This window comes from Bos indicus, chromosome 7 (genome assembly GCF_029378745.1).
Source record: "Bos indicus isolate NIAB-ARS_2022 breed Sahiwal x Tharparkar chromosome 7, NIAB-ARS_B.indTharparkar_mat_pri_1.0, whole genome shotgun sequence".
Classification (NCBI taxonomy): Eukaryota; Metazoa; Chordata; class Mammalia; order Artiodactyla; family Bovidae; genus Bos; species Bos indicus.
The window spans coordinates 8918200-8990288 of NC_091766.1; the positions used below are offsets into that span (position 1 = coordinate 8918200).

A 72089-nucleotide genomic window follows, 5' to 3' on the forward strand; every position below is an offset into this window, starting at 1 on the left:
AATAGTTGTGAAAAGAAGAGAAGCGAAAAGTAAAGGAGAAAAGGAAAGATATAAACATCTGAATGCAGAGTTCAAAAGAATAGCAAGAAGAGATAAGAAAGCCTTCTTCAGCAATCAATGCAAAAAAATAGAGGAAAACAACAGAATGGGAAAGACTAGGGATCTCTTCAAAAAACTCAGAGATACCAAAGGAACATTTCATGCAAAGATGAGCTTGATAAAGGACAGAACTGGTATGGACCTAACAGAAGCAAAAGATATGAAGAAGAGATGGCAAGAATACACAGAACTGTACATAAAAGATCTTCACGACCCAGATAATCACAATGGTGTGATCACTGACCTAGAGCCAGACATCCTGGAATGTGAAGTCAAATGAGCCTTAGAAAGCATCACTACGAACAAAGCTAGTGGAGGTGACAGAATTCCAGTTGAGCTATTCCAAATCCTGAAAGATGATGCTGTGAAAGTGTTGCACTCAATATGCCAGCAAATTTGGAAAACTCAGCAGTGGCCACAGGACTGGAAAAGGTCAGTTTTCATTCCAATCCCAAAGAAAGGCAATGCCAAAGAATGCTCAAACTACCACACAATTGCACTTATCTCACACGCTAGTAAAGTAATGCTCAAAATTCTGCAAGCCAGGCTTCAGCAATACGTGAACTGTGAACTTCCTGATGTTCAAGCTGGTTTTAGAAAAGGCAGAGGAACCAGAGATCAAATTGCTAACATACATTGGATCATGGAAAAAGCAAAAGAATTCCAGAAAAACATCTATTTCTGCTTTAGTGACTATGCCAAAGCCTTTGACCGTGTGGATCACAATAAACTGTGGGAAATTCTGAAAGAGATGGGAATACCAGACCACCTGAACTGCCTCTTGAGAAATTTGTATGCAGGTCAGGAAGCAACAGTCAGAACTGGACATGGAACAACAGACTGGTTCCAAATAAGAAAAGGAGTACGTCAAGGCTGTACATTGTCACCCTGTTTATTTAACTTATATGCAGAGTACATCATGAGAAATGCTGGGCGGGAGGAATCACAAGCTGGAATCAAGATTTCCGGGAGAAATATCAATAACCTCAGATATGCAGATTACACCACCCTTATGGCAGAAAGTGAAGAGCAACTCAAAAGCCTCTTGATGAAAGTGAAAGAGGAGAGTGAAAAAGCTGGCTTAAAGCTCAAAATTCAGAAAATGAAGATCATGGCATCCAGTCCCACCACTTCATGGGAAATAGATGCGGTAACAGTGGAAACAGTGTCAGACTTTATTTTTCTGGGCTCCAAAATCACTACAGATGTTGACTGCAGCCATGAAATGGAAAGACGCTTGCTCCTTGGAAGGAAAGTTATGACCAACCTAGATAGCATATTCAAAAGCAGAGACATTACTTTGCCAACAAAGGTTCGTCTAGTCAAGGCGATGGTTTTTCCTGTGGTCATGTATGGATGTGAGAGTTGGACTGTGAAGAAGGCTGAGCACCGAAGAATTGATGCTTTTGAACTGTGGTGTTGGAGAAGACTCTTGTGAGTCCCTTGGACTGCAAGGAGATCCAACCAGTCCATTCTGAAGGAGATCAGCCCTGGGATTTCTTTGGAAGGAATGATGCTAAAGCTGAAACTCCAGTACTTTGGCCACGTCATGTGAAGAGTTGATTCATTGGAAAAGACTCTGATGCTGGGAGCGATTGAGGGCAGGAGGAGAAGGGGACAACAGAGGATGAGATGGCTGGATGGCATCACTGACTTGATGGACGTGAGTCTGAGTGAACTCCGGGAGTGGTGATGGACAGGGAGGCCTGGTGTGCTGCGATTCATGGGGTCGCAAAGAGTCGGACACGACTGAGCGACTGATCTGATCTGATCTGATCTGATCAGCAATTATATGCCAGTAAAATGGACAATTTGGAAGAAATGGACAATTTCATAGAAAAGTACAACTTTCCAAAACTGAACCAGGAAAAAATAGAAAATCTTAACAGACCCATCACAAGCAAGGAAAATGGAACTGTAATCAGAAATCTTCCAGCAAATAAAAGCCCTGGTCCAGACGGCTTCACAGCTGAATTCTACCAAAAATTTATAGAAGAGCTAACGTCTGTCCTACTCAAACACTTCCAGAAAATTGCAGAGGAAGGTAAACTACAAAACTCCTTATATGAGGCTACCATCACCCTAATAACAAAACCTGACAAAGATACCACAAAGAAGAAAACTACAGGTTGATATCACTGATGAACATAGAGGCAAAAATCCTCAACAAAATTCTAGGAATCAGAATCCAACAACACATTTAAAAGATCATACACCATGACCAAGCAGGCTTTATCCCAGGGATGCAAGGATTCTTCAATATCCACAAATCAATCAATGTAATACACCACATTAACAAATTGAAAAATAAAACGTTATGATTATCTCAATAGATGCAGAGAAAACTGTTGACAAAATTTAACATCCATTTATGATAAAAAAAAAAAAAACTCTCTAGAAAGCAGGAATAGAAGGAACATGCCTCAACATAATATTAGCTATATGTAACAAACCCACAACAAACATTATTCTCAATGGTGAAAATTTGAAAGCATTTCTCCTAAAGTCAGGAACAAGACCAGGGTGCCCACTCTCACCACTACTATTCAACATAGTTTTGGAAGATTTGGCCAGGGCAATCAGAGCAGAAAAAAAAATAAAAGGAATCCAAATTTGAAAAGAATAAGTAAAACTCTCATTGTTTGCAGATGACATGATTCTCTACATAGAAAATCCTAAAGACTCCACCAGAAAATTACTAGAGCTGATCAATGACTATAGTAAAGTTGCAGGATATAAAGTTAACACACAGAAATCCCTTGCATTCCTATATAGTAATAATGAGAAAATAGAGAAATTAAGGAAACAATTCCATTCACCATTGTAACGAAAAGAATAAAATACTTAGGAATATATCTACCTAAAGAATCTAAAGACCTATATTTAGAAAACTACAAAACACTTTTGAAAGAAATCAAAGAGGACACTAATAGGTGGAGAAATATATTGTGTTCTTGGAAAAGAAGAATCAATATAGTGAAAATGAGTATACGACCCCAAACAATTTATAGATTCAATGCAATCCCTATCAAGCTACCAACGGTATATTTCACAGAGCCAGAAAAAATAATTTCACAATTTACATGGAAATACAAAAAACCTCAAATAGCCAAAGCAATCTTGAGAAAGCAGGATGGAACTGGAGGAATAAATCTGCCTGACTTCAGGCTCTACTACAAAGCCACAGTCATCAGGACAGTATGGTACTGGCACAAAGACAGACATATAGATCAATGGAACAAAATAGAAAGCCGAGAAATAAATCCACGCACCTATGTACACCTTATCTTTGCCAAAGGAGGCAAGAATATTCAATGGAGAAAAGACAATCTCTTTAACAATTGGTGCTGGGAAAACTGGTCAACCACTTGTAAAAGAATGAAACTAGAACACTTTCTAACACCATGCACAAAAATAAACTCAAAATGGATTAAAGATCTAAACATAAGACCAGAAACTATAAAACTCTTAGAGGAGAACATAGTCAAAACACTCTCGGACATAAATCACAGCAGGATCCTCTATGACCCACCTCCCAGAATATTGGAAATAAAAGCAAAAATAAACAAGTGGGATCTAATTAAAATTAAAAGCTTCTGCACAGAAAAGAAACTATGAGCAAGGTGAAAAACAGCCTTCAGAATGGGAGAAAATAATAGCAGATGAAGCAACTGACAAACAACTAATCTCAAAAATATACAAGCAACTCCTGTAGCTTAATTCCAGAAGAAAAAAAAAAAGACCCAATCAAAAAACATTTAAAAACTATTTTAATATAGATAAAATGCCAAAACAATGTGGGTACTAATGTGCATATACCTCAGGTATTTACAAAATTTACTTACATAAAATTACCTTAGAATTTCATATTGATGAACTACTGCTATATTTTAAAGTAAAAATGCATGTAATTGAAAAAAAGAATTAAGAGTTGGAGATTGAGTAACCAAGTTAGATTTTAGCCAACCTAGTCAATCAGTACAATAGAAAATGACACATTAAAATATACTTTAAGAACATATGAAGCAGGATACTAAATAAATCTTACAAAATGTAAAACATTCACTATAGTTATTGCTCTACAGAATGTCTGTGTACATAAGATACATGTCTCTACATATACTTGTGTGCTATGGTAATAAAATAATGGATAAATTCTCAAAAAATAAAATAATAAAGATGATAATAGTAAAATAAATCTACAAATTTTTCTGTGGCTGTTGAAGGAAGTGTGGGGTCAGTTCAGTTTCAGATAGTTCCTTGTTCCAGCTTATACTTCTTCTCAAGATCTATAGGCCCCTCCTTCCGATGTAGTCAATGCTAACTACAGGGTTTTAATCTGTTGCACCTGTCACTTCCAAAGCAGTTCCCTCTTCTTTATTTTGGCTTCCTCTGTTTGCAAGTCTCTTCAGTGTCTAATTTCCACCTTGACACAAGGGGGTGAAGGTGGCCATTTATTTAGGCTCACTTGTTCAAGTATGCTGTGTGGAGGGAGGAACACTGCAAACAAATATCACTGGTATGTGGGGGGCAGTGCTCACAGTGTCTGGACCACACTGGGTTTCCCACTCACAGTGTGTGTGCTTTCCCAGTCTACACTGCTCGGGCTCGAGGTTGTTCTTCAGGGGAACTGTCTAAAGTGAGCCCTGGGCTGTATGCACTTCCCAGATCTTAGTTTCTCAGGTTCAGGTTCAGTTTCTTGGGTACTCTACAAAGGCACAGATTCGGTTGGGCCTGCCATTTGTGCCCTTCCCAGGTCCGAGCAGCTCAAGTGATCAGGTGCTTAGCAAAGGCACTCTCCCCAGGTGGGCAGAGTGTCTTATCACCTCCCCAGTCTCAGCTGCTCAGTTTCCCGCATGCACCAAGAGAGCGCTGTCTCAGGTGTGCCATGTGTCTCTTCTGGGGAGCTGATCTCTGACTGTGACTCTCCTGGTGGACGTCAACTGCCCAGGATCCCAGGAAGACTTGGTTAGCAACTGGGAGCCTGCTCACAGTTGGTGGAGGATTCTATCTCTGGGTCCAAGATTGCCCCTCACCTTCCAACTCTGGCTCTCACCCACCTGCCTCTTGGCCACCAGCAGGGGGAGAGGCTGGTCCACAGCTGGCTAGCTCTCCTCTGGTATTCACTCAGTCTTTTGTTCTTTGAAAGGATCAAGTTGTGCCTTAGAGCTTTTCCCAGGAAAGTTTTTATTTTTTCTCTCTCTCTCTCTCTCTTTTTTTTTTCCTCTCAGGCTATCCCACAGTTTGGGCTGCTATCTCACGTTAGCTCCCTCAGCTTGTCCTCAAGGCATTCAGGCCTGGTCCTTACCCTAAGCATGCAGCCCGTGCCTCCCTGTTCAGCCCCCGCTCGCTGCTGGTGGACGTGAGTGTCTGGGCTACTTCTCCTCTGGAAATTGCGGTTAGGAGTGTAGTGTGTGTGTGTGTGTGTGTGTGTGTGTGTGTGTGTTTTCTTCATGTTATGTTGTGCTCCGAGATTGCAAAACTCCCCGCAGACCCCACTGGTGAGAGGGTTTCCTGGTGTTTGGAATCTTCTCCTTCATGACCCCCTCCCTGGTATGGGTTTCCGTCCCTAACTCTTTTGTCTCTCTTTTTGTATTTTATATTTTTTCCTACCTCCTTTCGAAGAGAATGGGCTGCCTTTCTGGGTGCCTGTTGTCCTCCACCAGTGTTCAGACGTTGCTGTGTAGAATTTGTTCAGCTTTCAAATGAACTTTTGATGAATTTGTGGGGGAGATAGTGATCCCCTGTCCTATTGCTTTGCCATCTTAGTACCGCACCCCCCCCCCCATTTTTAAAAAAAGATATAAAAGTAAAATTACATTTTATAAAGCTAAAAGAAAGTAGGTCTGGCTTACAGGTGTCTGTTACAGAAAGGAATTAAAAATCTTGTGGGAAGTGGACCCCGAAAAAAAGTTTTATGCATGATTGGGACTAAGTTTAAAATAAATTTAATGAAGTTTACCTAAATGGATTTAAAGTAAGCTGGTGCAAAACTTGAATTCAGCCTTATTCTCTGTTAAGAGGTCATACTTTCTTCAGGTGTTGAACTGCTTTTAATAACAGATTTAAGTTTCTTTACCTCTTAATTTATATGTTCTATATTTACCTTTGAAATCTTTTGTTACCTTTGGCTAAATAAATAACTATTATTTCACAGTGACTTATATAATCCTACCTGACTGTTATAAACCTTTTTGATATTTATCGACAAAACTGCCTAAATAACTTGACTTCTAGCTAACTTTGGGATGCTTCAGAGGGCCCCTGAGACATCCCAAAGAGCTATTAAGCTACCTGGGTTCACTGGATATGTTAAATTACATGAGAAGTACTGTTGAAGCGGTGATAAGTCTTTTCAGATTATACTGTATGGTTGATGTTACTAATATAGATATACTAAAATTATGTGAAATTCATATAGATTTGATATGCCTGATAAAATATGGTCAATTATAATTCTAGTTATCATATTGAAGTATTGTGACCATGTTTCTTTGTCAGTTGCAATAGAATCAGTTTTCAAGCATGCCTTCTATGGTTTTATTCTCATGCCTTTAGAAGAATGCTGCTAGTTCTTCAAGATTTGTGGAAAAGACTTTCTAAGGTTAAGGAGATAAACAAATTTTTTTATTAATAATAAGCTGGTACTAGACTGGAATTTGGTCTTCTATCTGTTTAGAGAACAAAGTTTTCTTAGAATGCAGCTTTTGATAACTGATTATGAATTTCTTTGCCTTTAAGTGATTTATATTTGATTTTTAAATCTTTTTGTTACTTTAGTAAAGTAAACAAAGATTATTTAAGATTATGGTACATGTAGACATAGCTCATTCTTCTTCTACAAAAAATAACTCCTCACAGTAAGACATTTGCTATCTTGATATCCTTAAAACATGGCAATAGTTTTAGTCTGCTCCTAAATCAGGAAATTAAAATCAAAGAGCCAGGGCTATGGGAAAGTTCTTGACTTAAGTTCTTGCTTGTGACCTTACTAATAACTGCTAGCTATATTATTTTCTATGTATCTTGCTTCAGAAGATTATTTCTTATGTTACCAAATATGTGACTAAGCCTATGACGAAATGCTGATACGCAGTTCCATATGAGATCAATAATTGTAATAATGTAACTCTAGATATGGGAAGAAACATCAAGAGGAAATATTTTTCTGGACCAAGAGGCTAGTAAGACAGGTATGGTCCAGAGACTTTTGTGCTTGCAAGGCCTGGTCTAGTAATAGCACATTGAGTGGCCTGTCAGTGGAATCTTCGGTAGACCTGGGAATGAGCCTCCCCAGCACTGTGGGACGTAATGGCCATGACATGCCCCCAAACCATGGTCAAATATATGCCTATGAAGGGGCCCTGCTGACTGAAATTTGGCCCTTGCCACCTGCCTCTACAAAGATTAAATCATGACCACTACAAGATGCTGACCTTTAACATCCCCTTGAAAGGAGTTTGGGGTGGAAACAAAAAATAAGGCACTCTGTGCTCTGGGAAAAACCCAGAAAACAGGCCTTCAGATAGTCAGATGTTCTCAGGTAAAGATTATTGTGAGTTCAAATTCTTGCATTTTCTCATACCTAGAGAAACACTAATGTCACAAACCAATGTCTGGACCTGGTCCTCGTGGTTGGCCCCACACCAGATTTCCTACTACTATTAATCTTTGGGTAATATATCTTTAATTTTCTTGTTAAGTTTGTTTCTCCAAGTAGTAGTACAACAAGAATATTCCCTGGGGAACACCCAGACAATGCTGGAACAAGCTGCCTTATCATTCTGTGGACTCTCATCTCCCTCCATTAATGCATCCTGAAGTACTTAGGCTATTCTCCCCTTGAGATATTATATGGGAGACCACCCCCTGTGATAGTAAAGCTAGAGACCACCAACAACTAGCTGACCAGGAGATTTCCCAACACCTCCAGGCCTTGGGAAAAGTCTTCCACCATATCCCCAATAAATCTTAGAAAGGACACTCATTCGTTTGGGCAATTGGGTTCATCCCTATTAGCCAGGATATGAGGTATGGGTTAAATATTAGGAGAAAAAAACCCTTCAGCCTTCAGCCAGTTTGGACAGGCCCTCATACAGTCAACCTGGCAACCCCTACTGATGTTAAAGTTATAGGTGTCATCCCTTGGATCCACCACACCAGAGTCAAGAAGGCAGCTACTTCCTGTCACGTGGATATCTGGAAAGCAGTTCAGGACCCCCAAAACCCCTTCAAGATTTGGTTCCAAAGACAACCACTTTCACCCACAAAGGTCACTGAGCCCTGCTCTAGTCACTCTGGAAGCTAACTAGACAATGCACGGTGGAAGCTTGAGGATACAGCAATCAAAATATTGATGATTTTAATTGTCAATCTTGGCCTCTATCCCTAATCAGTATTATTGTTGTGCTCTTTATTACAGGACCAACTAGACTCCTTGGCTGAGATGGTTTCACAGAATAGGAAATGGCTAGACCTACTTACAGCTAAAAAGGGAGGACTCTGCCTCTTCTAGAATGAAGAATGCTGCTCTTGTGTAAACCAATCAGGAACAGTCAGGGACATGGCCAAACAACTCAGGGAATGAATCATGAACAGGGGAGAAGAACTAGCAAATTCCTGGTGTAATTGGAAGGATATCTGGAGCTGGGCATTGTGGCTTCTCCTTTAACCAATCCTTTCTTCATGTTCTTTGTGACACTCTGGTTTGGCCCTTATATCCTCAATGCTATTACCCAGTTCATAATCTCTAAAATTAAATCCATAAATTTACAAATGGTAATAGCTCAATATAGCCCCCTAAACAATGGAGAGCTCTGAATGACCTACCAAAATATGAGATGATGCTTTCTGCAATGAGTGATAGAGCATTAAGAAGGAGGAATGAAGAGGAAAAGTTAAAATTTTACATAACCTCCTGCTCCTTCTGCCTCTGTAACTCAGCTTGCTACTTGCAAAGTCTAGATTACAGGGGCCTCAGAAAGTGGGGACTCACAGTACTAGGAACTGGAGCATATCTCACTCACCCTTGTCCTGGTGTTTGCAATCGCCCAGCCCCTCCAAACCCACAAACCCATTTAATGATACCTGTTCATGTATAAAAACTCTCTAACCATTTGTTCTGTGCTTAAAGCTTGAAGTGTTAACTCCTCTGGTCCCATTGGCTTTCATAAACCTGAGTTCTCCAACTTTCTCACTGTGGTGCTCAGTTTTTCGAGTACTGGTGTCTGCAACACTCAAACTCATGTCCATCAAGTCAGTGATGCCATCCAACCATCTCATCCTCTCTTGTCCCCTTCTCCTCCCTCCTTCAATCTTTCCCAGCATCATGGTCTTTTTCAAGGACTCAATTCTTCACATCAGGTGGCCAAAGGATTGGAGTTTCAGCTTCAGCATCAGTCTTTCCAATGATTATTCTGGATTGATTTCCTTTAGGATGGACTGGTTGGGTCTCCTTGTAGTCCAAGGGACTCTTGAGAGTCTTCTCCAACACCACAGTTCAAAAGCATCAATTCTTTGGCACTTGGCTTTCTTTATAGTCCAACTCTCACATCCATACATGACTACTGCGAAAAGCATAGCTTTGACTAGACAGACCTTTGTTGGCAAAGGAAAAAGCAGAGACATTACTTTGCCGTGTTATATACAGATAAAGTTTATTTAATTTTACTGAGTGAATAATCATGAGTTCTGTTACCTTTTTGAAGAAGAAAAACTACATTGGTGACTAAATCCAATGACAGAATTTCATAAGAATATGAAATCTCAGTTTAACGCCTTTTGTTCATTATTCCTTTGTACATCACTACCATAATTTATCTTCCCCCAAATGTAGACTTTAACATATAGTGTGTTTCATAGCAAGGCATTCCATTTTATTCCCTGTAGGACCTCCTTCTTTATTTAGCTCAGTGTGCATATAGGTTACCAGTATATGCTCAGTTGCTCAGTAGAGTCTGACTCTTTGCCACCTCATTGACTGTAGCCCACCAGACTCCTCTGTCTGTGGGATTTTTCAGGCAATAATACTTGAGGGGGTTACCATTTTCTACTCCAAGGGATCTTCTCCACCTAGGGATCCAACCCACAGTTTCTGCATCTCCTGCATTGCAGAGCAATTCTTTACCTGCTGAGCCATCATTATCAGGGTCACTAGAAAAACTGATCATCAATGCATGTCTCCAATGGTAGTCTAGGTGAAACACCAATTTCAATAAAAAGTTTGATGTAGTAATGTCTAGACTCTAAGAGGACCCTAACTAAAATGAAGCACATATTTATACCTGATTTTAACTATGCAAATTATTTTTTCCTGTGTATGTAAGATTGGTGTCCATATATAAAGGGGTTTATCATTGGTGTGAAGGATTGTTTGGGGTAATTATATTTTATATTGAATTATCTTTCTTCTTCTACTTAAAAACTTACATTGTTAGCTACAAATATGATTCCTTCCATTTTCTAAATGAAATATTTCCCAATTCTAAATTTTATCATAACCACTAAAAGATGTTGAATAAAGAGTATAAATATCATGTATATATATGTTTATTTCAAAAGTCCAGCTCACTAGGGAGCTTAAATTCTTTCTGATCTTGTGATTCACAGTCACAGATTTTTGAACAAACAGACATTTCCTTTTAACCAGCTATGATTACCTGGAACACATGTACACCAGTGGTGGACTCATGTCAATGTATGGCAAAACCACTATAATATTGTAAAGTAATTAGCCTCCAATTAAAATAAATAAATTTATATTTTAAAAAAACAACCTCAATGGAATCACTTTTTAGTACGGTTATATGAAATAGACTTGAATAATTGAGAAATTATTTAGTTCAGTTCAGTTCAGTTCAGTCGCTCAGTTGTGTCCGACTCTTTGAAACCCCGTGAACTGCAGCATGCCAGGCCTCCCTGTTCATCACCAACTCCCGGAGTTCACTCAAACTCATGCCCTTCGGGTCGGTGATGTCATTCAGCCATCTCATCCTCTGTCATCCCCTTCTTCTCCTGCCTCCAATCCCTTCCAGTATCAGAGTCTTTTCCAATGAGTCAGCTCTTTGCGAGTAATTATTAATGGTATTCAAATATCAGAACAAATGCCTAAAATGAGAAGCCATACATCACTATAATTTCACTCAGTTCTATTCATTTGGATTATTTTATCAGTTTGTTGCTGCATAACAAGTTGTCCTAAAAGCAAATGGTTTAGCATAATGTCTTTACTGTCCATTAGGAATACACTATGGGGATTTGATCTGAGTTCTGATAACCTCTTTTTCATGTGTCTACTGTCAGTTGTCTGGCTCTATTTTTGTGTTTCAAAGTCTCCTCCATGATGGTGAGTGCAGTTATAGTGTTCTTCTGTTTTGAGCCATTTTATGCTAATTTCTTCTTTTTGTATACAAAGGTTAGTCTTTAGTTTACAAGAAAAAAAAAAAAAAACTGAAATGTTATTTCAGTATCAGTTCAGTCAGTTCAGTTCAGTTGCTCAGTCGTGTCCGACTCTTTGCAACCCCATGAATTGCAGCACACCAGGCCTCCCTGTCCATCACTAACTCCCAGAGTTCACACAGACTCATGTCCATCGAGTCAGTGATGCCATCCAGCCATCTCATCCTCTGCCGACCCCTTCTCCTCCTGCCCCTAATCCCTCCCAGCATCAGAGTCTTTTCCAAAGAGTCAACTCTTCGCATGAGGTGGCCAAAGTACTGGAGTTTAAGCTTCAGCATCATTCCTTCCAAAGAAATCGCAGGGCTGTTCTTCAGAATGGACTGGTTGGCTTTCCTTGCTGTCCAAGGGACTGTCAAGAGTCTTCTCCAACATCACAGTTCAAAAGCATCAGTTCTTAAGCACTCAGCCTTCTTCGCAGTCCAACTCTCACATCCATACATGAACACAGGAAAAACCATCGCCTTGACTAGACGAACCTTTGTTGGCAAAGTAATGTCTCTGCTTTTGAATATGCTATCTAGGTTGGTCATAACTTTCCTTCCAAGGAGCAAGCGTCTTTCCATTTCATGGCTGCAGTCTCCATCTGCAGTGATTTTGGAGCCAAAAAAAAAAAAAAAAAAATAAAGTCTGACACTGTTTCCACTGTTTCCCCATCTATTTCCCATGAAGTGATGGGACCGGATGCCATGATCTTCGTTTTCTGAATGTTGAGCTTTAAGCCAACTTTTTCACTCTCCACTTGCACTTTCATCAAGAGGCTTTTGAGTTCCTCTTCACTTTCTGCCATAAGGGTGGTGTCATCTGCATATCTGAGGTTATTGATATTTCTCCCTGCCATCTTGATTCCAGCTTGTGCTTCTTCCAGTCTAGCGTTTCTCATAATGTGCTCTGCATATAAGTTAAATAAGCCAGGTGACAATGTACAGCCTTGGCGTACTCCTTTTCCTATTTGGAACCAGTCTGTTGTTCCGTGTCCAGTTCTAACTGTTGCTTCCTGACCTGCATACAAATTTCTCAAGAGGCAGATCAGGTGGTCTGATATTCCCATCTCTTTCAGAATTTTCCACAGTTTATTGTGATCCACACAGCCAAAGGCTTTGGCATAGTCAATAAAACAGAAATAGATGTCTTTCTGAAACTCTCTTGCTTCTTCCATGATCCAGTGGATGTTGGCAATTTGATCTCTGGTTCCTCTGCCTTTTCTAAAACCAGCTTGAACATCATGAAGTTCACGGTTCACATATTGCTGAAGCCTGGCTTAGGGAATTTTGAGCATTACTTTACTAGTGTGTGAGATGAGTGCAATTGTGTGGTAGTTTGAGCCTTCTTTGGCATTGCCTTTCTTTGGGATTGGAATGAAAACTGATCTTTTCTAGTCCTGTGGCCACTGCTGAGTTTTCCAAGTTTGCTGACATCTTAAGTGCAACAAATGGTATCAAATGTTAATTTCTTTATTTTAATTTCACTATTCATATATCCATATATAACACATTGCTTTCTTCCTTGTTTAAAGAGATGTCTCCCAGTTTTATGTGTGACTCAACCACATGGATTTTCCTTATTACCCTGTACCATGTAAAACCAGAACTTTTAAACTCTCATGCCTTCAAGAGTAATTATATGCAATAAACTGCCAGGTTTTAAAGTATCCTATTTGCTGAATTTGAAAAAATTGGCTGTACTTACTACCTGGCTCATTTTTTAATAGTTCAAATGCACAACAAATTTTAATTTCTTTGAAAAGTTATTGTTAATAATGTAATTGACTTGAGTCTCAGGTATTCTTACTTCAGAAGAAAAGTTGAGATGACAAATCCAAACTTCACATGGATGCTGTGAAAAATGAATGAAATGTATAGAAACACTTTGCTGAGTCCTTTCTTTTAGAAAAGTCGTTTCTGTTAGAAACATCATTGGCTTTTCCAATCTAAGTTCAGGGTTAGATGTATATATATGTATATATGTGCCTACATCTGTATACACCTTTCTCTGAAATAAATACCTCACACTTGTATGCACATGCCTACAGTCTCACTTGGAATCCCATCCAAATTGAAAATAAACTTGAGAGGAAGTTTGAGGGATGGAAGTGAAAAGAACAGATGCTTGAAATAACAGAAAATAGAAAGAATTTAGAAATTTTGGCAGAAAGCTTTTAAGCAGAATGTGTGTCCGTAATATTAATAATGATTTACGTTTCTCATCATAAATCCTCAAAGACCTCACAGTTAGAAACATATTTATGTTTAGGCAATGAGAAATTCTCTCTAGCAGCTAATAAGTTTGAATACCTCAAAAAGGACTCAATCGTCTCCTGTTTAAGGTAGGATTTCACCACAAAATACCTTTAGATAAGGGAAGCTCACTGATTGAATCGAAAGGTTTAAACTCAGCTCCAAGAACAATATCTGATTGGACACATATCTGTATTGGATTCTTATTGCCCTAGCAGGAGACACAGTTTCCATCCCTGGTTTGGGAAGACTCCTTGGAGGAGGCCATGGCAACTTACTCCAGCATTCTTGCCTCGAGAACCACCATGGACAGAGGAACCTGGAGGGCTACAGTACCTGGGGTCTCAAAGAGTCAGACACCACTGAAGTGACTTAGCATGCATGTATGCTCTTGTAACAAATTACCACACTAGTGGCTTAAAACAAATACCTGTCTTAAAGTTCTATAACAAATTACCATGCTAGTGGCTTAAAACATATATGTATCTTAAAACTCTTCAAAAGTCGGAAGTCTCACTGAGCTAAAATTATGATATCTGCAGGACTGAGATCCTCCTGAACACTCCAGAGGACAATGTGTTTTGGTTGCTGTTTTACTTTTAGTGGCCACCAGCATTCCTTGGTTCATGATCTTTCCTCCATCTTCAAACCCAGGTGCAGAGCATGAAAAATATCTATGTGTATACCTGTGGCGGATTAATTTTGATATTTGGCAAAACTAATACAATTATGTAAAGTTTAAAAATAAAATAAAATTTAAAAAAAAAAGAAAAGAAAAATATCTATGTGACTCTAATTCTTCCTTTCTCTTCCGCATTTAGAGGATCACTGTGATTACATTATTCCAAGCTGAATATCCATGCTAATCTGATATCAAGATCAATGATTATCCACTTTATTCCATTTGCTAATATAATCTCAGGCTTCTCTGTTATCTCAGCTGGTAAAGAATCTGCCTGCAATGCAGGAGATCCTGGTTAAATTCCTGGGTTGGGAAGATCCCCTGGAGAAGGGATAGGCTACCCACTAGAGTATCTTCCTTGCCACCTAGATAGGATATTCAAAAGGTCTTGAGAATGGGGTGTGGTTACCTTTTGAGTATCTTATTCTGCCTACTAAAGTGTCTTTTCTCAGATATATATCATTTGATGTCACTCAAAAGTTCTTTGTAAAAAGATTACTTTAACAGGAGGATAACTACCATATGTTATTTTTTTATGGTTTTGTACCATATATCAACATGAATTGGTCATAGGTATACATGTGTCCCACCCTTCCTGAACCCATCTCCCACCTCCCTCCCCACTCTATCCCTCTGGGTTGTCCCAGAGCCCTGGCTTTGGGTGATCTGCTTCATGAATTGATCTTGCACTGGTCATTGTTTTACATGTGGTAATGTACATATTTCAATGCTATTCTCTCAAACCATCCCACCCTTGAATTCTCCCACTAAAAAAATCAAACAGAATTTACCACTGCTCACAAAGTGAGTGAGATGTTCAAAATTACATACATGGAAGATTCTTGATGAAGACCTAAAACTGTTTATATCTGAATCTAACAGAATCATTTTCTTGCTACCCAGAGAAGGACCTGCAGCTTCAAGAACATATAGGACATTATCAGAAATACAGAGTCCCTGGTACCTTGAATCAGACCTGCTGAATCATAATCTGCATTTGAATTATATCCTTGGTACTTTTTAAGAATAGTCAACTTAGGAAAGTGCTGGACTAGAATAAGTTTTATTCCTTTTCAATGATTGTATTTGAGGCAGAATAATTATTTGTATTAGATGCTGTCCTATGCATTGCATGTGTAGGATCCCTTTAGACAATGAAAAACATGACAGGCTGCAAAGTCATCTCTGATTGAGAATCACTGCCATAGAACTTGTAAACTAAAAGTGTTCTTATAATCAAGACTCCCAATCAAGATTTTATTGGTTTATACTTTTGAGCAGAACATTAAACCCCTCTGTGTCTCATATTGGTAATGGAGAAGGATGTACATAAGATTACATCACAGAATGAACTAGTATAAAAATTAAAGTGGACAGTCCCTATAATGTGCTAAGTTTGGTCATGGTGTTTGTGCTGTGCTGTGCTTAGTTGCTCAGTCATGTGTAACTCTTTGTGATCCCCATGGACTATAGTCTGTCAGGCTCCTCTGTCCATGGTGATTCTCCAAGCAAGTGTATACTGAAGTGGGTTGCCATACTCTCTTCCAGGGGATCTTCCCAACCGAGGGATCAAACCCAGGTCTCACACATTGAAGGCAAATTCTTTACTGTCTGAGCCTGTACGTGTATAATAATATCTAAATTTTCAGAATTTAATAACAGAAACACTTTCTTGCTACCTAGACAAGGATATACAGTGTTAAGAACACATAAGATCTTGTTAGAAATGCAGAGTTCCTGGTACCTTGAATCAGACCTGCTGAATCATAGTTTTTATTTCAACTATAGTTCTTGGTAATTTTTAAGAATAGTGAACTTTGAAAAATGCTGGACTAGAATAAATTTTATACCTATTCACTGGTGGTATTTGAGGCAGTATAGTTATAAGTATTGGATACCGTCCTATGCGTTGCATGTGTAGGATATCTTTCAGTTCATTTCAGTTCAGTTCAGTTGCTCAGTCATGTCTGACTCTTTGCAACCCCATGAATCACAGAACGCCAGGCCTCCCTGTCCATCACAATCTCCTGGAGCTCACTCAAACTCACGTCCATTGAGTCGGTGATGCCATCCAGCCATCTCATCCTCTGTCGTCCCCTTTTTCTCCTGCTCCCAATCCCTCCCAGCGTCAGAGTCTTTTCCAATTAGTCAACTCTTCGCATGAGATGGCCAATGTACTGGAGTTTCAGCTTTAGCATCATTCCTTCCAAAGAACACCCAGTACTGATCTCCTTTAGAATGGAATGGTTGGATCTCCTTGCAGTTCATGGGACTCTCAAGAGTCTTCTCCAACACCATAGTTGAAAAGCATCAATTCTTTGGTGCTCAGCTTTCTTCACAGTCCAACTCTCACATCCATACATGACCACTGGAAAAATCACAGCTTTGACTAGACAGATTTGTTGGCAAAGTAATGTCTCTGCTTTTCATTATGCTATCTAGGTTGGACAAACTTTCCTTCCAAGGAGTAAGCGTCTTTTGATTTCATGGCTGTAATCACCATCTGCAGTGATTTTGGAGCCCCAGAAAAATAAAGTCTGACACTGTTTCCACTATTTCCCCATCTATTTCCCATGAAGTGATGGGGCCAGATGCCATGATCTTCGTTTTCTGAATGTTGAGCTTTAAGCCAACTTTTTCACTCTCCTCTTTAACTTTCATCAAGAGGCTTTTTAGTTCCTCTTCACTTTCTGCCATAAAGGTAAACCCTGAAAAATATCACCTGCTGCAAAGTCACCTCTGATTGCAAATCACTGCCATAGAATTTATGAACTAAAAGCATTCTGACAATCAAGACATCCAATCCAGAATCCATCCCTTTCTTGGTCATACCTTGGAGCAGAGCATTAAACCCCTCTGTGTCTTATTTCTATAATGCAGAATGAAGGCATAATATACAAGAAGACTATATCACAGCATGAACTTCCATAAAAATTAAAGCAGACAGTCCATATAATGTACTGTTAGATTATAGTGTATAAAATATCTGTATTTATCTCATAATTAAAAACATAATGAAGTACTAAAAGACAGCTCTTAACTTCTGATAAAAATCCTAACTGATAAAAATCCTAACTGAGTTGGCAATAATGTCAGGGAGCCAAGGAGTGTAGTGCCTAAGGTTTTATGTGAAAGGACAAAGTTGTCACACTCAAAAAATATTTTTTAGAACTATCAGTAATTATGTGTTCACCACTATGAAAACTTGAAAGATCTGAGGGACTTAATTAAGTGAGAATTCTTAACCTTAGACTTTGAGGAAACTTTAGCTCAGACTTGGATAAGTTGCTGGGACAGTTTAGACGTCTGGACACAGGAGAATTAAGGAGAAGGAGTAATAAAAACAAAATTCACCTGCCTTGTAAACTGATCTCTAAGGAACAAAGAATGAACTGGAAAATTTTCCTTTGTTTCAGAACCCCTCTCCCCCAGGAAAATCAGGTACAAAGTATGGGTGTTAAGCAGAAAGGTGCCTACTGAGAAGCCAGGTGAGCTATAAAATCTCTCTGCTGTGGTCCCCTCAACCTGAGAAATCTTGTATGCCACAGAACATGTTTCCTTTGAAAACCTGAGTTTGGCTGGGAAACCAGTTCTTTACTCCCTCATGCTGTCTTTAGGGACAGAGCTTCAGTCTCTATTATCAACTCTCCAGGAGGCATTTGAACTTTCACATAAAGACCTTTACTTCAGTTCCCATCTAGGTGAGTCTGAGAGCCCAGTAGACAATGTAGGAGAGAAATAGAATGCAAATCTTGAACATTTATCTGCGGTAACCTGTGATTGAGTCCAGCCTAACTCAGATACCAGAGAGTAGTGTGGTAGTTTTCTATCCTGATTATTGTGTGTGCATGCTCGTTCACTCAGCCATATTCGACTCTTTGCAAACCCATGGACTGTAGCCTGCAAGACTCCTCTGTCCATGGAATTCTTCAGGCAAGAATACTGGAGTCGGTTGCCATTTCCCGCTTCAGGGGATCTTCCCAACTCAGAGATTGAACCTGAGTCTTTTGCATCTCCTGCATTGGTAGTAGATTCTTTCTTTATCACTAGCAACACTCAGGAAACCCTAATTCATAATTAAATGCATTTACTTAGGACTAAAAGAGGAGCAAGGGCTTTGCAGATGGCACTAGAGGTAAAGAGCCTGCTTGATAATGCAGGAGACATAAGACACATGGATTCTATCCCTGGGTTAGGAAGATCCCCTGGAGGAGGGCATGGCAACCCACTTCAGGAATCTTGCCTGGAGAGTCCCATGGACAGAGGAGCCTGGTGTGCTACAGTCCATAGGCTTGCAAAGGGTCAGACACAACAGAGCGATTGAGCAGGCACACAAAAGATAAGCAAACATTGACCTCAGTAAGGTAAGGCTCAGTGTTGCCAATTAAATGATAAAAATGGAAGTCCAAATCAAAGAGAGAATGGGAGGCTTAAAGCATTTCCAGTAAAATTTGAATATAAGCCTAATGACAATAAGAAGTAACAAGAGTAGAGAAATAAGTTATTAGATGTGGACAGATGTACAGTGAAGTAAGGATTTTTTAAAGATGGTTCATATTTGACTGTTTCCATGTTAATAAGTAAGATCTGAACCAAGGGCTTCATGAAAATATATCCCTGCAAACATGTATGCGATGGCTGATTCATGTTGACATAGGGCAGAAACCAATAGAATATTGTAAACTAATCATCCTCCAATTAAAAATAAATAAATTTAAAAAGATTCTTGACAGATAGTACCTTCTCTTTGTTGTAATGTTCAGTCACTCAGTCGTGTCTGCCTCTGTAACCCTATGAACTGTAGTCTGCCATCTCCTCTGTCCATGGGGTTCTCCAAGCAAGAATAATGGAGTGGGTTCCCATTTCTCCTCCAGGGGATCATTCCCATCCAGGGATCAAATCCACATTTCCTGTGTCTCCTGCATTGCAGGCAGATTCTTTACCCACTGGGCAATTGGGAAAGACCTTTGCTGAAAAGTTTTATATGCATTCTAATATAGAAAGAGTTGGAAATGACTGAACACACACATACACATATATATTTATCTCTGTGTTATATATTTACTCTGTTGATCAAAAATTGTCTGTGAGAACCATTTGTATGCTGCAGTTGGAGTGTTTTAATTCCTGTCTTTGTTCACATTATTCAAAATAAATTACAGGCTTTATTTTCTTTCCACAAAACGCTTGCCATTTAGTTATTTTATGTATATGTAGATGTATTTGTGAGAATGTTTGGTAATTTATAAAATTTATGTGGTCAGTCAGTCATATGGTGTTCTCTCCATTGCTTTTTACATTTTTATTGAAAAAATTGAGCTGTCCCTGTAATATTCTTCACTTGACAATACTTGCTTTAAAAACATACGTGATTGTTTTCCTGCATATTTTTTAGTTCTAATTAATCACTTATTATGGGCTTCCTAGGTGATGCTAGTGGTAAAGAACCCACCTGCCAATGCAGGAGACATAAGAGAAATAGTTGGATCCCTGGGTCTGGAAGATCCCCTGGAGGAGGGCATGGCAATCTATTCCAGAATTCATGCCTGGAGAATCCCATGGACAGAGGAGCCTGGTGGGCTGTGGCCCACAGTGTTGCAAAGAGATGAACATTACTGTAGGAACTTAACACACACACACACACACACACCACCTCCTATTAACAAACATATTTCTAACTTTTACTCTCTTCTTCTGTATTGTTCATTTTAATCTTTTGTGGTTAAATGTATTTCTAAAAGTTGCGTTACCTTTAGACATCATGTAGAAGTCATTTTTTAACCATTTGATTAAATGTTACCCTTGTCTTTCATGAACATATTTGAATCCATCTATCTTTAGTTAAGAAAAAAATTGAACTTGAATACTGCTTCCTCTTTGTATTTAAAATATCTTCTCTTATTTTATTTCCAATTCTTTGGCAATTTAACATTGAATTAGTGGCCAATGTTGTTATCATTAAATTATTACTGTTCAGGTCTTTATGAAACTTAGTTATATTCATTCAATTTTGTTACATTCAGTTATTTTAAAACCACTACCAGTTAACCTAGCTTTATTCTCAGTAACATTGTCCCACATACGCTTGGTTTCTTTTAAACTTTTCTTTCTATATTAGGTACAAACACCTATTCATACACTTTTCTACACGTATGAATAGAATCCTATGCACATACAGATACTCTTAATTCAGTGCAGTCTTTTTTTTTTTTTTTCCTATCTTTTTCTTTACTGGTCAATAATGCCCCAGGGATTTTCTTCCAATCAACTAGTATTCAATGTAATATAGGTTCATTATTTCAATAGCTGTTTAGTTAAGGGGCTGTGCTACTCACACTGCAGACTGTCTTTCCTAATCTTTCTCTTCAAGTTTCTATTATATCATTCCTTCAAAAATATTTGAGATTGTTAAATTTAAACTGTATTTCTAGTCAAGAGCCACTCTGTTTCCCTGGGAACACTGAACAATGCTTGCAGAAATATCTGTCTGTTTCTCTGGGAACAGTGGGTGGAGGTCTGGGATGTTCTAGGCATCCTGCAAGACACAGGACAGACCCCACCACAGAGAACAACCTGTCTGAGAATATCAACAGGTGCTGAGACTGAGAAGCCTCTAGTTAAAGAACTTCTGTACTTTTAATATCTGTTACGTTGTTAGGGTGGTTTTCCCAACAGTGTAACATCTGAAATTTCTGTCTGCAAATACAGATAGTGCACCTTTGCTCCCTGTTTCAAAGCACGACTATAAACTGTGCGCAACTCTGTAAGTATTTCCCCAGATGGATGGTTGTGAAAAAGTGTTCTTTTCTTAACTCTTACTGAGCTTGATAAAAAATAGTACCTTGAATTGTCATTTTAATGTGTCGATTTTATTATTATATGCCCATATAATATAAATCTTTTATTGTACCACTACCAGCTTTTGAAATGATTTTTAAGAATTGTTGTTTCTCAGTTGACCTTTTGGAGACTGTTTTGCCATAAAAATGCTTTTTCATTTTACTTAGTTAAATACATTTATCTCATGTTGGATTACTTGCTCTAAGGCAGTTCAGCACACTTGTGGATTTTAGTGTGTAGTTTTCTAGGTATTAACCAAAAAGGACTGGTATATTGGATCGAAAATCCCTCTGATTTATTCGATAATCTAATCTTCTCAAATTGAAGTACAATCTTATATGTATTTAATGAAATCTATAATTGAGAAGTAAATCCTGATTCATTCAATATAAAATAACTGAGAATCTAATATGTGTTATAATTTTCAGGAACATTATATAATATATTCATGTTTATACATTTCCCAATTTAATTATTATTCCATTGGATATCGGTAAATCATTACTATTTTAATATTGTTTGAGTTAGTGTGTGAAACTCCATTCAATTTTTTAAAAATACAATTGCTTTGAGACTAATTTATTCAATTATTTTTCCTGCAATTCTCTTTATTTTGTAACTTCACATATATTTATTTATTTTTAATTTAAATACATTTCTGTTTGCCTGTATGCATGCTAAGTGGCTTCAGTTGTATCTGACTCTGTGACCATATGGACTGTGGCCCACCAGGCTCCTCTGTTCATGGGATTTCCAGGGAAGAATACTCTAGTCCTTGCATTCCCTCCTCCAGGGGATCTTCCTGACCCAGGAATTGAACCTACCTCTCTTATGCCTCCTGCATTGGCAGGAAGGTTTTTTAACCACTAGCACCACCTGGTAAGGCCATGTTTCTATATAAGTGCACATATATTCACATATCTTTCTGAAAGTACAATAGTAATTAGCCTCCAATTAAAATAAATAAATTTATATTAAAAAAAGAAAAGCTATTGGTCAACAATAATAGGAATGAAAAGAGAAAAACAACTACAGATATGTACAGATTGTGATAATAAATGGATATTATGGGGAAAAAAAATAGTGACCATAGCAGTTGAAGTCTTTGATGATTAGGATTTTGCATTGTCATGGTAAAGTAATAGTACAATGAACATCTATTATAATATAACATCTTCAGGCATGAATCCTATGGAAAAATTTATTCAGGACAAAAGGATGGATTGACATTGTGTCAGAGTACAGTTTGAAAAGCCTTTTGCGTGTTGAACAAAGACCAGGATAACATTGGGGTATGCTCATCAGATTTATTTTAAGAATATGACAGTGCTTAAACTCCAAGAATAACAAACACACGATGCCCCATAAGAAAACTGGGAAAGAGCTTGCCTCATTCCCTATAGAACAGTAAAAAATTGGTCAAAGAAATGGAAACGATTTTGGGAAAATGTCTTCTATTGCTTTATATAAAACACATTTAGATTTTGTTGTTTTCCTTTGGATACTCATTTTTGTTGGTGGCTCAGATGGTAAAGCATCTGCCTGCAATGAGGGAGACCTGGGTTCTATCCATGTGTCAAGAAGATCCCCTGGAGAAGGAAATGACAACCCACTCCAGTACTCTTGCCTGGAAAATTCCATGGTTGGAGGAGCCTGGTGGGCTACAGTCCATGGGGTCGCAAAGAGTCAGACACGACTAAGAGACTTCACTTCACTTTATTTACTTTGCCCATTTTTCTTTTGGGGTAGTCAAATATTTCAGGTTTCATTCATTATAAAAGTATAACTGTTCTGTCAAGGTAAACATGTATTTTTCTTTTTGAAAATTATTTTTCCTGGGCATCAAGTAGAGATAACTGGAATTGGAATGTTGCCAAACAAAGGAAGGTTTAATTCATCATGTAGTCTCAGGGACTATTAGAGCTTGTTAAATCTTTTACCCCCTAATGTCTATTTCATTTCCCTCTCTTCTCTCTCCCTCCGCCTCTCTTTCACACACACACACTTATTTTTTTATATTTCTTTAAATACAAAGCTGAAAGTGATCATAAAAATGAACCTCAAGTTTATTGGTCTATGGGTAGTCTGTGAACTGGAATTTCTACCATTTATACATTCTGTAGAAGAAAGATGATCTGACATAATCAGCTTGAGTTATAATGGTATATGGTGTGAGGAGTGTGGTTCTGGGTGAGAAATGTGTGGTAGGAACAAAGCCCAGGAGGACATGGTGTGAGAGTGTGCATGTGTGTGTGTGTGTGTGCGCGCTTGTGTGTGAGCTTGTGCCTTGAGAGCAGTTCTTAAAGCAGAGGCGCTTGGACTCATATATTAAGGTGCCCTATATCACGGATCCCAGACCTCAGTCAGCAGAAGGTACTAAGGATGGGAGATGCTTTAATTCACAGGATGCTTTTGCAACTAAATTCATAAAATGCAAAGAACAAGCATTTTCCTTAGGTCTTTTGTAGCGGCCATTCCCTTGCCATGCACATATTTCTCTTGATATCATACTAGATCTTTCTCTCCCTTTCTTGAGCTCTCTGTTCAACTATCACCTTGTTTGCTGGCCTTACCTGAACACTCAGTACATGAAAATACCTCCTACTACTGTCTTTTATATCTAGCTTTGTTTTCTTCATACCAACTGTTATTACTTGACATATTCTTTTTACACATCATCTTTCACCATCACTGGATTGTGAACACTTTTGTTTTTCAGCACCATCTATTTGTTACCTGTATTTTTTGGAAGGACTTGACAGGTGGCTCAGTGGTAGAGAATCTATCTGGCAATGCAGGAGAGGCAGGTTCAATCCCTGGATTGAGAAGATCACCCGGAGAAGGAAATGGCAACCCATTGCAGTATTCTTGCCTGGGAAATCCCATGGACAGAGGTGCTTGGCAGGCTACATACAGTCTGGGGAGTCTCAAAAGTACCAGATCCGGCTTAGCGACTAAACAATATGTGCTTTTGAACACGGTTGACACTTAATATATATTCTTCAAATGTATGAAAGTATTTCTCATTACTACTGTAGAATGCATGATTTTCTTTGGGAATATGCTGAGAAGGGGTCAAAAATGCCCAGGTAGAGATGAAATGGAACTTTTCTAAACACAAGATATTAAAATTAATTTATTGAGAGCAAAATAGAAATTGCACTATGTGAGTTATGCCAATTTGTATGAAAATTACTCATCTTATTTTCGTTTTTCCTGGTAGTCACCTCCACCACATGGAACCAGGTAACAATACACACTTTTCTGAATTTTTTCTCCTGGGATTCTCAAAAGATCCAAAATTGCAGCCCCTCATCTATGGGCTTTTCCTCTCCATGTACCTGATTGCTGTGTTTGGAAACCTGCTCATCATCCTGGTCACCATCTCTGACTCCCACCTTCACACCCCCATGTACATCTTCCTCTCCAACTTGTCCTTTGTAGACATCTGCTTCACCTCCACCACCATCCCAAAGATACTGCAGAACATCGAGAACCAGAGCAAAGTTATAACCTATGAAGGCTGCCTCGTCCAGGTGTATTTTTACATATTCTTTGCAGGATTAGATGACTTCCTCCTGACAGTGATGGCCTATGATCGCTTTGTGGCCATATGCCACCCCCTGCACTACACAGTCATCATGAACCCACGGCTCTGTGGACTGCTGGTATTGGTGTCCTGGATGATGAGTGCTATGTATTCCTTGTTACAAACTTTAATGGCCTTGCAGCTGACCTTCTGTACAGAGGTGGAAATTCCCCACTTTTTTTGTGAACTCAATCAGATGGTCCAACTTGCCTGTTCTGATACCTTTCTTAATGACATGGTGATGTATTTGGCATCAGTGCTACTAGCTGGTGGGCCATTTGCTGGTATCCTTTACTCTTACTCTAAGATAGTCTCTTCCATACGAAGAATCTCATCAACTCAGGGAAAGTTTAAAGCATTTTCCACTTGTGCATCTCATCTCTCAGTTGTCTTATTATTTTATTGTACGAGCCTAGGAGTGTACCTTAGCTCTGCTGCTACACACAGCTCACACTCAAGTGCAACAGCCTCCATGATGTACACTGTGGTCACACCCATGCTGAACCCATTCATCTACAGTCTGAGGAACAAAGACATAAAGAGGGCTCTGAAGAGAGTCTATGGAATAGTAGCTATAAAAAGGCCAGTTGTCCTGGGGCATATGAAGTGCCCTTGACTGCATTGCTCAGAGCCTGAGAATCAGTAATTGTGACACTTTCCTCAGTGTGGAATAAAAATTGCTCCTTTTACTTATTTCCTTGGATATCCATTTTTACAAAAATTCAACTTTTCTATGCAATCTCGGTTACTCACTTCATTAAACTTTCTTTTCATTCAATCATTTAGGTATTTTTTTTTAAGTTGTGCTTTTTTCTACTTCAAAATTTTCCAAACTTTAAATATGAAATATTTGGGCATTTCTATTTTTTTATGGAGTGACATGGGGAATAATACTTTCTTAAATGACAAATGTCATCCAGAGTGATTTTTGCCTTGCTCTGGAAAAAATTGTCATGAGATATATTACTAATGTAAAAAAGTATACAAGTGAAAACCAAGGTAATTTATATAATTTTATATGGGTTGACTGAATCAGAGGGTGTGAAGCTATGGATAAGGAGGGTTGATTGCGATGTTACAGGCAGATTTTCAATTGCACAAGGTGCCATTGCTCCAAACTCTGCATTATTCAAGGGTCAATTCTTGAATGCATAGTATTCGTATATATCTCATGATCAAAGATGACTCACTAGAGAATTTGACTGCTTATCCAGTCATGGTTCATTTCACAATTTGTGCAAACATGTTTGCTAATATCCTGCTTACCTAGGAGGAAACTGCAATGGAATAACTTTTTAATATAATTATCTGTAATACAATTTTAAAACAGAAGTGAATGCTATCTTTAAATATCAGAATCAATGCATAGAATGAGATTATTGGAGTTGATCTCAGTTCTATACCATTTTTAATTTTATTCAGTTACTTGTTGCTGCATAACCATTCATCCTAACAGTAACTGCTCTAATATGATGTCTTTATTATCAAATGAGATTTAATATTAAGGAGTTGTTCTAATCTCTGCTGGATTTCTCATAAGTCTATGTTTCTCAGTAATTCTATGTGTTGGAACTCTAAAGCTCATCCATGAGGTTGTATGGAGCCATGTAGCAATTCTTTCTTCATTAATATACAATAGTCTACTCCATTTATTTGTGTATTTTAATCTTATACTTATGCATGTGTCCTCAGTGGTGTCTGATCTTTGTGTCCCCATGGACTGTAGCTCATTGGGCTCCTCTGTCTATGGGGTTCTCCAGGCAAGAATACTGGAGTGGGTTTCTCCTTCTGGGGATTTTCTCGATCCTGGGATAGAACCTACATCTCCTGCATCTCCTGCATTGGCAGGTGGATTCTTAACCACTGAGCCCCCTGGGAAGCCCGAATTTTAACCTTATAGATTGTGGGGAAAAGTTTATTATCGGTGACATCAGTATTATGGTGGCAGAAGACACTCCCTTTGTTTCTCCCCTCAATCTACAACTTGTAGATAACATCATTTATAAATAAAGTTTTTTTTTTTTTTCCTACCCAACACATTGGGACACCAGAGATACACACAGTTGTACATCTGAAGGTGAGCGGATTTTTCACATGGAAGAAGTGGAGCCAGGGGAACTGCAGAGGCAGTGATGCTGATCCCAGCCCATGGCTGAGGCAGCTGAGCCTGCAGCCCCAGAGCACCTGGGAGTCCCACTGGGGGTGGTGCGTGTAACCCTGGCCTCGTGGATGCAACGGCACATGCAGCCCCAGGGAACCAGGCATCAGTGGGGGCGGGAGTGGGGCTCAAGCAAGGTCACCCTGCATGTGGCAAGAGCAGCTACCACTCTGGGAGCCCCCAGCAAAGATGCCAGCCACATCAGGGACACTGACAACACCAGGTCACCAGTGATGCTGGAGGCACAAACATTGATGGCAAGGACAATGACAATGCCTTTGGAAGAGGCCATGAAATGCAAAAAATGTAGTTCCTCAAATAGAGCCAGGATAAGCTCATGTGAAACAAACCAAAAACTTGTGCCACAAAGTCACTTAATTAACACATATATGTAGAATTTAGAAAGATGGTAACGATAACCCTGTATGCAAGATAGCAAAAGGGATACTGATGTATAGAACAGTCTTTTGGACTCTGTGGGAGAGGGAGAGGGTGGGATGATTTGGGAGAATGGCTTTGAAATATGCATAATATCATATATGAAATGAAAAAAAAAATAAATGAACTACTCCCCCCCCAAAAAAAAAGAAAAAGAAAAACACAATCTGTTAGCAATCTGTTGAATTGTTAGAATCAAAGTATACAAGGCTTTACCTACATAACAAAACTGTTTGTTCCTTCAAATGCACGGACAGAGGAGCAACCCACTGAGCACCATGAAAAACCACAGTAACATGGAATCACAAAGAGAAAACGACAGTTTTCCATGAACTAATTAAACATCAGGTAAGATTGTGATCAAGCAAGTGGAGAATTCAAGATAGTGTCAGGAAGTAAACTCGCAAAGGCACATCAGTTAGCTGAGGAATAAAAATAATGAACATAAGGAACAGTTTCTAAAATAATAAAAGCCCTCTAACATAAGTAAACAAATTCTGGTGCTGAAGAACTCAGTAATTGAGATGAAGGACGAATTGCAAAGCACTTGAAGTGGAGACCATATGGAGTAGAGAGATATAGTGAGTTCAAAAGTAGAATGATTCAGGTAGATGTGAGGACAGAACTAAGATTTTTTTTTTTTTTAATGAAGATATTCTCTGAGAAACTTCTGACTCTACTAGAACAGGTAAGAAGGATACTGGGTGTCTCAAAAGCAGAAGAGAGAGAGAAAGGATCAGAGAGATTATGTATAGAAATAATAGCTGAGAATTTTCCAAGTCTGGGGAAGGAACCAAATGCACACATCCACAGAGGTATAATAGGACAAATAAATGTTTCAATGCAAAAAACCTTCTCCAACACACACGTATTAAAACTGTCAAAAGTCAATGAACGAAAAGACTTCCCTGGTGGTGCAGTAAGCGAGAATCTGCCTGCTAAGGTGGAAACAGGCACTGGGGGTGATGCCTGGTCTGGAAAGATTCCACACGCCACAAAAACACTAAGCCGGGGCTCCACAACTACTGAGCCTGTACTGTAGAGCCTGTGCTCTGCAGCAAGAGAGGTCACCACAGTGAAGAGTAGCACCCCCCACATCCACAAACAGAGAAAGCCCCCGAAAAGCAAGGAAGACTCAATGTAGTCAGAAATACAGCAAATAAATAAAGAAAAATTTTTAAAAAGTCATTGAAAGAATGATGTTTTTATATACTAATATCTATCTATATCTATATCTATCTATCTATCTATATATATATATATATATGGCAATCAACAAGGACCTAGGGAATTAAAAACAGGGAAATAAACTCAATATCTTGTAATAATCTATACTTGAAAAATAATATAAAAAAGAATATATATATATATATATATATATATAATTTTGCTGTGTACCTGGAACTAATATGAAAATCAAATACATTTCAGTAAAAGTTATTAAAAAGAAAGTTATTAAAGGTATCCAAAAAAAGATGAGCACCCTGCAAAGATACCCAAACTGGGTTATCAACAAATTTCTTAGCACAGACTCCACAGTCCAAGATAGAATGGAATATCATTCTCAAACTATTGTGATATAAAAACTGCTAGCCACGAATCCTCCATCCAACAAAGATATCCTTCAGATATGAAGAGGAAATAAAGGTTCTCCCAGGTAAAGAAAAGCTGAGGGAGTTCAGCACCCAGAACTGTCATATAAGCAAAGTTGAAGTGTTCTCTTCTACTTGAAGTAAGAAGGCAAAAGCACCCAAAACATCAAGCTGATAGGCAGAAACAGAAAACTTAAACTATATATCAGACTAAGTCAACTCAATTAAAATAAATAAATAAAGAATCATATTAAAAGTGGGTAGAGGACCCTCAATAGACATTTTTTCCCAAGGAAGATATACACATGGCCAACAGACACATGAAAAGAGGCTTAACATCATTAATATTCAAAGAAACAGAGACCAAAATCGCAGTGAGGTACACCTTCCACAGTAAGAATGGCTATTATCAAAGAGAAAAAAGCAATAAGTTGATGAGGGCCACATGAGAACAGGAAATGATACACGCATTTCAAAATTTCTTCTTCTGCAATTAACAGAGAAACCAGAACTGCAGCACTTTATATTTGCACATTTTCTCCCCATGTACCAGATCACTGTGCTTATAAACCTGTTTATTATCCTGGTCACCATCTCTGACTCCCACCTCCACATACCCATGTAATTCTTCTTTTCCAATCTGTTCTTTTAAGATATGTTTCACATTCACCACCATCCCATAGAAGGCAAAGCCATAACGTATAGATACAGTTTTACCTACTCTTTGTAGATTTGGACAGCATTGTACTGAACACAAAGACCTATGACCACTTCATGGCCATCTGTCAAACTCTGCACTACCATGTCGCCATGAACACCACGCCGCCCAAACACACTTTGTGGATTGCTGGTTTTTTTGTTTGGTTCCTGAGTGCCATGCATTCTCTGTTACAAAGATTAACAGTGTTGCAACTGTCCTTCTGTATCTTCTTGGAATTCTGCACTTTTCCTGTAAAACCAAATAAGAGGTCCAACTAGTCAATTGTGACACCTTTCTTAATGACATGATGATGTAATTTGAAACCGTTATATTCCAGGTTGGTAATGGACTGGTTCCAAATTGGGAAAGGAGTAAGTCAAAGCTGTATATTGTCCCTCTGCTTATTTAACTTATATGCAGAGTACATCATGAGAAATGCTGGGTTGGATGAAGCACAAGCTGGAATCAAGATTGCCAGGAGAAATAGAAATAACCTCAGATATGCAGGTGACACCACTCTTATGGCAGAAAATGAAGGGGAACTAAAGAGCCTCTTGATGAAAGTAAAATAGGAGAGTCAAAAAGCATTCTTAAAACTCAACATTCAAAAAACTAAGATCATGGCATCTGGTCCCATCACTTCAAGGGAAAGAGACAGGGAAACAATAAACAGTGAGAAACTTTATTTTCTTAGGCTCCAAAATCACTGCAGATGGTGACTGCAGTCACAAAATTAAAAGACACTTGCTCTTTGGAAGAAAAGCTTTGACAAACCTCGACAGTGTATTAAAAAGCAGGGACCTTGATGAAGAAAGTCCATCTAGTTAAAGCTATGGTTTTTCCAGTAGTCATATATGGATGTGAGAGTTGGAAAACCAAGAAGTCTGTGCATCAAAGAATTGATACTTCTGAACTGTGGGGTTAGAGAAGACTCTTGAGAGTCCCTTGGACTGCAAGGAGATCAAATGAGTCAATCCTAAAAGAAACCAATCCTGAATATTCACTGTAAGTACTGATGCTGAAGCTCAAGCTCCAATATTTTGGCCACCTGATGAGAAGAGCTGACTTGTTAAAAAAGACCCTGATGGTGGGAAAGATTGAAGACAAGAGGAGAAGGGGACAACAGAGGATGAGATGGTTGGATGGCATCACCAACTCGATGGACATGAGTTTGAACAAGCTCCAGGATATGATTAGGGACAGGGAAGCCTGGCATGCTGCAGTCCTTGCAGTCACAAAGAGTCAGATACAACTGAGTGACTGAACAACAAATGTCTTACCTGGGATCCTTTACTCTAAGGTGGTTTCCTCTCTATCTGGAATACCATCAGCTTGGGGGAAGAACAAAGTGCTTTCCACCAGAGCATCTCACCTCTCACTTGTATCCTTGTCTTATTGGATGGGCTTTGAGTGTACCTACCTGTGGCTACTCATGCCTTTCTGCTTAGAGTCAAATGCAATCATCTCAGTGATGAACACTGTGATCACACCTATTCTGAACCACTTCATCTATAGTCTAAGGTATGAAGACATACACAGGGCTCTGAAAAGATTATTTGGAATGGCAAGTATCAAAGTACCATCAGTGGTAGTGTTAAAGAAGTTCCCTTCTTTTCAGGGTGTAAAGAATTTGAACTAGATTCTGATATTCTGGCTTAAATGATCAGAAACACAGTCTGTGGACCACTAGAGACCTGAGGAATCCGAATAAGCATTTGAACCACAGACCTTTGTGATTTGTATGAAAAAAGTGTATGAACAGTGAATTTATAGATATTCTTGTCTGGAATAGGATTTCTCATATGCTTACACTGCCTTTGGCAGGAAAATTATTTGTATTGGGTGCTGTTCTGTGGTTTATAGGAGATAAGTAGCATCCCTTCAGATATTGCCAAGTGTCAAAATCATGTCTGGTTGAGAATCACTGGGACAGAGTTCCAGAACTAAGAGACCTCAATCCAGACTCCAGCCCTTACTTGGTTTGTACTTCTAAGTAGAACATTAAATCCTTCTGAGTTTCAATCTGACAACAGAGTATGGAGTTCATAAAAGTGCTATCTGAAAAAACACATTATTTAAAAAATTAAATTTGACAATCACTATACCATGCTAAGATAGTTTAATGGCCATGTATTAGTCACTCAGTTGTGTCCAACTACTTGTCACCACATGAACTGTAATCTACCAGGCTCTTCCGTCCATGGGATACTCCAGGGAAGAATACTGGAGTGGGTTGCTATTTCCTCCTCCAAGGAATCTTCCCAACCCAGGGATCAAACCTGCGTCTCTAACATCTCCTGCTTTGGCAGGTATATTCTTTACCACTGAGCTACCTGGGAAGCCTGGTTTATGGTCATATTAATATCATATTAGGCTTCTCTGATAACTCAGTAAAGAATCTGCCTGAAATACAGGAGACCCTGGTTCAATTTCTGTGTCCGGAAGATCCACTGGATAAGGGATAGGCTACCCACTCCAGTATTCCTGGGCTTCCTTTGTGGCTCAGCTGGTAAATAATCTGCCCACAATGCGGGAGACCTGTGTTTGATCTGTGAAGATTCCCTGGGGAAGGGAATGGCTACCCAATCCACAACTCTTGCCTGCAGAATTTCATAGACTGTATGGTCCATGTGGGACAAAGAGTCAGACACGACAGCAATTTTTACTTATCATATCAACATATAAATATTTTTCTTATAGTTATAAACATTTTATAATGAGAAACTAAAGGGCAGCTGTTGACTTCTGATATATCTGAGAAACTTGTAATTGGCTTGGAAAAACTAGCAAGAATCCAGGCAGTATAATACGCACAATTTTATACTGAAGGAGCAATGTTATCCACAGTTCTGAAGAGGGAAATAGTTTTAAAGATATCCGTAGTTTTTTTTTGTTGTTGTTATTGTTTTCCTGTACCACAAATCAAAGCTTTGGAGACCCAAGGGACCTCGTCAAGACAAATCCTCAGTGTTATAGTTTAAAAAAGAATTAGATCTCAGGGGTTTGATGAGGTTCTGGGAGCCTTAGTGCTTTAAAAGCAGGAGAATTAAAGGGGAAGGGATGACAAAAACTGAATCACCCAACTTATAATGCAATCACCTAGTAACAGAGAATCAACAAAAAATAATTGCATTATGTCCAGCCCAGTGTCCCCAAGGGAAATCATGTACTTGGAGGCAGGAGTAACAAAAGGAAAATATGTCCAATTAGCTGAAATGTGTGCATGCTTGCTAAGTCCCTTAAGTCCTGTCCAACTCTTTGAGACCCCAAGGACTGTAGCCCTCTAGGCAACTCTGTCCATGGGATTCTCTAGGCAAGAACACTGGAGTGGACTGCAATGCAGTCCTCCAGGGGATTTTCCTGACCCAGGGATCAAGCCCCCATTTCCTGTGACTCCTGCATTGCAGGTGGATTCTTTATCACTGAGCCTCCAGAGAAGCCCTGTGAGCTGACACAAGAAGCTGTAAATATCTCCTCTGCTGCAGCCCCTCAGCCTGTGCCACTTTGGTTGATGAGAACCTAGTCCTTAATTTAGATTTCTGAATCTGTCTGGGAGCCAATGCTTGATTTTATCCCTTCCTGTTGTCTTGTTTCGGTACAAAACTTCGGTCTGTATCGTTAATCATTTAGAAAGGAACTTGGACTTCTACAGGGAAAGCCTTCTCTCTCAATCTGCAGGCAGGTTAGAGCTCCACACACATTTCAGGAGAGGGTCAGAGAGGACGGAAACCAGGAGCATGTACCCGAGGTCACCTGAGGACCAATCTAGCATAATTCAGAGGCCAGAGGTCACTGTGGTTATTATCTGGCTTTCCTGATATTAGTGTATCTATTTAGGTCTAAAAATAAAGTGAAGCCTTCACTCATCAGTGTTGACAAATGGTAATAAAGGAAGTTCAGTTAGAAGGAATGGTGGTGGTGGTTTAGCTGCTAAGTTGTATCTGATCCTTTTGCGACCCCATTGACTGTAGCCCACCCATCTCCTCTGTCCATGGAATTTCCCTGGCCAGAATACTGGAGTGGGTTGCAATTTCCTTCTCCAGGGAATCTTCCTGACCAAGGGATTGAAACTTGGCCTCCTGGATTGCAGGAGGATTTTTTACTAATGAGCTACCAAGGAAGCCCCATTAGAAGGAATGGGAGGCATAAAAGGCTTCCAGTAAAAGTAGACAATAAGTCTAATAATCTTATTTATGGACTGAAGTAAGCAAATAGGAAGACTCCTCAAGAAAAAGAAGTATTCTGCTTCTTCATGTAAAATATATTCAATTTTTGTGGGTTTCATTTATTTCTGATTTTGAATTGGTAGTTTATGTTCCATTTGCTTATTCTCTTGGGATAATTAAACTCTAAGATATAGCACATCATGAATATATCCCTGTTTATGTCCTTGGACAAATATATTTTTATCTTTTTTTTTGGACTGTAATAATTTATTACTTGAAGGAGAATGTTTGCAAAACCAATACAATATTGTAAAGTAAATAATAATAATAATTTTAAAAAATAAAAGAGGGAAGAGTAGAGTATTTTTCTTTATTATTTTTTGGGCATCAAGGAGATGCCACTGGAATTGGAATATTGATGAAGCAAGGAAACTTTTCTTTGATGCATTGTCTCAGGGGTCATTTGAGTTTATTGCATATTTTCCCTCTTAATTTGCCTATGTCCATTTCATTTCTCTTTTTTCTTTCTCTCTCATGCTTTTCATTCTTCTCTAAATACTGAGAAGAAATTGACCTTACCAACGTTGATCCCCAAATTTATTGTTCTATAGGAAGCTTATAAACTGGAATTTGGGGGTGGGATGTATAGGGAGATAGGAGGGAGGTTCAGAGGGAAGGGGATATATGTATGCCTATGGCTGATTCATGTTGAGGTTTGACAGAAAACAACAAAATTCTGTAAAGCTATTATCCTTGAATTAAAAAAAATACATGCATTTAAAAATCTTGGAATTTCTGAGTAAAAGTGATACATTCTTTTGGAGAATAATAATTTGATCTGAGAAGCTCGATGTGTTAACCATTCATTGCCTAATGAGGGTGGATCTCGGTGACCAGTTTATGATAGTAACACAAGCCAGAAACATCGTGTGTGTGTGTGTGTGTGTGTGTGTGTGTGTGTGTGTGTGTGTTTGCCTGTGCCTTGTGAAGAGAAACCAATTCTTAAAGCAGAGGCATCTGTACTCATATGTTAAGATGACTTATAATACAGAGGTCAGAAGTTGGTCAATAGATGGAACTAAGTAGGGAAACTGACATAATTCACAGGATGGTTTTAAACTAAATTCATAAAGTGCAAGGAACCACATGGAAGGAGGGATTCTCTATGTGCTGAAGGTTCAGCTGTAGCAGGGAGGTCACCTTGCTCTTCAGCATCCTTGACACCATTGCTGATCACTCCTCCTCCTACTTATCCCTTCGCCCCACTGGCTTCCTTGTTTGCACTTGAACATGTGGAACAAGCATCTTTGTCAGATTCTTAGCAGTGGCAGCTCCCTCTGCCAGGCACACACTTCTTCTGACATCACAAAGACTTCTCTCTCTCTTCAGGAATCTTCAAACATCACCTAGTATGAAGCTCTTCCCTGAACACTCAGGACAAAATAACACCTCCTACCACTCTCTCCTTTATACCTGTTTTTTTTTTTTTTTTTTCAGAGCATCTGTGATATTCTGAGATATTCTATCATGTTTTATTTGAATATCCTCATTCACCATCCTTGGATTGGGAGAGGTTTATTTTTCATCACTTTCTACTGGGTCAGCACTAAATATGTATTTCTCAAATAAATGAAGAGATATCTCTTTAGAACTCTAGAATATATGAGCTCTTTGCCAATGTGATGAGAATGGGACAAAAATCTTTGTCAGGGATGAAATGGAGTATACTTTGGAAGAGAACTGTTCTATAAATAAGGTATTAAGTTCAATTACTTCAGGGCTAAATAGAAATTGCAGTATTTAAGCCATGTGAATTATGCCAGTTTGTATGCAAATTAGTCATGTTGTTTTCCTTTTTCCTGGTAGTCATTTCCACCCCATGGAATCAGAGGATAATACATGAATTTCAGAATTTCTTCTTCTGGGGCTTTCAGAAGAACAAGAACTGCAGCCTCTTATATTTGGGCTCTTCCTCTGCATGTACCTAATCACTGTGTTTGGAAACCTGCTCATCATCCTGGCCATCAGCTCAGACTCCCACCTCCACACTCCCATGTACTTCTTCCTCTCCAACCTGTCCTTTGTAGACATCTGCTTCATGTCCACCACCATCCCAAAGATGCTATGGAACCTCCAGACAGACAGCAAAGGTATCACCTATGAAGGCTGCATCACCCAGATGTATTTTTACATGCTGTTTGCAGGATTAGATGACATTCCCCCGACAGTGATGGCCTATGATCGGTATGTGGCCATCTGCCACCCCCTGCACTACATGGTCATCATGAGCCCCTGGCTCTGTGGACTGCTGGTTCTGATATCCTGGGTGCAGATTGCCTTGTATTCCTTAGTACACAGCTTAACGGTGTTGCTATTGTCCTTCTGTCCAGTTGTACAAATCCCCCACTTTTTCTGTGAACTCAGTCAGGTGGTAAAACTTGCTAGTTCTGACACCTTTCTTAATAACATAGTGATGCATTTTTCAGCTGTCCTGATCGGTGCTGGTCCTTTGGCTGGTATCCTTTACTCATATTCTAAAATAGTTTCTTGCATATGTAAAATCACATCAGCTCAGGGGAAGTATAAAGCATTTTCCACCTGTGTGTCCCACCTCGCAGTTGTCTTCCTATTTTATTTTACAACCTTAGGAGTTTACCTTAGCTCTGCTGCTTCCCACACCCCACATACAAGTACAGTCGCCTCGGTCATGTACACTGTGGTCACACCCATGCTGAATCCTTTCATCTACAGTCTGAGAAACCGAGATATAAAAGAGGGTCTAAAGAGGTTGTATTTGATGCCAAGTATAAAAGACCAATTGTACTAGTGCTCTGGATTACATAACTCAAAGTATCAAAACCAGAAATTGTTCTTTGTTCATTGTGAAATAAAATTTGCTCCTTGCACTTATTTCCTGGGATTTCCATTTTTCTTTCCTTTTTTGAATTCAGCATCTTTATAGAATTTTAGGAATCTCTCTTTTTAAGCTTTATTCTCAGTCTATATATAGACTGTCTATATATAGAGAGTTTTAGTTTTTTCCTACCCACCATTTTCCTACCCACCATTTTCCAACCTTTGAATCAAAAATATTTGGAAATTCCATTTCTTTGATGGAATATCATAGAATTATGAATAATTTATTAGGTGTAATATCTTTTCATGAGAACATTTAGTCTGATGTTGTTCAGTTACCCTGTTGTGCCCACCTCTCTGTGACCCCACGGATTGCAGCATGGCAGGCCTGCCTGTCCCTCATCAATTCCCAGAACTTGCTGAAGTTCATGTTCATTGCATTGGTGATGCCATCCAGCCATCTCATCCTCTCATGTCCTCTTCTCCTTCTGTCCTGATCTTTCCCAGCAGCAGGACTTTTCCAATGAGTCATCTGTTTGCATCAGGTGACCAAAATACTGGAACTTCAGCTTCAGCATCAGGCAGTTCAGTGAATATTCAGGGTTAATCTTACTTAAGACTGACTGGTTTGATCTCCTTGCTGTCCAAGGGACTCTCAGGAGTCTTCTCAAGCAGCATAATTGAAGGTTCAGGATGGGGAACACATGTATGCCTGTGGCGGATTCATTTTGATATTTGGCAAAACTAAAACAATTATGTAAAGTTTAAAAAAAAAAAAAAAAAAAAAGAAAGGCGTAAATTATTCCACATTCTGCCTTCTTTATGGTCCAGCTCTCACAACCATACGTGACCACTGGGAAGACCATAGCTTTGACTATAACGACCTTTGTTGGCAGAGTAATAATGTTTCTGCTTTTCAACACACTGTCTAGGTTTGCCATCTGTTTCCTGCCAAGAAGCAATCATCTGATTCCATGGCTGCAGTCACCATCCACAGTGATTTTGGAGCCCAAGAAGGGGAAATCTATCACGGCTTGCACCTTTCCCCCTTCTATTTGCCATGTAGTAATGGGGCCAGATGCTATTATCTTTGTTTTAGTATTTAGTCCTAAGTCGGCTCTTCAGGAGATCATTTAATTTACTGGCAGTTAAAGAGGTTTTTTGGTAGGTATTACTTATTTCCAAATTGTTAACTTGTTTTCTGTAGTGTCTTTCTTTTTCTTTTTTGTATTTCTTATGATTTGATGATTTATTTAGTGATATGCTTGTGTTCCTTTCTCTCTAGATTTTACCTTGTATAGATTTTTGATGTATGATAAACAAAGGGTCTTCATATGATGACATACAATGTTGTCTACTTTTAAAAACTAGTTGTCTTTTAAGTTCATACACATATTAATAACACTACATTTTCACTCCCTGCCCCACATTTTGTGCCTTTGAAGTCACATTTGATACCTCCCTATTTATCCCTTTAATTCTTATTGTAGCTATACTTGATTTTAGAATTATTTTGTCTATTAAGTTTTCATACTTGCTTAAGTGATTTGATCCTCAGCCCTTCTACACGTTTGCCTTTACTAGCACGATTTTCTCTTTCTTATAGTTTCTTCCCACTTGTTTTGCCTTTTTTCTTTCCTTCTTTGAGAAGGTCCTATAATATTCCATGTACAGTATGTTTAGAATTGATAAATTCTATTAGTCTTTGACTGGCTGAAAAATTCCTTATCTCTCCTTCAATTCTGAATGTTACTCTTTCTGAGTAGAATGCCCTAGTTTGCACGTTTTTCCCTCTCAACAGCAAGTGAGACACAGATGTATAGAACGGTCTTTTGGACTCTGTGGGCGAGGTTGAGGGTGGGATGATTTGGGAGAATGGCATTGAAACATGTATAACATCGTATGTGAAATGAATTGCCAGTCCAGGTTTGATGCATGATACAGGATGCTTGGGCTGGTGCACTAGGATGACCCAGAGGGATGGTATAAGGAGGGAGGTGGGAGGGGGGTTCAGAATGGGGAACATGTGTACACCTGTTGCAGATTTATGTTGATATATGGCAAAACCAATACAATATTGTAAAGTAATTAGCCTCCAATTAAAATAAATAAATTTATATTAAAAAAAGGAAAAAAAAAAGAAATATATAATGCCTCCCCATTTTATCGTACAAAGTTTCTGCAAAAAAAAAAAAAAAGGAAAGAAGTCAGCTGATAGACTTATGTGCTTCCATCTTACATGACACTGTTTTATTTTGTTGGCTTTAGAAAACCGTATCTTTAACTTGTGGTTTTAATTGCTGTATCTTGGTGCAGGTTTTATTGCTGTCATTTTGGGGGGACTCTTTTTGCTTCTGGTATCTGAATTTGCTTTTTTACACAGGTTTGGGAACTTTTCAGACATAAGTTTATCAGATGTGTTTTGACTACGTTTTTATCTGTCTTTTCCTTCCTGGATACTGAAATTGTTCTAGTGTTGGTGTTCTTAATGTAGTCAAACATCTCTCAAATTATTCTCATGTTTAATTTTTTTTTCTTTTCTGACTGAATCATTTCCATGATTCTATATTTCAGCTAGCTTATGCATTCTTTGGTATCACCTGGATAACTGTTAATTACTTCTAGTTGTTCATTTCATTTAATGTAATGTTCAGTTCAAGCTAGCTTTATAGTTCCCTATTAAAATTATAACTGATTCAACAGTCATTTTTACAGAAAATTAAATATTTTATGATCTTCCACTTATTAACAAAATGCACAGGGTGAATACTGGAAATAAAACTTCTTTTGGAAGATTTATTGAATCATTTTAGCTTGAGAAAATGGAGTTTTATATCTTTACTAATGCATTGATTCCAAACCTGGTAAACTGTTTCTCTTTCATTAGCTGTTTATTAGGCATGATATCTTGTTATTTAAGTTGGGACAATTCCCCTGTATTTTCATTTTACTTACCTTTGTCTGTTTTCTGAAACTATTTGCCACAGTTAATTCTCACTGTCTTAGAATGGTGTCTTTTTGTGGGAACAGGCATGTACTGTTGATGTGTGCTCAGTGGCTTTACCGGAAGAGCTAGATCTGATGTTATCACAATTCATGCCTTTCTTTGGGGTGTACTGATTGCAATCATCTTTCTAGGAGGTATGGAGGGCTTGGGCTTGAGTCAGGTATGAGATATGGTTTCCTCTTTGTTTAGAGGCCAGAAGGAAATGGCATCCCACTCCAGTATTCTTGTCTGGAAAATTCCATGGAGGTCACAAAGACTCAGATGTGACTGAGCACAGCACACACACATATAATACGCTAAGATAGTTTATGGTGCATATCAACATATAAATATCTCTCTTTATATACGTACAAACATTAGTAATGAGGCATTAAAGAATAGCTCTTAACTTCTGATATAACCGGAATTTTCTAATTGACTTGGAGAAACTATCATGCATCCAAAGAGTATATTAACTGTGGTTTTATTCTAAAGTAGCAAAGTCATCCCCTGTTTTGAAGAGGAGAATAGTAATGTTTAGAGATTTCAGTGGTTCTGTCCCTGCCCCAAGTCAAAGCATTAAAGACCCAAGGGACCTAGTCAAGACAAATCCTGAATGTTACAATTTAAAGAAAATCTTGTGCTCAGGGACATGATGATGCTGGGAACCTTAGGGCTTTGGAAGCAAGATAATTAAGAGGAAGGAGTAATAAAAAATGAATTCACCTAACTTATAATGCAGTGTCTTAGGAACAGAGAATCAGCAGGGGAAAAAAATTCCATTGTGTCCAGAAAAGTGTCCCCATAGGAAATCATGTAGTTATAGATTGGAGTAACTGGAGGAACCATGCCTAATGAGCTGACACAGGAAGCTGTAAATATCTTCTCTGCTGCAGTCGCTCAGCCTCTGCCATGTTTGTTGGGGAGGACCTGGTTCTTGCTTTTGAAGTTCTGCATCTGTCTGGCAACCAATGCTTAATTTAGTCACTTCTGTTTTCATATTTGGGGACAAAATTTCTGTCTGCATCAGTAATCATTTAGGGATGAGTTCTGAGTTCTACAGGGAAAGCTTTCTCTCTCAATCTACAGGCAGGCGATTCTGATAGTTCCACAGATGCTGCAGGAGAGCATCAGAGAGGATGGAAGCCAAGAGTGTGTACTGAAGTCAGGAGGCCGGATCACTGTGGTTTTTTTTCTTCTGGTTTTCCTAATGTTAATGTACTTATTTATGATCTAAAAATAAAGTGAACATTTCACTCGAAAATGCAATATTGTAAACTAATTAGCCTCTAATTAAAATAAATAAATTTAATTAAAAAAGAAAGAAAATGCAAGTGTCAATGTTGACAATTAAATGATAACAGTGGAAGCTCAGAAGGAATGATGGTGGTGGTTTAATTTCTAAGTTTCTCCAACTCTTGTGACCCTATGGACTGTAGCCCACCCAGCTTCTCTGTCCATAGAATTTCCCAGGCAAGAATGCTGGAGTGGGTTGCCATTTCCTTCTCCAGGGGATTTTCTCTACCCAGTGATCAAACCTATGTCTCCTGCATTTACAGGCAGATTCTTTATTTTCTGGCTACCAGGGAAATCCTGTTAGATGGAATAGGAGGGATAAAATGCTGCCAGTAAAAGTAGAAAATAAGTATAGGAATTTTTTTCTGAACAGGAGGAAACAAATAGGGAAAGTCCTTCAGGAAAAGAAGCCTTCTACTGCTTCATAAGCTTCACATACAACATATCAATTTCTGTTGTATCTTGACTATTTCTGATATTGAATTAGTAGTTTATATTCCAATTGCTTATTTTCCTATTAGGATATGCAAACTGTAAGATGTTCCATGTCATATCATTTTTTATGTCCCTGGACAAAAGATATTTTTCTTTATTATTTTTTTAGACATCAAGGAGATGTCACTGGAGTTGGAATGTTGATGAAGCAAGGATATCTCATTATTGCATTGTCTCAGGGGTCATTTTAGTATATTGGGTATTATTTTCCCTTAATGTCCATAGGTCCATTTCATTTCTCTCTGTTTCTTTCACTCTCGTCCTTTTAATTATTCTCTAAATACCAAGCAGAAATTAGCTATACCAAAAATGAACCCCACATTTATTGTTCCATGAGAAGTTTATAAACTGGAATTTCATGGCAAAAATTACATATCCTTTTGGAGAATAATAATTTGACCTGACCAGCTGAGCTGTAATCACTCACAGTGTAAAGAGTGTGAATCTGTCTGACCAAACATGGTAGTGACACAACCGAAAAGAACATGGTGTGGGTATGTCCATGTGTGTGTGTGTTTGTATGTGTATGTGTATGTGTGTGTGTGTGCATGCTTGTGCCTTGAAAGGGAGAACAATTCTTAAAGCAGAGGCACCTGGACTCATATGCTAAATGACATATATACACAGGTCAGAATTCAGTCAACAGATGGAACTAAGAATGGAATCTGATATAATTCACTGCATGGTTTTATAGCTAAATTGATAATGTGCAAGGAAGCACATGGAAGGAGGGATTCTCTGTGGACTGAAGGTTCAGCTGTAGCAGGAAGGCCACATTGTTCCTCAGCATCCCTGACACCATCTCTAATCACTCCCCCTCCTGCTTATCCCTCTGCCCCACTGGCTTCCTTGTTTGCACTTGAACATGTGGAACAAGCAGCTTCCTCAGGTTCTTAGCTTACTGGCTGTGTTTCCTTTTGGTTTTTATAAATTCAACCCCAAGGAAGGTAGAAGCAGCAGGAGAGGTGGCACCAACTGTGGCATATCAGCATCGGGTGCCTGCAGCAGAGGGAGGAGCAGAGGTGGCAGTGGGGCATGGGACCCCGCCCCCAGCTACCTAGGTGTCCATGACCCTGTGCCCCCTTCTCCCACCTCCATATCTGCAGTGTTACAGCTGGTCAACCTTTCCACACTGGACATGCCACAGCACCCCTACCACCCCAGCTCCACCGACTACCATCATCCTGCCCCATATGGCAGCAGAAGCTGTGACTCAGGAGATCTCAGAAAAGTTACACAGAAAAGCATCACAAGCATATCAGAAAACTACCTACCCTGCGTCCCAAGCAGCACGCCAGAAGCACTGACAACAGCAAGGTACCATACCCCAGAGGCACAAGAAGCAATAGTTAGGGCACAGGGTAACTCCTCTGACAGAGGCCATGGAGGGTCTGAAGTGCAGATTCATAACCATAGGCAGCTCAGATAGAATTGGGGGGAAAAAAAAAAAAAAAGCTATATTATGTCGCCACCTCCTGGACAAAGATAGAAAAACATGAAGGTTCTAACCTGAATCCTTCAGCCTGCTGAGCCCCCAGGATGTTAAAACTCAAAGTAACGTTAAGGGTATTTAAACATTTTTTAAAAATATCACACACATAATTATATTGAACAATTCAAATATATTACCATATACATGTCTTCAGGTAGAGTTTCCAAGAGAACACAAGTTTGAATAAATATATTATATAATATTATACTATATATTATAATATTATAATCATATAATATATATAGAACAGTCTTATGGACTCTGTGGGAGAGGGAGAGGGCGGGAAGATTTGGGAGAATGACACTGAAACATGTAAAATATCATGTAAGAAATGAGTTGCCAGTCCAGGTTCGATGCACGATACTGGATGTTTGGGGCTAGTGCACTGGGATGACCCAGAGGGATGGTATGGGGAGGGAGGAGGGAGGAGGGTTCAGGATGGGGAACACATGTATACCTGTGGCCGATTCATTTTGATATTTGGCAAAACTAATACTTATGTAAAGTTTAAAAATAAAATAAAATTTAAAAATATACAATATATATTTAATAATATAATATAATATTATATATAATAATATATAATATATAATAATATATAATAGATATGTGTGATATAAAAAAAGAATGTTTAAATACACTTAATGTTACTTGGCAAAATATTTCATTTTCATGTTGTCCATCTGTTTCTTGAAATTCCAAATGTTCAAGTTGGATTTAGAAAAGGCAGAGGAACCAAAGATCAAATTGTCAACATCCATTGGGTCATTGAAAAAGCAAGATAGTTCCAGAAAAACATCTACTTCTGCTTTATAAACCATGCCAAAGCCTTTGACTGTGTGGATGACAACAAACTGTGGAAAATTTTTCAAGAGATAGGAATATCAGACGACCTGACCTGCCTCTTGAGAAATCTGTATGTAGGTCAAGAAGCAACAGTTAAAACTGGACATGGAATAACAGACTGTTCCAAATAGGGAAAGGAGTGTGTCAAGGCTTTATATTTAACTTATATGAAGAGTACATCATAAGAAACACTGGGCTGGATGAAGCACAAGCTGGAATCATGATTGTCTGGAGAGATATCAATAGCCTCAGATATGCAGATGACACTACCCTCATGGCAGAAAGCGAAGAAGAACTAAAGAGCCTCTTGATGAAAGTGAAAGAGGAGAGTTAAAAAGTTGGCTTATAGCTCAACATTCAGAAAACGAAGATCATGGCATCTGGTCCCATCAATTCATGGAAAATAGATGGGGAAACAGTGGAAACAGTGTCAGACTTTGTTTTGGGGGGCTTCAAAATCACTGCAGATGGTGACTGCAGTCATGAAATTAAAAGACACTTGCTCCTTGGAAGGAAAGTTATGACCAACCTAGATAGCATATTAAAAAGCAGAGACATTACTTTGCCAACAAAAGTCCATCTAGTCAAAGATATGGTTTATCCAGTGGTCATGTATGGATGTGAACGTTGGACTATAAAGAAAGCTGAGGGTCAAATAATTGATACTTTTGAATTATGGTTTGGAGAAGACTCTTGAGAGTCCCTTGGACAGCAAGGAGATCCAACAAGTCCATCTTCAAGGAAATCAGTCTTGAATATTCATTGGAAGGACTGATACTGAAGCTGAAACTCCAGTACTTTGGCCACCTGATGTAAAGAACTGACTCATTTGAAAAGACTCTGATGCTGGGAAAGATTGAAGGTGGGAGGAGAAGGGGACAACAGAGGATGAGATGGTTGGATGGCATCACCGACCCAATGGACATGAGTTTGAGTAAACTCCAGCAGTTCCTGATGGACAGAGAAGACTGGAGTGCTGCAGTCCATGGGGTTGCAAAGAGTCAGACATGACTAAGCGACTGAACTGAACTGAGCATGATGCCTCAGGGGCTTTCCAGCTGACACTAGTGGTAAAGAACCCCTGCCTGCCAATGCAGGAGACTTAAGATATGGTGTTTGATCCCTGGGTCAGGAAGATCCCCTGAAGGAGGAAATGGCAACTCGCTCCAGTTATCTTGCCTGGAGAATCCCATGGACAGAGGAGCCCGGCAGACTACAGTCAAAAAGGTTACAAAGAGACATGACTGAGCAAAGCATGGACACACATGATAGGTATTGTGGAAACAAAACTGAATAAGGAAGAGAATCCTAAAGAGGCAAATAAAATACAGTGACAACTAGCAAGATACAGTGTATGTCAAAGTTCAAAATATCAGAAAAAGCAGCTAAAGTGATAATACAAAGGAAAGATGTACACAAACATGAAATCAATGGTCTGAAATTTTCCTTGTTATAAACACACAGATAGCGGTGAATGTCTTCAGTAGTTTTCCCTGCATAGGAGCAGTACAACTCATGACTATCCTTTATTAAAATAACTCTTGAATAAGAGGGAAATCACTAAGCTTAATCAAATGAGTTACATAAATTATATGAAAGAGGTGAGATCAAATAAATGGAAATTTCAAGAAATAAAGGACAGAGCAACATCTGCTTCCACAATCTGATCTCAAAAATTGCAATTTCTGCCTGTGAGGTTTTAAATCTTCCAGTCATGCTCCCTTCATCAGCTTAGGACAACTGGTGTTTTAATCATTGTCCTAAAGAATGCTTTCAGAGCAGTCTTTATGTCCTTGTTCCTCAGACTGTAGATGAAGGGGTTCAGCATGGGTGTGACCACAGTGTACATCACCGAGGCCGTTGCACTTGAATGTGAGCTTTGGGTAGCACCAGAGCTAAGGTATACTCCTAAGCACGTACAATAAAATAAAGAGACAACTGAGAGATGAGATGCACAAGTGGAAAATGCTTTATACTTCCCCTGAGCTGATGAGATTTCACATATGGTGGAAACTATCCTAGAGTAAGAGTAAAGGATACCAGCTAAGGGAGCACCTCCCAGCAGGACAGTAGCAAAATACATCACCATGTCATTAAGAAAAGTGTCAGAACAGGCAAGTTGGACCAACTGTTTCAGTTCACAGAAATAGTGAGGAATTATCACCTCTCTCCTGAAGGACAAACTCAACACCATTAAAGTTTGCAAGAAGGAATGTAGGACATTGATGACCCAGGAAACAAGAACCAGCAGTCCACAGAGCTGGGCACTCATGATGACCTTGTAGTGCAGGGGGTGGCAGATGGCTACAAATCGGTCATAAGCCATCACCATTAGGAGGAAGTCATCCAACCCTACAAACAGTGTGAAAAAATACACCTGGGTGATGCAACCTTCATAGGTGATAACTTTGTTCTGGGTCTGGATGTTCCACAGCATCTTTGGGATGGTCGTGGAGGTGAAACAGATGTCTACAAAGGACAGGTTGTAGAGGAAGAAGTACATGGGGGTGTGCAGGTGGGAGTCTGAGCTGACGGCCAGGATGATGAGCAGGTTTCCAAACACAGTAATCAGGTACATGGAGAGGAAAAGCCCAAATATGATGGGCTGCAGGTCTGTTTCCTCTGAGAATCCCAGAAGAAGAAAACCTGAAACATGTGTTAGGTTCCTTGGTACCATGTGGTGGAGGTGACCTAAAGGAAAGGGGAAAATATCATGTCTAATTTTCACAAAAAAAGACATTGCTCACATCATTGAAAAACTATTATTTATATTTTGCCTAATTGTATTTAAATATATTTGCTTAACTAAGTTCTGCTTTGTTTATGGATTTGCTGCCCTTTAGGGAATTTCTGTGTCATCTGGAACTGACAAGGTTGTCCCACTTGCTGCTTCTTTCCCGGGATGTCATCTATTCCACATAAGAAATACTTTCATTCATTTGGGGATTATGAACTGAGTAATGATCATGTTCCAGGTGATGTCTTGGCAATGAGTATAGGGTTCTAAACAACAAAATCTCTAAGAATCCAGTCACAAAGTAAACCTAAGTCTTATATGTGTGTGGGTATGTGTGTGCTCAGGGGCTTCTTTCCCACTCCATGCACTGTAGCCCTCCAGGCTCTTCTGTCCATGAGGTTTTCCAGGCAAGAACATTGGAGTGGGTTGCCATGCCTTCCTCAGGGATCTTCCCCACCCAAACATAGAACCCCGGTCTTCTGAGTTTCCTGCATTGCAGGTGGGTTTTTTACTGCTGAGCCACCAGAGAAGTCCATATATATGTGAATATATATGTGAATATATATTGAATATGTATATATATATATATATATATATATATATATATATATAGCTTATAAGTTAACTTTTGAATGTTGACTGTTGCTATGAAGAAACCTGAAAGGTTTTATGGAAAAAGCAGAGAAGGCATGCTGTTTTTTAGATTCAAGGATGAAAGAGTAGGAGCCATGAACATATCAGGTGAAGTGTATGCTTGACAGGGAGGATAGCCAGTGCAAATGCACTGAGGAAAGTGCTTGTTTAAAGTGTTCAAGTTTAAGAGAAAAAAGGAAACCAATGTGGGGAGGGCATAGGGCAAGAGGGAATGAGGAGAGATGGTGTCAGAGGAGGCTGAGGAACAAGGTGACTTCCCTGGTGGTGCTGAAACTTCAAATCATAAGACTTTCATCCACCGCATGTAACTAGTACTTTATGAAATTGTTGCAGGGATGTCCAATGTGTTTAAATGGATCACTTTTGTTGACCTTGCTGTGCCCAGCTGCTTCAGGCGTGTCTGACTCTTTATGACCCCGAGGACTACACCCCGCCAGGCTCCTGTGCCCATGGGATTCTCCAGTCAAGAATACTGGAGTGGGTTCCCATGCCCTCCTTCAGGTGATCTTCCCAATCCAGGGATTGGCCCCAGGTCTCCTGAATGCAGGCAGATTCTTGGAGTCACCTTGGAATACATGAACTCAGTACCACCACTGTGAGGACTTCTCATACTCCACCAGGCACCACACACACACACAGGCACACACACACATGCGTGCACACACACACATACACACAGGCACACACACACATAGGCACACACACACACACACAGAGTAGACACTGGCCATCTAAGCTATGTTACTTCTATGTTTTTCACCCCTCATCCCTAGCTACCTTGATTAAGTTAGAGTTTGATACAACTCCCATTGATAAGATCAGGTTATAAAAAGTGGTATCCAAAAATTCCAGTTTGTAAGTATTCTTGGTACCAATATACTTGGAATTTAATTTTGGTATGGCCATTTTACACTTGTATTAAAGATCATTAAGAAGTAGTTGAATGTGAACCTATGGTTGCCAGGGGGAAAGATGAGGGGAAGGGACAGTTAGAGAGTTTGGGATGGACATGAACACAATGCTATATTTAAAGTGGATAACCAACAAGGTCCTGCTGCATAACACAGGGAACTCTGCTCCATGTTGTCTCAGTCTAGATGGAAGGGGAGTTTAGGGGAGAATGGATACATGTATAAGTATGGCTGAGTCCCTTTGCTGTTCATCTGAAACTATCACAACATTGTTAATTGGCTTTACTCCAATATAAAATAAAAAACTTGTTCAATGAATGTACATCTCTCTCTCTCTCTCTCTCTCTATATATATATCTATATATATATATATATATTTATTTATTTATCTTGTCTCAAAACTTGAATTTTAAGTATATGTGTACATCAGGAGACAAAGAGGGATTGGGGAGGGGGTAGAAAGAGAGAGAGCAATGGACACAAGAGGGAATAGACCTAACAAACTCAAATGTCTCCTGAGAGACTGTGGTAAAGAGGTTTCTTCGGTCCTGGTGACATTTCATGTGCTGGTTTTTGCTTGTTTGTTTGTTTTAATTTATTTTTTTCCTGGATATCCAGGAAAAATAATAACAAATCAAAAATATTTATTCAAATGATAAAATAGTGATATCTTTATGATTTGAAACATTTGAAGATTGGATAGCCCAACAGAAAGTGAGCAAAAGGACTGAGCCAACATTTCACAAATGGATATATAGAAAGCATAATGAAATATGGATTGAATATTGACCTTCTTTAATATCAGGCAGAAATACTTATTTTTCTGGGGTCGCTTAATACCTATTTGACTAATTGGTTTTATAGGTCTGACAGTAGACAAGGCAAGACTCTCTCTTTTCATATGTGGCATCATCTCTTTGTTATGCTTGGGTTTTGATCACTTTTCCCATAAGTCCTATGGGCACACTCTAGTCCTACTTCTGCTTTTCATCCAACAACTAATGATCTGTATGGTCCATCCATATAACACCTACCCACAGTGTAACAATTTTACTCTTATCACTGAGTAATGTCCTTTGTATTAGTCATCTGAGGACATTGAATTATACACACAAGTGTGTGAATAGATGTGCACTTGTACCAAAAGTAATTTAGAAAAATGAAAAGCTAGGAGGTAAAAATATGACAAAGAGAATGAAACCAGGTTAAATAGTATGATTCTGAAGCAAGTGTAATAAGAAAAATTAAATGAAGTATTGAAAATTAATTGAACAGTAGATATAACAGTAATGATTCATGACATTGATATGAATTAATTACATTGACAGTGACTTACAAATAAGAATAATATGATATATTATATTCATAGAATGTTTTGGTATGTAATCTCCCTTCCACTCACCCACCAATCTAACTAAAATATTCTTAAAATTTTTGGTCAAGAATATGCCCCAAAAATCAATTGAAAAGCAATCATTTGTTTAAAAAAAGTATTTGAAAGTCTATTTACTATAGACAGAGTGACATGTAATATATGGGTATAAAATAATAACAGGGAAATAAAAATGGTGACCACATACTCAAAGTTTTGCTCTAATCTAGTATATGACTTGAGAAAGCAACACAGAATCTCTTTCATATCATTCTCCTGTGGAAAATATATTTGTCGGTTTGGGGCTGAGTGCTTCTGAACTAGGAGTCCTCTATGACTTCTCTGGCAGGAAATGTAAAGAAAATGTTACAACATTTTAAGGAAAAAATTGAAGATAGCAATAAATATTCAAAATACAGGTGTTCTTTAATTCAGGATTCCCCAGAGTTGGCACAACTGACATTCTAGACCAGATCATTATTTGAGGTGAGGGTCTGTCCTGTGCATTGTGGGATGTTTACAGCATCCCTGACATTTATCGAGCCCTCAATATGTCACAGTCATAAAAGACTCTGGACATTGTTAGATGTACCCTGGGGGACGAAGTCATCCATAGTTAGAGCCAGAATTTGAACTTCACTTTCTTATATTTTTGTAGTATTGATATACTAGAAATGCATAAAACATAATATCAATGATTGCTAGACTTGACCACACAAAATTTATATAGACTCACAATTCCTCTCAAATACATTTGTACCTAATAAAATAACTAAATGGCAAACAAGCAGTTGGTGAGAAAAAAAAAATCCCCACCATAAAAGTCGTAAAAGAATGTCTTAAATTCATTCTGCATCACTCCGAAGCTAATACCCGATATATTTAGGACTTCCCAGGTGGCACTAGTAATAAAGAACCTCCCTGCCAATGCAGGAAATGTGAGAGATGCAGATTCGATCCCTGGGTCGGGAAGATCCCTTGGAGGAGGAAATGGCAACCCACTCCAGTATTCTTGCCTGGAAAATCCCATGGACTGAGGAGCCTGGTGGTCTGAAATCCATAGGATTGCAAAGAGTTGAACAAAACCGAACCAACTTAGAAAGCACACATGCACAATATTTTTCACCCCAATTATTTAATAAAATATTGGGCATAAGTTCTACTTTTACTCAAACACTTTATGCCTCTCATCCCTCTTCTCTTTGGGCTTCCATTCCATTCCACTGAACATTGTCATTGAATTCAATGTCCACTTGTCTTTCTAGCATCATAAAATATATTGATATTTTAATCAACCAAGCAAACAGCCATAGTGGTCTCTGGACTCTGAGTTAGGATGAGTTGTTTCTAATGTACATTTTTTGGATTTCTTTTTATCTGAACATTTTTAGCAGGATCTTTTGAGGTCTCAGACTCACCTGCATGGGACTATGAACAGAGGGCTCCTTATGGAAGTCTGAATCCCTTCTGGGTGGATGATGATGGAGACTGAAGCTCTGTCTTCAGCTGAGAGAGCAGGAAGGAGGGGGTCATGCACTGCTTCTTTACTCAGACTTAGGACTCCAAATGCAACAGTTAGTCTACTCCACGCCCAGGCTGTACAAGCTCAGGGATGCAGCAGAGGAGACATTTACAACGCTCTACATGTGCTCATTAGGTACATTTCCCTCTTGATAAATGACCTACAGGCACATGAATTCCCTGTGGGACTTAATCTGGACAAAAAGTTTTGTTTTGTTTTGTTTTGTTTTTCCTGTTCATTCTCTGTTCCCAGAAGACCAGGTTATAAGCCAGGCAAATTCAGTTTTTATTAATTCTTCTCCATTATCTCTAATCCTGCCAGAGTCTAAACTCCCAGCATCTTATCCCCACCCCAACTTTGAGATTTCTCCAATAAGTGAGACTGGGGTAACTGTCTTGAATCGTTCTCTTTGCTGGTCAGTGCATTGACATTTTGTAAGGACACAGCCCATAATATTCTTATCAAAATTTTATTTCCCTTTTTATAAGAGGGACTACTTTGTTTATGTAATCCAAAACATTGGGCAGTGCCCTCTTTGGTTTCTCATGTATATGTGTGTGTGTGTGTGTGTGTGTGTGTGTGTGTGCTCAGTCGCTCAGTGTGTGTGCTCTTTGAGAACCCACAAACTGTAACTCACCGGGCTTCTCTGACCATGGAATTTTCCAGGCAAGAATATTGGAGTGGGTTGCCATTCCCTAGTCTAGGTGATCTTCCAACCCAGGGATCAAATTCATGTCTCTTGTGTCTGCTGCATTGGCAGGCAGATTCTTCACCATTGCACCACCTGGGAAGCTCAGTTAAAACCATTAAGAATTCCATATTTATATCTGAAGTAAATAGTTGTAATTTATCCCCTCATTATAAAATATTTTAACCCATCTTAGCACATTGTATGGATTGTCTGTCTAAATTTAGAGAAGCTTATTCTGTGAAGTATCAATAGCATAGCATATCCTCCAGTCCCCATTTTAGAAATGAGACTCAGAGACATTTAATATTCTGCTTAAATTTTTAAAAAAAATTTGAGTGTTTTTTAAAATTTTATTTTATTTTTAAACTTCACAATATTGATTAGTTCTGCCATATATAGAAATGAATCCGCCACAGGCATACATGTGTTCTCCATCCTGAACCCTCCTCCCTCCTCCCTCCCCATACCATCCCTCTGGGTCGTCCCAGTGCACCAGCCCCAAGCATCCAGTATCATGCATCGAACCTGGACTGGCGACTCGTTTCATATATGATATTATACATATTTCAATGCCATTCTCCCAAATCATCTCACCCTCTCCCTCTCCCACAGAGTCCAAAAGACTGTTCTATACATCAGTGTCTCTTACTAACACATATATATGGAATTTAGAAAGATGGTAACAATAACCCTGTATACGAGACAGCAGTTGAGTGGTTTAACTTACATAAAGAAAAGTAAAGGTAAATGATAAAATAAATTAGCAAATTATCATCCTTATGATGAGAAGATTAACTTGAATTATGCTCATTGGTATGAGTAATTGCAATGGTTCTCTATATGTGGAAAAGAGAGGAAAAAGTGGTGTCAGAGATAGATTTTAAGATGCTATGATGCTGGCTATGAAAATGGAAGGACCATAAGACAAGGCATGAAGGTGCCCCTAGATAGTGATCTAGGAAGGTAATGCCTTCTTCCCTGGAGTGTCCAGATGGGTCTCAGCTCTCCCAGATACCTTCTGTTCAATCCAATGCAAGGAATATCCACATCTTATCTCTAGAGCTTTAATTTTTAAAGCCATTAGTGTAGTAACATGTTACTGAGAGACAGCTCGATTCAGTTCTTTAGTTCCCCATGGATAAAGGTATTTTGTAATGGAACCCCACTTCAACCCCATTGAAGAAGAGAACTGGAAGAAATTTGAAATATTTGTCTTATTTACTGGTTCATTGATCGGCTTCCCAGGTGGCACAGTGGTAAAGAATCCACCTGTCAATGCAGAAGACACAGGAGACTTGGGTTCAATCTCTGGGTTGGAAAGATCCCCTAGAAGAGAAAATGGCAACCCATTCCAATACTCTTGCCTGGAGAATTTCATGGACAGAGAAGCCTGGCAGGCTACAGTCCTTGGGGTCACAAAGAGTAGGACATGACTAAGCCTGTGTGCACACACTGGTTGCTGCTGCCGCTAAGTCGCTTCAGTTGTGTCCGACACTGTGTGACCCCATAGAAGGCAGCCCACCAGGCTTCCCTGTCCCTGGGATTCTCTAGGCAAGAACATTGGAGTGGGTTGCCATTTCCTTCTCCAGTGCATGAAAGTGAAAAGTGAAAGTGAAGTCGCTCAGTCGTGTCCGACTCTGTGCGACACCATAGACGGCAGCCCACCAGGCTCCCCCGTCCCTGGGATTCTCCAGGCAAGAACACTGGAGTGGGTTGCCATTTCCTTCTCCAGTGCATGAAAGTGAAAAGTGAAAGTGAAGTCGCTCAGTCATGTCCGACTCTGTGCGACCCCATAGACGGCAGCCCACCAGGCCCCTCCGTCCATGGGATTTTCCAGGCAAGAGTACTGGAGTGGGGTGCCATTGCCTTCTCCTGTGTGCACACACTGGATACATAAATGTAAATGCAGTTTTATTTTGAGAGGTTAAGATAGGAAAAGTAATTCACATCAAAGATAAGGTCTCATATTCTATTTTTTTTTTTACTTTACAATATTGTATTGGTTTTGCCATATATCAACACGAATCTGCCACAGGTGTACACATGTTCCCAATCCTGAACCCCTCTCCCACCTCCCTCCCCATACCATCCCTCTGGGTCATCCCAGTGCACCAACTCCAAGCATCCTGCTGGGCATACACACTGAAGAAACCAGAATTGAAAGAGACACATGTATCTCAATCTTCACATTCTATTTCAAATGTTATTATCTAGATTTCTACATTACTTAAAGTCCATATTAATAAAGATATTCATTATTTTCATTTTATTACTCTCCATTTTCTGTAAAGGTTATTCTCAATATAATAAATGGGAATATATATGGGTCTGTGTGTAAGTACATGTTTGTGTGTGAGTGTGCTTTTTAAAATAAAATATATACAGATAATTGGAAAAGACTCTGATGCTGGGAGGGATTAGGGGCAGGAGGAAAAGGGGACAACAGAGGATGAGATGGCTGGCTGGCATCACTGACTCGATGGACGTGAGTCTGAGTGAACTCCGGGAGTTGGTGATGGACAGGGAGGCCTGGCGTGCTGCAATTCATGGGGTCCCAAAGAGTCAGACACAACTGAGCCACTGAACTGAACTGAACTGAATGCACACATATACATACACCCCTTACCCTTCAATGTATTCTTTGGACTATACAAGTATTTTTGCAGTTTTCATTTCTTTTCTCACAGCATCCCTTTTCTGCATGGCCTTCAGAAGTAAAGAAACAGAATGTTTGGGCATTCCCTTTATAATAATTACATAACAAGGCAGAAAAACTTATTCGTATACTTCCTCAGGTTGGCTTTCCCTGTGGTAAAGAATCTGTCTGACAATGCAGGTTTGATCCCTGGGTCAGGAAGATCCCCTGGAGAAGGAAATAGCAACTGACCCCAGTGTTCTTGCTGGGAGAATCCCATGGACAGAGGAGCATGATGGGCTACAGTCTAGGGAGCCTCAGAGTCAGACACGACTGTGTGATTAACACACAAAGGGAAATTAGAAGGAAAAAAAAACAAAACAACTTGGCACTCATAGATATAACAAAACTTAAGAGAGTAAATTTAAATAAAAAAAGAGGAGTTATCTAAATTATATAAAGAGGCTAAAATCAAAATATAAATTCCAAGAAAAAATAGAAGAGGTACGTTCTATCTTCACAGTCTGACAAAACATTGGCAACATTTGGCTAAGAATTTGAGCTCTGCTATCACAGGTACTCCTTAAGCCCTAGGACAACTGGACCCTTTATACTTACCTTTCCAAAGAACACGTTTAAACCCCTCTTTAAGTTTTTATTTCTCAGACTGTAGATGAAGGGGTTCAGCATAAGTGTGACCACAATGTACATCACTGAGGCTGTTGCACTTGAGTTTGAGCTGTGAGTAGCAGCAGAGCTAAGATACATCTTAAGCCTGTACAATAAAATAAGGAGACAACTGAGAGATGAGATGCACAGGTAAAAATGCTTTATTGTTCCCCTGACCTGATGAGATTCCGTGTATGAAGGAAACTTCCTTAGAATAAGAGTAAAGGATACACATGAAGGAACCATCAGCCAGAAACAGAGCTACAGATTACATCACCACGTTATTGATAAAGGTGGCAAAACTGGCAAGTTGGATCATCTGACTGAGTTCACAGAAAAAGTGTGAGATTTCTAAGACATTACAGAAGGTCAGTCACAACACCATTAAGTTTTCTAACAAGGAATGAAGGACATTGATGACCCAGGACACCAGCACCAGCAGTCCACAGAGCCGGGGGTTCATGATGACCATGTAGTGCAGGGGTGACAGATGACCGCATATCGATTAAAAGCCATCACTGTCAGGAGAAAGATATCCAGTCCAGCAAAAAAGTAAGAAAAAATGAACGTGGATGCACAGCCTTCATAGATGATAACTTTGCTCTGTCTCTGGATGCTCCACAGCATCTTTGGGATGGTGGTGGAGGTGAAACAGATGTCTACAAAGGACAGGTTGGAGAGGAAGAGGTCTGACTGGACAGCAATGATAATGAGTAGGTTTCCAAACACACTGATCAGGTGCATGGAGAGAAAAATAACAAATAAGAGGGTCTGCAGTTCTGATTCCTCTGAAAATCCCATAAGAAGAAATTAAGAAACTGCTGTTAGGTTCCTTGGTGCCATGTGGTGGTGTAGACTATGAGAAAAGGGGAAAATAACATGACTAATTTTCACACAAATTGGCATTACTGCATTGTTGATATGCTATCATTTATATTTTAACATAAAGAAATTAATTTCAGTATTTTGTGCATGGATTTCATGCACTGTAGGGAGCTTCCTACATCATCTCTAATTAGGTGTGTGAGTACAGGTGGCCATGAGGCATGGGATCCTGTCCCCATAGTCACCTAGGGTTCCATGACCCTTCCTCCTAGTTCCACACCTACAGTGACTGAGGTTGTTGAATCTTACCACACTGAACATGTCATGTGTGTGCATGCTAAGTCACTTCAGTCTGTTTGACTCTTTGTGACAAGATGGACTATAGCTACCAGGCTCCTCTTTCCATGGAATTCTCCAGACAAGAATACTGGAGTGAGTAGCCACTTCCTTCTCCAGGGGATCTTCCCTACCTAGGGATCAAACCTGAGTCTCCTGCACTGCAGATGCATTTTTTACCATCTGAGGTAACATGCATGTTTACCAGGAACATGCCATAGCACCCTTATAACCCCAGCTCCACCACCTACCATCACTCTAACCTTATGGCTTCATATGTCCCAGGAGTTCCCAGGTGCATCAGAAAATCTACCCACCCAGAGTACCAGGCAACATGCCAACCACATTGTCAGCAGCAAGGTAACAACAGTCCAAGAGACACCAGAAACAATAACTAAGTCTCAGGATGACACCTCTGATAGAGGCGATAGAAGGTGGAACGAGCAGAACAAAAAACAAAGGAAGGTCAGGCAGAAGAAATTTGTAATTGCTATACTGTCACCTACTGGACAATGAAAGTAAAACCTCAAATTTTTATGGTTGACCTTTTTTTTTTTTTAATTTTATTTTATTTTTAAACTTTACAATATTGTATTGGTTTTGCCAAATATCGAAATGAATCCGCCACAGGTATACATGTGTTCCCCATCCTGAACCCTCCTCCCTCCTCCCTCCCCATACCATCCCTCTGGGTCATCCCAGTGCACCAGCCCCAAGCATCCAGTATCGTGCTTCGAATCTGGACTGGCGACTCATTCCATATATGATATTATACGTATTTCAATGCCATTCTCCCAAATCTTCCCACCCTCTCCCTCTCCCACAGAGTCCAAAAGACTGTTCTATACATCAGTGTCTCTTTTGCTGTCTCGTATACAGGGTTATTGTTACCGTCTTTCTAAATTCCATATATATGCGTTAGTATACTGTATTGGTGTTTTTCTTTCTGGCTTACTTCACTCTGTATAATAGGCTCCAGTTTCATCCACCTCATTAGAACTGATTCAAGTGTATTCTTTTTAATGGCTGAGTAATACTCCATTGTGTATATGTACCACAGCTTTCTTATCCATTCATCTGCTTTTAACTGATTCTGAACCAGGGAAAGGTAAAAGCTGGATTTAGAAAAGGCAGAGGAACCAGAGATCAGGTTGCCAACAACTGCTGAATCATAGAAAAATCAAAGGAATTCTAGAAAAGTATCTTCTTCTGTTTCATTGACTATGATAAAGCCTTTGACTGTGTAGATCACAATAAACTGGACAATTCTCAGAGATGAGAAAATCAGACAACCATACCTGTCTCCTGAGAAACCTATATGCAGGTCAAGAAGCAACAGTGAGAATATTACATGGAACAACTGACTCCTTCAAAATTGGGACAGGAGTACTTTAAGGCTCTACATTGTCACTGTGCTTATTTATATGCAAAATACATTACATGAAATGCTGGGCAGGATGAATCCCAAGCCGGAATCAAGATTGCAGGGTTTATTGTCACCATCTTTCTAAATTCCATATATATGTGTTAGTATACTGTATTGGTGTTATTAACAGCCTCAGATATGCAGATGATACCACTCTAATGGCAGAAAGTGAAGAGGAACTAAAGAATTTCTTGATTAGGATGAAAGAGGAGAGTGAAAAAGCTGACTTAAAACTCAACATTCAAAAAACTAAGATCATGGCATCCAGTCCCATCACTTTGAAAGGTCTGGTTGCGAGCCATGAGCTACACCGGGATTTGCGACCTCCAGAGGAGAAGATTTTGATCCGGGGCTAAAGACAAGGCTTGATCACTCAAAGCTTTTGTGTAATAAAGTTTTATTAAAATATTAAACAGACAGAGGAAGTTTCTGATATAGATATCAGAAAGGGACAGAAAGACTGCCCCTCTTGCTATTTTTTTAGCAAGGAGTTATATATCTGGGAGAAGGCAGTGGCACCCCACTCCAGTACTGTTGCCCAGAAAATCCTATGGATGGAGGAGCCTGGTAGGCTGCAGTCCATGGGGTTGCTGGGAGTAAGACACGACTGAGCGACTTCACTTTCACTTTCCACTTTCATGCATTGGAGAAGGAAATGGAAACCCACTCCAGTGTTCTTGTCTGGAGAATCCCATGGACGGAGAAGCCTAGTAGGCTGCAGTCCATGGGGTCGCACAGAGTCGGACACGACTGAAGTGACTTAGTAGTAGTAGTGGTAGTAGTGGTAGTAGTAGTAGTAGTAGTATATCTGTTAACAAGTTGCTAGTCAAATAAAGAATCACCTCAAAACTGAAAGAGTTATGCCAGGCCCCTCTCCTATAGCATGCATTTTAAGATAACATTGGCACGAGGTGAATTATCCCCACCATAAAACAATTGACATGAATCTTAAAGACAGGTGGATTTCTAATCAAATAAATAGCTTCATGAGCATAGATTAGGAGAACATTTCCATGAGTAAGACATACTGGTTTGTTGGGCCATTTTCTGTTCAAGGTTTGAGTCTTAGGCTGAACCTTTTAGAAGAAAGGCAGATTCCAAGGCAAATACATAGTTCATTAACATAGCTTAAGAAAAACATTTCCATAAGAAAAATTCATTGGTTAGCTCAAGGTTTGAGAAAAGTTAAGTTTAGGGGGAACCAGGTGTCATCATAACAACAAAGATGTATGGCAAAACCAATACAATATTGTAAAGTAATTAGCCTCCAATTAAAATAAATAAATTTAAATTAAAAAAAAAGAAACTTCCTTTTAATTTTGTATAGAGAAGGGGAAAAAAAAATCTGCCACTTGCAGTTTATTTCCTCCACTTGGGGGCACCTAGCCTTCCTACCTGTTACCCTCTCAACTTCATGGCTAATAAATGTGGGAAAAGTAGAAACAATGACATAATTTATTTTCTTGGACTCCAAAATCATTGTGGATATTGAGTGCAGCCATGAAATTAAAAGACCCTTGCTCCTTGGAAGAAAAGCTATGACAAACCTAGACAGTGTATTAGAAAGAAGAGACATCACTTTGCCAACAAAGGTCCATATAGCCAAAGCTATCGTTTTTGCAGTAGTTATGTATGGCATCCGGTCCCACCACTTCATGGGAAATAGATGGGGAAACAGTGGAAACAGTGTCAGACTTTATTTTTCTGGGCTCCAAAATCACTACAGATGGTGAAAGCAGCCATGGAGTTAAAAGACTCTTACTCCTTGGAAGGAAAGTTATGACCAACCTAGATAGCATATTCAAAAGCAGAGACATTACTTTGTCAACAAAGGTTCGTCTAGTCAAGGCTATGGTTTTTCCTGTGGTCATGTATGGATGTGAGAGTTGGACTGTGAAGAAGGCTGAGAGCCGAAGAACTGATGCTTTTGAACTGTGATGTTGGAGAAGACTCTTGAAAGTCCCTTCGACTGCAAGGAGATCCAACCAGTCCATTCTGAAGGAGATCAGCCCTGGGATTTCTTTGGAAGGAATGATGCTAAAGCTGAAACTCCAGTACTTTGGCCACCTCATGCGAAGAGTTGACTCATTGGAAAAGACTCTGATGCTGGGAGGGATTGGGGGCAGGAGGAGAAGGGGACGACAGAGGATGAGATGGCTGGATGGCATCACTGACTCGATGGACATGAGTCTGGGTGAACTCCGGGAGTTGGTGATGCTCAGGGAGGCCTGGTGTACTGCGGTTTATGGAGTCGCAAAGAGTCGGACATGACTGAGCAACTGATCTGATCTGATCTGATGTATAGATATGAGAGATGGACCATAATAAAGAAGATTAAGCATGAAAGAATAGATGCTTTTGAATTGTGGTGCTGGAGAAAACTCTTGAGAGTCCCTTGGACTGCAAGGAGATCCAACCAGTCCATCGTAAAGAAAATCTGTTCTGAATATTCATTGGAAGGACTGGTACCGAAGCTGAAGCTCCAATACTTACCATGTGATGTGAAGTCGGTCTTTCCCAACTCCATGTGAAAGATAGTGATGCTGGGAAAGATTGAGGGCAAGAGGTGAAGGGAATGAGAGAAGATGAGATGATCGGATGGCATCACTGACTCCATAGACATGAGTTGGAGCAAACTCCGGGAGACAGCTAAGGATGGGGAAGCCTGGAATGCTGCAGTTCATGTGGTTAGAAACAGCTGGACATGACTTAGGGACTGAACAACAAGTTCCCTACTTCAAATGCTCCAGTACAGGAACAACTCATCACACACTAGAAAGAAGTAAAGTAACGCTACCACAGAAAGAAAATAATTCCCCAGAAACAAAGCCTCAAAGCACAGGATATTGCATTCTGGTGTTAGTTGCTCAGTCATGGCTGACTCTTTGTGACCCCATGGACTGTAGCCCACCAGGCTCCACTGTCCATGGAATTCTCTAGTCAAGAATACTATTCCCTGCTCCAGGGGATCTTCCCAACTCAGGGATCAAACCAAAGTCTCCCACATTGCAGGCAGATTTTTTACCATCTGAACTCAAAGTATCTGCCATGAAGAAACTACCATTTGAGTTCAAAGAATCTGCCATGAAGAAACTTCAGTTCAGTTCAGTTCAATTCAGTCGCTCAGTCGTGTCCGACTCTTTGTGACCCCATGAATCGCAGCACGCCAGGCCTCCCTGTCCATCACCAACTCCTGGAGTTCACTGAGACTCACATCCATCGAGTCAGTGATGCCATCCAGCCATCTCATCCTCTGTCGTCCCCTTCTCCTCTTGCCCCCAATCCCTCACAGCATCAGAGTCTTTTCCAATGAGTCAACTCTTCACATGAGGTGGCCAAAGTACTGGAGTTTCAGCTTTAGCATCATTCCTTCCAAAGAAATCCCAGGGCTGATCTCCTTCAGAATGGACTGGCTGGATCTCCTTGCAGTCCAAGGGACTCTCAAGAGTCTTCTCCAACACCACAGTTCAAAAGCATCAGTTCTTGGGCGCTCAGCCTTCTTCACAGTCCAAGGCTCACATCCATACATGACCACAGGAAAAACCATAGCCTTGACGAGACGGACCTTTGTTGGCAAAGTAATGTCTCTGCTTTTGAATATGCTATTTAGGTTGGTAAAACTTTTCTTCCGAGGTGTAAGCGTCTTTTAATTTCATGGCTGCAGTCACCATCTGCAGTGATTTTGGAGCCCCAAAAAATAAAGTCTGACACTGTTTTCACTGTTTCCCCATCTATTTCCCATGAAGTGATGGGACCGGATGCCAAGATCTTCATTTTCTGAATGTTGAGCTTTAAGCCAACTTTTTCACTCCCCACTTTCACTTTCATCAAGAGGATTTTTAGCTCCTCTTCACTTTCTGCCATAAGGGTGGTGTCATCTGCATATCTGAGGTTATTGATATTTCTCCCTGCCATCTTGATTCCAGCTTGTGCTTCTTCCAGTCCAGGGTTTCTCATGATGTACTCTGCATAGAAGTTAAACAAACAGGGTGACAATATACAGCCTTGACGAACTCCTTTTCCTATTTGGAACCAGTCTGTTGTTCCATGTCCAGTTCTAACTGTTGCTTCCTGACCTGCATACAAATTTCTCAAGAGGCAGATCAGGTGGTCTGGTATTCCCATCTCTTGAAGAATTTTCCACAGTTTATTGTGATCCACACATTCAAAGGCTTTGGTATAGTCAATAAAGCAGAAATAGATGTTTTTCTGGAACTCTCTTGCTTTTTCCATGATCCAGCAGATGCTGGCAATTTGATCTCTGGTTCCTCTGCCTTTTCTAAAACCAGCTTGAACATCTGAAAGTTCACGGTTCACATATTGCTGAAGCCTGGCTTGGAGAATTTGGAGCATTACTTTACTAGCGTGTGAGATGAGTGCAACTGTGCAATAGTTTGAACATTCTTTGTCATTGCCTTTCTTTGGGATTGGAATGAAAACTAACCTTTTCCAGCCCTGTGGCCACAGCTGAGTTTTCCAAGTTTGCTGGCATATTGAGTGCAACACTTTCACAGCATCATCTTTCAGGATTTGAAAAAGCTCAACTGGAATTCCATCACCTCCACTAGCTTTGTTCATAGTGATGCTTTCTAAGGCCCACTTGACTTCACATTCCAGGATGTCTGGCTCTAGGTCAGTGATCACATCATCGTGACTATCTTGGTCATGAAGATCCTTTTTGTACAGTTCTTCTGTGTATTCTTGCCACCTCTTCTTAATATCTTTTGCTTCTGTTTGGTCCATACAATTTCTGTCCTTTATTGAGCCCATCTTTGCATGAAATGTTTCCTTGGTATCTCTAATCTTCTTGAAGAGATCTCTAGTCTTTCCCATTTGTTGTTTTCCTCTATTTCTTTGCATTGATCGCTAAGGAAGGCTTTCAATGAGCCATAAATGAAAGTGAAGTTGCTCAATCGTGTCCAACTCTTTGTGACCCCATGGACTATAGCCTACCAGGTTCCTCCATCCATGGGATTTTCCAGGCAAGAATACTGGAGTGGGTTGCATTTCCTTCTTCAGGAGATCTTCCCAACCCAAGGATTGAACCCAGGTCTCCCACATTGTAGGCAGACGCTTTACCATCTGAGCCAACTCTGTAAGTCAATTCAGTGACATAAGAGTGAAATTAATGAACAGAAGGTGTGGTTTACCAAAAAGGTTAAAACTTTAAAACGGAACCAAACAGAAATCCTAAAGCTGAATAATGAATCTCTCTCATTCATGTCTGACTCTGTGACACCGTGGACTGTAGGTGTCCTCCTACAGTGCTCTGTCCATGGGATTCTCCTCTGTCCATGAGATCCTCCAGGCAAGAATACTGGAGTGGGTTGCCATTCCATTCTCCAGGGGATCTTCCTAACCCAGAGATCAAATCCAGGTCTCCCTCATTGTGGGCATATTCTTTACTATCTGAGCAACCAGGGAAGCCCAAAGCTGAAAAATTAATCCAAAAACAAAACAAAATGAAACAAACAACAACAACAACAAAATACAAACAGATGAAGAAAGCACTAGAAATCATTGGAAATAAAGAGAGAATACACAAGCTTGAAGATAGAAATCTAAAGATGATACAAGTAGAAGAGGAGAGAGAAATGAAATAGTCAAAATATTAGGAAACTTAACAAAATCTATCTGAATTTTTTTTTTTTTTTGAAGATCAACATAAGAGTAATGGATATCTCAGAAGGAGAAGCCAGAGAAAAGGGAACAAAAAACTTATTTAAGCAAATGATAATTGACACCCTCTAATCCTGGAGAAGGAACAGGATATATACACTTCCACGAAGCTAAACATCATCTAATTAACTCAATGCACAAAAATCTTCCCCAAGACACATTATATTAAAATTGTCGAAGTCAGGAACAAAAAATAATTTATAAGCAGTCAGGGAAAAAGAAAGGTAACCAACATAAAACCTTCATTAGCCTACCAGCACTTTTCTCAGAAGAAAGCCTTTGAGACCAGGAGGGAGTGAATGTCATTCTGAAAATACTGAAAGACAGAAACTGTCACCTAAGAATACTCTACCCAGCAAAGTTACCATTCAGATATGAAGGACATATAAAGACTTTTAGACAAACAAATGCTCAGGGAGTTCATCAACACTAGGCATGCCTTACATAGATGTTGAAAGGAACTCTTCTACCAGAAACAAAAAAGGCAAAAGCACACAACATTTTGAGTAAGTTGATAAATAGGAGGAATTTGAAGATTCTAATACAGTATCAGAATAGGTTTTAAGCACTTTTTTGTAGCATAAAGTGTAAAGGAGAGACAAAGCAGAAACAATAATTATAGCTACTTTGATTAGGAAACAAACTATCAACATAAAAAGGGATAACTGAGGTAACTAAAACACAGAAGGGAAAGATGAAAGTATGGAACCATATGTGCAAATGAAAATTAGATGCAATCAGCAGGAAAAGGACTATTTAATCTATGAGACATTTTAGACTAACCCATGGTAACCATAAATATAGAGTAGAGACATGAAACATCAAGAAAGAAGAAACTGAAACATGCATCACAGAAATCCACCAACTTGAAATGGCAGACAGAAACATAAGGGAAATTTCAGAATCAAATGAGAAATAGAGTAACCAGAATACAAAAGAGGAAAAATAGCAGGACTAAGTCTTTATCTATCAATAATCACTCTAAATGTAAGCAGATTCAACATACCAATCAAAAGTCACAGAGTGCCTGGATGGATTAAAAAAAACAGACTCAAATACAATCTACCTCAAAGAGAGGCACCTCAGCTCTAAAGACAAACCTTGCTGACTGAAATGCATTCTTGTGTTAGACTATTCGTGGACATGACTCCAATTCTCCACCTTTATCTGCATCCATGTATTTTACGAAGTGATAATAAAACACCTTCCATCAGGTCATGGAGTTTATTTCTCCACCTTTGTAGCCACTCTGGACTGATGTTTTGTTTTAGTTTGTTGGTTTGTTTGTTTGTCTTTTCCTGCTTTTATTCATGGAATATAGAGAAAAGGATGATGTGGCTTAAATAGACTTCATGCATTTTTGCTAATCTCTTTGAGAAAATCACCTCAGAAACATATAAACAAATCCAGGTGGGCCATCCAGAGGACACATGGAGGAGAGCTTGATGGTCCCAGCCAAGGCCATGATAGATCAGCCTACTGCTAGGTAAGCTGCCAGTATATTAGAAAACTCAGCCAAGATCAATGGAGCCTGCCAAGCTGACTTACAGGTGAGTAAAGACACATGAGAATCCTAGCAGAAATCTGAACAATTCATTACCATAACCTTTTAGTAAAACTCAATGTCAAACTATTTGCTTTCAGGATACCTTCTTATACAGCAATCACTTACTAATACAACAACTAAACTGAGTAGAAGCGAAGGCATTTATAAACATTTGTTGATTCTTACTTTTGATATTTGCTTTGATATCGACACAACTTTAATACCATTCTGTTATTTCAAGTTTACTTCAGAAACGTGTATTAAGATTTGACTTCACTGAGATTCCTTTCCAGAAAACCATGGAAGTGTGGGGAGAAGTGAATATTTATGGAGAAAAATGTGTGATCCTAAAACTAGACTATACAGGAATTGAACTTCTCTTGTGTGAACTTTTCTTGTAAGTCATCCCTTATCATAATGAATGATGAGATTTATGATCATGTGAAATCACTCAGTCGTGTCTGACTCTTTGTGACCCAATAGACTGTAGCCTACCAGGCCCCTCTGTCCATGGGATTTTCCAGGCAATAGTATTGGAGTGGATTGCCATTTCCTTCTCCAGGGGATCTTCCCAACCCAGGGCTCAAACCCGGGTCTCCCACATTCTAGACAGACGCTTTACTGTCTGAGCCACCAGGGAAGTCCTATGATCATAATGGGTGATATTTACAATAAACATTCAGTGTACCTTAAATATTATGGCTATTTATAATAGAGGGATATATTTCATTTAGAGCAATAGAAGAATTCATGTGTAGGCATAACTGGAGGTTTTCAATGAGAAACAAAAATATAATCCAATATAGAACATATAAAACAAGCCATCAACACTTGAACTCCAAGGTAAATCCCCCTTTACATGAATACTGATCTTCCATAACTCAAGGAATAGATGTAAGGCATGAAAATAAAATATTTTGCAAGTAATATGAACTATATTTTAATATTCCTTTCCCCATATTTCACATATTTATTATTCCCAATGATTTATTCAAATTTGCATTACTTTGGAAACTTAAACATATGGTGTCAGGAGCCACATTAGGCATTACTGACAAAATGGAGGCATGGCCCCAACTCCCTCTCCTTGTCCCGCAGGCATGGGCCTGGGATGAAGGGGTTAGACCTTGTGATTCTGACTTGTTTTTTCCTCTCTTCAGCTGAGTTGACTGAAAAGAATATTAAGGTGCTTATTGTTCTTGAGAAGAACATGAGAAGGCATAAAGCCTTCTGCAGCTGTGCTCAGAGAATAATTCATAAAGTTAATCATTGACATTCGTTCAAGTACCTTTACAAAAGAGTGATCCAGGATGAACACATAGGGCGCAGCTTGAGGCCATGGGAAGGATTGCTATCTGAAACCTATTCGTGAGGAAAATGTTTATGGCAAAGGAGTTTGCTGAATTTAGGGTTTAGGAATAATTAAAATATTGGAAGCTAAAGATTTAAGGAATGTTGTAATGTTAGCATATTTTACTATAGCTTATAGAGATTAGAAATTTTGGAGATATTAGTGGTTAGAAGCCTTTTTAGAGAAAGTGAGTTCAAGATACTAGGAGCAAACGGGATTTAGAAAGATAAGAAATAAACTGAGGAATGTGGTATACAGCCCAGACATTAGCATGAGTTACAATGTATTCACAAGGACACATGAGAAGAAGTAGATAAGAAAATCACTGAGGCAGAAACTCCTTTTGAGGGGCAACAATGATTTATGGAAACAACAAATGTGGGTCAGGGGGAACTGAAAATGTCAAACCTCTGACCTAATGCTTTTGTAAAAATATAAAAGAGAATCTTAAGCTTGAAATATATATGCAGTCCAAGAAAACTGAGAGGCTGCATCATTTCTCACCAACACCGCCCATCCCTTTAGGCTGATTCCCTGGCTGCTGGAGCTGGACTCCGGTAATATGGAGGTTTGTATGTGATACTCTGTTTTTTTCCAGTGGCCAGATGACACTAGTGGTAAAGAACCCACCTGCTTCTGCAGGAGACACAAGAGATGCGGGTTCAATCACTGAATTGGGAAGATCTCCTGGAGTAGGAAATGCTCCAGTATTCTTGTCTAGAAAATTCCATGGGCAGAGAAGCCTGGTGGGCTACAGTACATGGGGTAAAAAGAGTCAGACACGACTTAACAACTAAACAACAAAAATGGTGAGAACTGTGGAAATAGAGTCAGAGAATGTAACACTGACCAGAAGAATAAAATTCAGTGACAACTTACAACACACAATGTTTGTTGAATTCCAGAATATCAGGAAGAGCAGCTAAGGTGGTAATATACAAAGGAATGATACACACCAGTGAGAAATCAGTGGTCTGAGATTTCCCTTGTTATATACATATAAGTAACCATGAATTCCTTTGTTGTTGCCCAGTTTTCAGTTGTATCTGACTCTTTGCAACTCCATGGACTGCAGTGTGCCAAGCATTCCTGTCCTTCACCATCTAATGGAGCTTGCTCAAACTCGTGTCCATCGAGTCAGTGATGCCTTCCAACCATCTCATCCTCTGTTGTCCCCTTCTCCTCTAGCCTTCAATCTTTCCCAGCATCAGAGTCTTTTTCCAGTGAGTCAGTTCTTTGCATCAGCTGGCCAAAGTATTGGAGTTTCAGCTTCAGTATCAGTCCTTCCAATGAAAATTCAGGACTGATTTCCTTTAGGATGGACTGGTTGGATCTTCTTGCAGTCCAGGGGATTCACAAGAGTCTTCTCCAACACCACAGTTCAAAGGCATCAATTCTTCAGTGCTCAGACTTCTTTAAGGCCCAGCTCTCACATCCATACATGACTACTGTAAAAACCATACCTTTGACTATATACATTTTGTTGGCCAAGTTATGTCTCTGCTTTTTAATATGCTATCTATGTTTGTCATAGTTTTTCTTCCAAGGAGCAAGGGTCTTTTAATTTAATGGCTGTAGTCACCATCTGCAGTGCTTTTGGAGCCAAAGAAAATAAAGTCTTTCGCTTAATTTTGTCTGTTTGTTTCCACTGATTTTCCTTTTGTATGCCATGAAGTGATGGGACTGGTTGCCATGATCTTAGTTCTCTGAATGTTGAGCTTTAAGCCAACTTTTTCACTGTCCTCTTTCACTTTCAAGAGGCTCTTTAGTTCTTCTTCACTTTCTGCCATAAGAGTGGTGTCATTTGGATATCTGAGGTTATTGATAATTCATCCAGTAATCTTGATTCCAGCTTGTGCTTCATCCAGCCAAGCATTTCACATGATGTACTCTGCATATAAGTTAAATAAAGAGAGTGACAATATACTGCCTTGACACACTCCTTTCCCAATTTGGAATGAGTCTGTTCCATGTTCAGTAGTTTTTACTTTTATTTTTTTCCATAGGAGTAGTACAGCTCAGTGGCACCCCACTCCAGGACTCTTGCCTTGAGAATCCCAGGGATGGGGGAGCCTGGTGGGCTGCTGTCTATGGGGTTGCACAGAGTCAGACACGACTGAAGCGACTTAGCAGCAGCAGTAGCAGTACAGTTCATGAGTATTCTTTATTAAAACAAAAGGAAAACATTTGGTACAATAATATTACTTGAGAATAAATTGTTTTTTTTTAAAGAAATATGTCAACTAATATGATAAACCATATTCCCTAAATTGCTCAGATTTAAGTTTGAAAACAAATTTTAGCTAGTGGGAAAGCATGAAGGCAACAATTCTTGGATACGAGAGAAGTTACAAAGCTTAATTAAGTGAGCTATATAAATTTATAAAGGAGGTGAATTCAAAGAAATGAAAATTATATCAAGAAACTGGAAAGTGTAAGTTCTACTTCTAAGATCTGATCAAAATTTTCAATTTCTGGCTATGAGGCTTTAAAACTTTCAATCATGCTGCCTCCCTCAGCTCAGAACAATTGGCTTCTTTTTATAGCTGCAGTCTTAAAGAATGCTTTCAGAGCCCTCTTTATGTCTTTGTTCCTCAGACTATAGATGAAGGGGTTCAGCATGGGTGTGACCACAGTGTACATCACTGAGGCCGTTGCACTTGAGTGTGAGCTATGGGCATTAACAGGATAAATATACACTCCTAAGCATGTACAATAAAATAAAGAGACCACTGAGAGGTGAGATGCACAGGTGGAAAATGCCTTATACTTCCCCTGAGACGATGAAATTCCACATATGCAGGAAATTATCCTAGAGTAAGAGTAAACAATACCAGCTAAGGGTGAACCTCCCAGCAAGACAGCTGAAAAATATAGCACAGTGTCATTAAGAAGGGTGTCAAAACAGGCAACTTGAACCAACTGTTTGAGTTCACAGAAATAGTGAGGGATTATCACCACTCCACAGAAGGACAACCTCAACACCATTAAGGTTTGTAAGAAGGAATCCAAGATACTGATGATCCAGGACACCAGAACCAGCAGTGCACAGAGCCAGGTGTTCATGATGACTGTGTAGTTCAGGGGGTGACAGATAGCCACAAACCGGTCATAGGCCATCACAGTCAAGAGGAAGTCATCCAAAACTACAAATAGTGTGAAAAAATACATCTGGATGATGCAGCCTTCATAGGTTATAACTAGGCTCTGAGTTTGGATGTTCCACAGCATCTTTGGGACGGTGGTGGAGGTGAAGCAGATGTCTACAAAAGACAGGTTGGAGAGGAAGAAGTACATGGGGGTGTGGAGGTGGGAGTCTGAGCTGATGGCCAGGATGATGAGCAGGTTTCCAAACAAAGTAATCAGGTACATGAAGAGGAAAAGCCCATATATAAGGGGCTGCAGTTCTGATTCCTCTGAAAGTCCCAGAAGAAGAAATTCTGAAACATTTATCAGGTTTATTGGTCTCATATGGTGGAGGTGACTACTGGAAAAGAGAAAATAACATGTCTACTTTTACAAAAACAGGCACTGCTCACATTGTTGAAAAACTATTGTTTATATTTTACTTAAGTACATTTAATTTTTTTATTTTTTAAAAATTTATTTATTTTAATTAGAGGCTAATTACTTTACAGTATTATATTGGTTTTGTCATACATCAACATGAATCTGCCACGGGTGTACATGTGTTCCCAATCCCCTGAACCCCCCTCCCACTTCCCTCCCCATACCATCCCTCTAGGTCATCCCAGTGCACCAGCTCCAAGCATCCTGTATCGTGCATCAAACCTAGACTGGTGATTCGTTTCTTATATGATATTATACATGTTTCAATGCCATTCTCCCAAATTGTCCCTCCCCCCTCCCACAGAGTCCAAAAGACTGTTCTATACATCTGTGTCTCTTTTTGCCTAAGTTCAGAATGTTTCCCATGGATTTTCCCCTTTATGGAATTCCCTGTTTCATCTCAAATTCACAAGGTTGTCTCGTGTAGATTTTTTTTTGCAGGCTATCATATATTCCAGATATTTAATCAGAAATTTTTCAATTCATTTGGGTAACAGAATTTGAATAATGGCATTGTTTCAGGTGCTGTCCAGGTGATGAGTATAGGGTTCTACAAAAGCTGTAAGAATCTAAACACACACACAAAAAATATAAGCTATATATATATGAAATTTGGCTACATATGTGATAATATATATTGCTTTTCATACGATGACTCCTGCTATGAAAAATTTTGAAAAGAGTTAAAAGGTAAAGAAAATCAGAGATACCAAAGGAACATTTCATGCAAAGATGGGTTCCATAAAGGACAGAAATGGTATAGACCTAACAGAAGCAGAAGATATTAAGAAGAAAAGGCAAGAATACACAGAAGGACTGTACAAAAAAGATCTTCAGGACCAAGATAATCACGATGGTGTGATCACTGACCTAGAGCCAGACATCCTGGAATGTGAAGTCAAGTGGGCCTTAGAAAGCATCACTATGAACAAGCTAGTGGAGGGGATGGAATTCTAGTTGAGCTTTTTCAAATCCTGAAAGATGATGCTGTGAAAGTGCTGCACGCAATATGCCAGCAAATTTGGAAAATGCAACAGTGGCCACAGGCCTGGAAAATGTCAGTTTTCATTCCAATCCCAAAGAAAGGCAATGACAAAGAATGCTCCAACTACCTCACAATTGCACTCATCTCACATGCTAGTAAAGTAATGCTCAAAATTCTCCAAGCCAGGCTTCAGCAATATGTGAACCGTGAACTTCCTGATGTTCAAGCTGGCTTTAGAAAAGGCAGAGGAACCAGAGATAAAATTTCCAACATCTGCTGGATCATGGAAAAAGCAAGAGAGTTCCAGAAAAACATCTATTTCTGCTTTATTGACTATGCCAAAGCCTTTGACTGTGTGGATCACAATAAACTGTGGAAAATTCTTCAAGAGATGGGAATACCAGACCACCTGATCTGCCTCTTGAGAAATTTGTATGCAGGTCAGGAAGCAACAGTTAGAACTGGACATGGAACAACAGACTGGTTCCAAATAGGAAAAGGAGTTCGTCAAGGCTGTATATTGTTACCCTGTTTATTTAACTTATATGCAGAGTACATCATGAGAAATGCTGGGCTAGAAGAAGCACAAGCTGGAATCAGGATTGCCGGGAGAAATATCAATAACCTCAGATATGCAGATGACACCACCCTTATGGCAGAAAGTGAAGAGGAACTCAAAAGCCTCTTGATGAAAGTGAAAGTGGAGATTGAAAAAGTTGGCTTAAAGCTCAACATTCAGAAAATGAAGATCATGGCATCTGGTCCCATCACTTAATGGGAAATAGATGGGGAAACAGTGGAAACAGTGTCAGGCTTTATTTTTTTGGGCTCCAAAATCACTGCAGATGGTGACTGCAGCCATGAAATTAAAAGATGCTTACTCCTTGGAAGGAAAGTTATGACCAACCTAGATAGGATATTCAAAAGTAGAGACATTACTTTGCCAACAAAGGTTCGTCTAGTCAAGGCTATGGTTTTTCCTGTGGTCATGTATGGATGTGAGAGTTGGACTGTGAAGAAGGCTGAGCGCTGAAGAATTGATGCTTTTGAACTGTGGTGTTGGAGAAGACTCTTGAGAGTCCCTTGAACTACAAGGAGATCCAACCAGTCCATTCTGAAGGAGATCAGCCCTGGGATTTCTTTGGAAGGAATGATGCTAAAGCTGAAACTCCAGTACTTTGGCCACCTCATGCGAAGAGTTGACTCATTGGCAAAGACTCTGATGCTGGGAGGGATTGTGGGCAAGAGGAGAAG

The 72089-nt window shown here is 39.4% G+C and overlaps 3 protein-coding genes and 1 pseudogene across 3 annotated transcripts; 2 read left to right on the forward strand and 2 right to left on the reverse strand.

Moving 5' to 3' along the window:
• The first annotated feature begins 24548 nt into the window (after positions 1 to 24548).
• On the forward strand, positions 24549 to 25517 carry LOC139183947 (olfactory receptor 7A17-like). The gene has a single exon (XM_070792248.1). The coding sequence runs from the start codon at positions 24549 to 24551 to the stop codon at positions 25515 to 25517; it is 969 nt and encodes a 322-aa protein (XP_070648349.1).
• A 10317-nt stretch (positions 25518 to 35834) lies between these two features.
• Positions 35835 to 36782, forward strand: LOC109560866 (olfactory receptor 7A10-like; annotated as a pseudogene).
• An 8870-nt stretch (positions 36783 to 45652) lies between these two features.
• On the reverse strand, positions 45653 to 46603 carry LOC139183948 (olfactory receptor-like protein OLF4). Its single transcript, XM_070792249.1, has one exon. The coding sequence runs from the start codon at positions 46601 to 46603 to the stop codon at positions 45653 to 45655; it is 951 nt and encodes a 316-aa protein (XP_070648350.1).
• A 22197-nt stretch (positions 46604 to 68800) lies between these two features.
• On the reverse strand, positions 68801 to 69751 carry LOC139183949 (olfactory receptor-like protein OLF4). Its single transcript, XM_070792250.1, has one exon. It carries the CDS (start codon positions 69749 to 69751, stop codon positions 68801 to 68803), a length of 951 nt encoding a protein of 316 aa, XP_070648351.1.
• Positions 69752 to 72089: the final 2338 nt, after the last annotated feature.

Excerpts from the sequence above, each read along its gene's own strand:
- LOC139183947 (XM_070792248.1), top strand. The coding sequence starts at position 24,549 with ATGGAACCAGGTAACAATACACACTTTTCTGAATTTTTTCTCCTGGGA.
- LOC139183948 (XM_070792249.1), bottom strand. The coding sequence starts at position 46,603 with ATGGTACCAAGGAACCTAACACATGTTTCAGGTTTTCTTCTTCTGGGA.
- LOC139183949 (XM_070792250.1), bottom strand. The coding sequence starts at position 69,751 with ATGAGACCAATAAACCTGATAAATGTTTCAGAATTTCTTCTTCTGGGA.